The 72,089-nt window shown below is 33.0% G+C and overlaps 3 protein-coding genes and 1 non-coding gene across 4 annotated transcripts; all 4 read left to right on the top strand.

Moving 5' to 3' along the window:
* Positions 1 to 7,954: 7,954 nt before the first annotated feature.
* On the top strand, positions 7,955 to 8,066 carry LOC121222888 (small nucleolar RNA R71). Its single transcript, XR_005920257.1, has one exon. It is a non-coding gene; the product is annotated as a small nucleolar RNA R71 (small nucleolar RNA).
* Positions 8,067 to 37,645: 29,579 nt separating this feature from the next.
* Positions 37,646 to 39,731, top strand: LOC107915011 (CBL-interacting serine/threonine-protein kinase 7). The gene is made up of 2 exons (XM_016844101.2): positions 37,646 to 39,248; positions 39,410 to 39,731. The coding sequence occupies exon 1, from the start codon at positions 37,895 to 37,897 to the stop codon at positions 39,215 to 39,217; it is 1,323 nt and encodes a 440-aa protein (XP_016699590.1). The 5' UTR covers positions 37,646 to 37,894; the 3' UTR covers positions 39,218 to 39,248; positions 39,410 to 39,731.
* Positions 39,732 to 40,847: 1,116 nt separating this feature from the next.
* On the top strand, positions 40,848 to 42,504 carry LOC107915013 (photosynthetic NDH subunit of subcomplex B 5, chloroplastic). Its single transcript, XM_016844104.2, has 5 exons — positions 40,848 to 41,348; positions 41,505 to 41,565; positions 41,648 to 41,769; positions 41,855 to 42,151; positions 42,259 to 42,504. Exons 1-4 carry the CDS (start codon positions 41,091 to 41,093, stop codon positions 42,083 to 42,085), a joined length of 672 nt encoding a protein of 223 aa, XP_016699593.2. The 5' UTR covers positions 40,848 to 41,090; the 3' UTR covers positions 42,086 to 42,151; positions 42,259 to 42,504.
* A 612-nt stretch (positions 42,505 to 43,116) lies between these two features.
* LOC107915012 (serine/threonine receptor-like kinase NFP) lies at positions 43,117 to 46,308 on the top strand. Its single transcript, XM_041103221.1, has 2 exons — positions 43,117 to 44,354; positions 45,401 to 46,308. The coding sequence occupies exons 1-2, from the start codon at positions 43,239 to 43,241 to the stop codon at positions 46,130 to 46,132; spliced, it is 1,848 nt and encodes a 615-aa protein (XP_040959155.1). The 5' UTR covers positions 43,117 to 43,238; the 3' UTR covers positions 46,133 to 46,308.
* Positions 46,309 to 72,089: the final 25,781 nt, after the last annotated feature.

Genomic DNA, 72,089 nt, shown 5'->3' with positions numbered 1-72,089 from the left:
TAAGAATAAAAATAAAATAAAATCAGATAAGTCAACAGAGAATGATGAAAATTAATGGGAATTGGTGATGTGACCACTTCTGGCTATCGCCTTCTTTCGCCATCATAAGAATAGATTGCTTCCAGAATGCGCATCTCTAATGGTTTTTCTTGTTTCGACATCTCCAATTCTTCTTCTTCTTTTTCGTCTCTTCTTTTTCTCTCTTCTTCTTTTATTGTTTTGTTTGGTTCTTAAATTGGGTTTCCACCATGGCAAGTTAACTGGCCACGTCACTTGTCCCGTTAGGCTTGTAATGGAAAATGTTAATAGGTAACTGATTTTTCACTTTACGATGAAGTTAGTGACTGATTTATTATTTTTTGAAAATTGAGTAATTGAATTGAAAGTTAAGCTACTGTTTTGTCATTGAGATCAAAGTTGAGTAATTGTTGGTGTAATTTACCCTTAAAAATATCTCACTAAAAAAATCTAAAAAAAAGATCCGTGAAGGAAAAACATTATCATATATGAAGATGCCTTGCATATTCTAGTAAGAAATTCAATTAAAAGTATGAGATTACAGAGGGAAAAGATAAATGCTACAAATAGCAACTATCTATACTATTAATAAAATTTTTAATTGAGTTAAAGTTACGCGTTAATTGGGTACCAATTTGGTTGGAAAATTATGAAAATATTCTTCCGTAATTAAAATAAGTCATTATTCGAAGGTATTTTAGTTTTTTCATTTTAACAAAAACTAAGAAAAATGTGCATATGATAGGATTTAAACCCACACCAATTAGATTATAGAAATTTTAAATTTACCACTCAACCAAAGCTTTATTTTGATTTTTTATACATTTTTTAATATGCACAATTTATTATCTCCTCTAGTTGTATATATTAATAATATATACTAAAAATAAAACCTTTAATTGAGTTGGTGTTACGAGTCAACTAGGCACCAACTCAGTAAGGAAATTAAAAAAATGACATGTTGTATTTAAAACAAGTTATATTATTCGAATATATTTTAGTTTTTTAAATTAAAAAAATAATAAAAATATGCATATTGTGGTATTTGAACCTATGGCAATTACACTGGAAAAAATTAAAGTTTACCACACAACTAAAGCTTTACTTTAATTTACTTTACTTTACTTTAATTTACTTATGCATTGTAATTTTGTTATGCACAATTTATCACTTCAATCAATTAATAATTGTATGTTATTTTTAAACACATTTATCTTTTAAATATGTGGTTTCCACACACATACGTGTGTGATAGGATTTGTAACAACCCAATTTTCAATGGTGTTAGAAAATGTAGTTTTGAGACATCGTTTTTGTAAACCAAGCTTGTAAATATTAAATAAAGATATTTATGGAGTTATCATGTTGATGAATTGAAATTTGGATAAGAAATTTATTTAAAAATATGGTTAATTAAGGCTTAGGGACTATGTAACCTCCCAAACTCGGCCTAGACGTTATTGCTAGATTGAGAAGGCTACATTAGCCACCGAAATGGCTAAGCTAGCTTACTTACTTTTTAAGACTTTAAATAAACTCATTTTAGATAAAACCGTAGTTGTACTTTGAGTTAGCTTAAAAGCATTCAGTCATTAGGTCGTGTATGCTTAGGATTCATTTTATTGTTGACAGTGTTGTATTAGAAAAACTATTTGCTTGTCACTCTTCTTTAAAAAAAACTCGAAGTTAAACTAATGTAGTGGAAAAACCATTTTTCAAGTCATTTTGGAAAATTAGTTGCCTTATCGATTTGTTTTTCAAAAACAGTTCCTTTGCAATGTAGTGGAAACTAGGGAACAGTATCAAATTTTACTTAAGCCCGATATTGTGCATTATTCGATTATTATGCTTGAGTAATTCATGCATGCAAAAATTCTCAAAAGATAAGTTACCAAGCCACAAACCAAAAATAATTAAAAATTACAAGCAAAAACCAATAAAGACTTAATAATACTTAATTAAAATATTAATAATCCAAGGTCCAAGTTGATTCTATGAACACCGAGTCGGGACCTAATTTTGAGGTTTACCTGAAAAGTTAAACATTGTTGGGGGTGAGCTTATGAAAAAATCAGTGTGAGTCAAACAATTATTTAAACAAATATAAATATTGAATATAGTAAAACAAATTAGCTTTCATAGAAGAAAACAGAACCATCATAGGAATTTCATATCGTTACATAGCCATTATCAAATTGATGCCAAACGGTGTATGAGCATAGATCATCATTCATTCGAGTAACAATCATTAATTTCGATACCATTCAATACAAAAAATACAATATGTAGCATAAATCAATAACATTCAAATATGTTGTGCACATGATGCAATGCAAAAAGGTTCCTACCCATACCATCCGCTACACACCACGAGTTCCCCAGAACCTGCCTACCAAACTCCAAAACATTATGAGCATAGCTCGATGTGGTAAAACCACTGAATAATCAATATTATAGAAAATCTATCAGATATCAAATAGTGCAATACAATTGCCAATAACATATAATATGCAATAAAATCGCCAATCCCCTCGGTACTCCAAGTGTAGTGTACTGACTACGAATAATGCAGACTTAATATACCGTTAGTACTCCTCGGAACTCCTCCGTTAACCACAAAATCCCACCCAATGCATATGCAATATGTCACACAATCTCATATATAATCATATCTCAATACTTTTCACATTCATTTGACATGCTCAGCATGTCCTCAATAATCACATACTTTCAGTAAATGGAAACTGTGTTACAATATTTCAAATTACCATTGTGTTGGTATCAATCATTATCGTTCAATTTCACATACTTTACGAATTTTAATTGTGCATAAATAACACCCTTTTCAATCAAACATTGTTTAACTTTTTATCATATATAACATGATATTTAACATTTTATGCGTTTAAATCATGTTATATATGATATTTAAACTTATGCGTTTAAATCATACATAAGCTTAATATCTCAACACATTATATCATTCAGTCAAACATTCTCATAACTCAAATATGCAATTACAAACTCAATCAAACATCCATGCTATCAAACTGGCAATTTTGCCAACATGTCAATCTTTTAAGGCTCGAAACATACCTAGTTCGGCCACTCACAAAATCAATAATTTTTCTATTATGATAATCCAGTCAGCAAGCTAATTTATCATATATAACATGATGTTTAACATTTTCAAAAAAATTTATGAGTTTAGGACACACACCTTATATTTTGCTTCATCGTAGTACACTAGCGAATCTTCCAATTTTCCTTAATAATTTCTTAAACGAATCTAAACCAAAATTTAGTATGAATTCAATAAATTTACCATTAAACCAACCCTTAAACACCCACTTATTAGTTCAAACCAATCGTTGAAATTATAACTATTTTATGAATCTAAACTAGTTAGATTCCTTACACTGTATCGATGTGCATCGTACATACAATCGTTCTTCGCCTTTACGGATGGTTTGGGGTGTTTGGTTCAGCACCTAATTAAATAATATACATGAAAATCAGTAGCTAATTAATGATTAAATTCCTTCATTTAATCAAATCATAACCTTTACCCAACAACTATGTCGAAATAATAAACTAGTTATCCTTAATTACACTTACGCTTCACGATTTGTGGGATCCGAATGGTCAATCTATCAAGAAAATTTTTCCCTAATTTAAATGGGTTTAAAAGCTGATTACGAGGGTTCAAGAATTCAAATTAATGTTGGAAAAATATAGGCAAGAACCAAGAACAAAATAACCCCTTTTCTTGCCCATAGGTGCACGTACCACTATTCGCGATGACCAAAATTGGAGATGAATTTTAAAACATTTTAAGATTTCATTAAAATATGGAAAAATACCTTTCAAATCATTTAAGATCCATGAAATTCCAGATCTAGAAATTTAGGTTTTTAATGGACAAGATTAATTAAGAAATTGAAGAGAGAAGAGACCTAACCTAAGCTAGTTGAGAGAAACGGCAATGACACTTTCTTGGCAATGTTTGAGGTTGATCTTGGAGTACCAGATTTCATATTTGGGGCTGATTTTAATGAGGAAAAAATAAAAGAAATATGGTGGAGAATATGTTAACAAATCTTGTGGCAAAAATAAAAATAAGAAAGGGATGGTAAAACTAGGTGTAGATGACAACAACAATGGGAGAAAGAAATAAAATTGAAGAGAAAAGAGGAGAGGAAGATGGTGAACGACTTGGGTAGGTAAAATTTTAATTAAAGGCTAAAAAATACAATAAAAAGTTATATTTATAATTAGGGTTCAAGGGAACACTTAACCAACAAGCCAATACCTCATTTATTTCCTAAAAATGCATAGATAATCTTAAAAATTAAGGCATGACCACTCTCTCTCGATTCCCAAACCTGATTCTACTAACCCCCGATTTTTGGGATGTTACAGACTAAATTGTAAAAGTTTAATCGCTATAGATTTTTAATTAGAAAAAGGCTAGGGAACTTAAATAGTAATTAACCAAAAGACTAAAATGGATAATAGACCTATTTTAAATGGATGATAGTGGGATGTGATATATGTTATCAATAACCTAAGTTAATTAAGGATTAAAGTTTAATTAATTATGATTAAGTAAATTAACTAAAATTAAATAAAGTATATAAGTTAATTTAATGGGAAAAAGATGAAAAAGTCATCATCTTCTTCCCAAGAACCACCGTCCACCATTTGAGAAGAAAAGAGAAAGCTTTCAACCTAATTTCATATTCAGCCTTTAATTTCAAGTCCCTAGCCATTTTTTTAAAACTTTTAGAAATTCAAGGTCATGGGAGCTTGATTTAGCTAGCCCAAGTACCAAATTGTGAAACTGTTAAAGTTTTTGAAAGTTTTCATTGTTGAGAATTGAATGATTTAGGTGCGAAATTGTTAGAAATTAAGCTTAGATTAAGAAAATGACTAAATTGCAAAGTTTAATCGTTAGTTTTGTACATTAGGGACCAAATTGAATAAAATGAAAATCTATCATGAAATTTTGGTAGGAATAGAAAGTAAAGGGTCCTTAATGAATATATGTTAAATCGAATTTTAATCTGAAACTCTAGATTGAAAGTTATGTTTGTCCTAGTTTTAGAGACTAAATTGAATAATTTGAAAAATATGCATAAATTAATAAGTGGTTATGAATTGGTTGATAATTGATTGTGTGATATGTTTGCTGGCTATTCGTAGTTACCATCAACACAGAACCTTCAAGAGGGAAAGAAAAAGTGAGAGTTGCCAATGAGTGACGTGAGACCACAATTTGTACTTTTATGATTCGAGATAAATTAATTGATTGCCTATATATGTTAATTAGATTGTTATATGTCAAGGTAAATACATGGTGATGTTGTGACTGGTTTTGATTTGGTTTGATATAAAATATCGATATAGAATACTAAAATGAATAAAATGGAAAATGGCTTGAAATACATGAATGACATTATATTATATGGAAATTAAAATGAGATATGTTATATAATATGAAATGTATGAGTTTGATAGTGAATTGGACTATGATTGTGATTGAGAATATTATATGTATTGAATTGTAAAAAATGGATTGAATGGTTGGTACTAGGGGTGAACGTTCGATCGAATCAAGTCGAATCGAGTGAAAATTTTGAGTTAATCAAGTTTATGAGTCCTATTTTATCATCTTAACTCAATTTGAAAATTTTTTAAATCAAGTCGAGTGAAATGAAATTCGAGTCGAGTCAAATCGAGTAAAATTGTTCGAGTTAAATTAAAAAAATAAACATGTCAAATGAAAATATTGTTACAGTATAACTAATTTCATGTTAGAGCACATAAATTTGAAACCATATATATTTGAATATTTTTTCAAAGAAATAAAAAATTAAGATACTGTATAATAAATTTGAATAATTAATTAGGTTCCAAAATTATTATTTTAGAAAATTTTTAAAATTTTTAAAATTTTTAAAATTTTAACTTTTTTTGAATTTTTTAAAATATAAAATTTGAAATTTTTTATAAATATTTTGAATTTTAAAAATTATTTTTCATTTTTGAAAATTGTTTTAAATTTTTTTGGTAATATTTGTTGAGAGAGAGACCAATTTGCTTATTTTCAAAGTTAACAAGGACCAAAAGGTATTTACATCAATTTGTTATTCAAATTATTCGAGTTATTCGAATTGTGAAATTCAACTCGACTTGAATTTGAAACTCAAACAAGTTATTCGAGTTGACTCGAATAATTCGATTCAATTAACTCAAAATTCAAAAAAAAATTCAATTTTTTCAAGTCGAATTGAATTTTGCTCACCCCTAGTTGGTACCCTATTAGCTGTTTGGGTTATGTCAAATATATTTGGCATGCTATAGGGTCGGTTTGTGTATGGAATTATGCACTTATGCGCTCGGATACACCTCATGTGCCAGGATGCACTTCGTGCGTCAATATACACTTCGTGTGCTAGGATGCACTTCGTGTGCCAGTATGCACTTTATGTGCTAGTTTACAATCTTGAAGGACCTCGTGTTTAAGGTCCCAACGAGCTATATATTTGCCATGTTAGCCTTCATGTTTATTATCCTGGCGGACCAACACAATGGATGCCGTGGAGCCTCACTCACATGGTCTTACATCATCTCGCCATCTTCCTGTATTATTAAATGATGCCATGAGGTCTCGCCCACATGGTCTTACACATATCGTATTCGTCCGCAAAGTCAGGTCATGATCTGTCAGTCGGTTTGTAATGAAACTGCCCTATCGGAGGCATCACAAATAAAACTTTTTTCCATATTTTCATATGACACAGATTTGTTAATACTGGGATCATATAATAGAAAGGTATTATACAATGACCATACTCACATCTACAACACAACTTATCATACTTACCCAGACCCCATGAGCCAACTCATCACAACATAAACACTTATGTAAGTCTCACTCATATTTATAACAGAATCATACTTTCTAACACATAATTCCCCATACAAGTATATCACACATCGTCATACCATACCGCACATTGTTCACTTTATTTATGTACTTACAGATACTTCTCAGAAAACACACGTACACATTTTTACATCACTCTACAAGAATACATGTTGGTTCATGGGAACATCAACCATCACATAATCAACATAAAATAACATGTAGGAGTTAGGTTCATAGGCTCACCAGAGACCTACTGTCACGTGTGAAATTATATGCGATTTGTGCAAGTATACATGTTGAATCAAGTAATAAAGTGATGAGTGAGTATCGTTCCCACAAAGATAGGATTGAGGCACAAAAGTGGTCAAATTATTATAATAAAATGCAATTAATGCTATTGTAAAGCTATGGTAAGTATCTAGCGAAAATAAAATGATAATGATGTATACAATATGTTGAACATTTTGCCTCGGCATAGGTTGAACGTAACTAGGTGGTACATTGTTGGTATTCTGTCTTGCAGCATTGTTAAAATTCCCCACACCTTGTTACTCCAACTAAAATTCAGATACTGCTTCCACCTTGGATTGTAGGTGTCTGAATAGGGGTTATTATTCTAGTTAAATTTACCCGTGTAGTACACTAACACTGGGTTTGATAAACATTCGTCAAACACATGATTTTCACCGCAATAAACACATCAAAACTTGGTTGATTTCATCTCACAAGCTATAGTTGAATTTTTCATTATTTTAATTATGTTAGCTGGAGAAGATACCTAGACTGTCAATGAAGTGATTACATTAACTTCTAGTAACTCTTTTACCCGCACCAACTCTCGTTGTCAGATATTGATAATCATTGTCAGTAATTTTTTCCAAAATCTCATATACTTCATTATATGTTTTATCTAGAAGAGTACCATTCGCAGACGCATCAACTACCATCCTCGTATGCGCATCCAACCCATTATAAAACATCTCTATTTGAGTCCAATGCTAGAATCCATGCCTCGGACATTTCTGAATTAACTCCTTAAATCGTTCCAAAGCTTCATATAGAATTTTGTCTTTCATTTGCTGAAAAGATGTGATGTGATGTCATTTCTAAGTTTGACATTCATATTTGGGGGATTATACCGTAGTAAAAACCTTTAACAAAGATCATTCCATGATGCCATTGTTCCCGACACCAGAGCATTCAGCCATGCTCTCACACTATCTCTTAAAAAAATGCAAACAATTTAAGTGGCAGAGCATTTTCAGGAACACCTTGTTGTCTAAACGCGTCATAAAGCTCTAGAAAAAGTCTTAAATGCAGTCTTGGATCTTTAGTAGGTAATCCACTAAATTTTCCTACTGTTTACAATATCTGAAACATTATCGATTTCAGTTCAAACTGTTGAGCTTGTATTTTTGGTCTAACATCTCTGGATCCAAGTCATCCAAAATTGGCACAACATGCTCTTGGATTGGTATATCTTGGTCATTTATCACCCCACAAACATCAGAATTAGCGCCCCGACCATTCAAACTATCATTCATACCAAGTATCACCCTACAAAAAATAGGATTAGCATCTTGACCATTCGAATTATCATTGAGGCCAGGATCATCCCCGTTCTTAGCCATTTTTCGCAATTCTTTTCGCCTTCTTCGTAAAGTTCTTTCGATCGTTGGGCCAGGATATTCCATGTTAGTAGGAAGGTCTCTTCTCATGCACTGATGGCAAACCTGTAGAAATTAAATATAACTAAGTTAAATAAAACTAATGTAAGTAAGAAAAATAACAAAACAAATTTTCACCAAATTGCAGATCCCCAGCAACAGTGCCAAAAACTTGTCGCGTGTGAAATGATATGCAATTTGTGCAAGTATACACGTCGAATCAAATACTAAAATGATGAGTGAGTGTCATTCTCACAAGGATCAAATTGAGGTACAAAAGTGGTCAAGTTATTATAATAAAATACAATTAATGCTATGCTAAAACTATGGTAAGTATGCAACGACAATTAAAGGAATAATGATGTATGCAATATGTGGAATTAATGAATACTGTGAAATGCTATGGCAAAACAAGAGTAGAAATGTAATGGAAATTATGAGAATTACTATGGGAATATTGTGTAAATGAACAAATAAATAACTAATAATGATGTGGCAAAGAAACTATGGTAGAGAATAAAGGATATACAAAGTTGATTTGGAAGGTCGGGATTACTAAGAATCTACCCTTACTGCCAATAATGTCTCAGCAAAATCATACTCAGTTTACTACTCAGAAGAGTTTTAAAACGGTTTGCTTCTTTCGAGAGCAAAAAAGCCTCAAGTTACCTTGCCTGTGTCTATAGTCCTTAATATGGTACCTAAATTGTTTTCCTTCTATATGAACGCTGCTCTATGTCTAGAGTCTATTGCAAGTATCGGTCGAGTACTTGCTCATATCATTCAATATCGATTAAACTAATCCAACCTTTTCAGAATTAGACATAGTTTATAGGTATGTTGAATAGTGATCTATGTCTAGGGATTGCACACATACAACTTAGAAATAAAACAATTAAATGAAACAGTAAATTGATTTGGATGTATGCTTCAACCATTAAAGAAAATAAAAGTTTCATCATGTAATCCCAACCCGATGAGATTTAGCTCATGGTTTGGAAAATAAAACTCAAAACTAAAATATCATTCAACATCGTTTTCATCAAATCAATTCACGGAGAAATAGTTAAGAAATAATAGAAGAACAACAGGAAGATAGTTTTCACATGTCCAGTGGCACACTCCAGCTAGTCTGTACCTTCGTTTTTGAATCTGTTAAAAATTTTAGAAGTTTCCATTGATGAATATTGAATGTTTTTTTATTATAGCCATGTATTTGGAGCTTTGATTATGTTGTTTGATGATTTTGTAAAGTGATTTTTGTTAGATTTTGATTTTGGGATTAAATTGTGATAATGTCAAAATTTTAGGGTTTGATAGTGAATTTAATGTTCATTAGGGACTGTTTAAGGTCCTAGTATATTTGGATGGGATATTGAATTGAGAAATTTAGTTAATTTGATGAATTTTTTTGTTAAGGGACTAAATTGTAAAAATTATAAAAGTTTGGGATAATTGTGTAAATTAGAAAAATAAAAGGGTATTATTTGTAAAGTGGATTGAATTGTAAAATGTAAGATGATAATTGAGAAATTTCATATTTTAGATCAAGATCTCGTAGATACTTGTGAAGAAGGAAAAATAGCAGAATAATCCCTAAACTTGTGCAACTACTACAATTCAGTCCAGGTAAGTTCGTACAGTTTAGAACTTAACACTTACATGAATTGTTGAATAATTTAAGATAGTACAAATGATATGTTTAACAGCCCGATTATGGGCCTAGTCGGTATAGTGGTTTCGGGACCACAAATGCGACGAGGGAAAATATTATTATCATTATATTTTTATGGTCTACAATTTCACGAAAAATTTTCATAAAAATTTTGTTCAAAAATTTCGACGTTTGGGCACTCAATTTAGTCAAAAGAACTAAATTGTAAAAAGTGCAAAAGTTGAGTTCTACATGTTAAAGTGTCTAATTGCTATGAAATTCTAAATTGGAGGTCCTTATGTTGTAATTAGACCATTAGTTAATTGATGGACAAAAATGGGCATAGAATTAGTGAAATAGATTTTTTAAAAGTAAGGGCATTTTAGTCATTTGGTTAATAAATAGAATTAAATGGGAAAAATATGGCAAAATATGCTCATCTTCTCCATAGTTGCTGCCAAATTTTGGAAGACACCATAGCTAGGGTTTTTTCACTTTCTCAAGCTCATAGTAAGTGCATCTTAGCCCCGTTTTTAATGTTTTTCGCATTTTTGAAATCCTCGTAACTCGGTTTAGCTTATTCTACCATTAATTCATGTTAGGGTTCATATTTCGAAAAATACTCATAGGTGGAATGTGTTTATTTTGTTGTTTTATGGTAGAATATGAAGCTAGAAATTATGTTAAACAACTTTTGCTAAGCGATTTTAAGCGAAAACGGGTAAAGTGACATAATCGATAAAAATAATTAATGTTCAAAAGTATGTGTTAGAGTGAGAATTTGATGTTTCCATAGAAGGGAAAAATGTGCAGCATGTTCCAAAACATAAGAATAAGGAATGAAATTTAATTTTCGAGCTTGGGGACAAAAGTGTAAATATGAAAAAGTTTGGGGACAAAATCGTAATTTTGTAAAAAGTTTAGTCGAGGATTGTTTTAATAAATGTGAATATTAAATAAGCTAAATTTGCTATTATAGATTAAGAAAGACGAAGAGATAACCTCAATTAGGGAAAAGAGAAGATCGTGGAGTAAATTATAAAATTACAATATTTTGCACTGAGGTAAGTAAACATGTGAATTAATGCATTATTTTGATATTATTTAATATATGTTGAGATTTAATTGAACATAGAATAAATACTTGGTATAGATCCTAAAAAAATGTGATTAAGTTGGAAAAGGTGGTAAAGTGTTGAAAAACAAGGTTTTCGGTTGAACACTCGGAATAAGCCGGAATACATTGAATATAAATGGGGGTTCTAATTGTTGATTCCCCCAAGGGGTTGCTAAGTGCTGATTCCCCGAATCATTGGTGGTTGCTAAGTGCTGATTCCACCGTAACTTGAATGTGAAAGGGGTTGCTAAGTGCTGATTTCCCGAATCATTGGTGGCTGCTAAGTGCTGATTCCACCGTATCTTGAATGTGAAAGGGGTTGCTAAGTGCTGATTCGCCAAATCATTGGTGGTTGCTAAGTGCTGATTCTACTGTATCTTTTAATGTGAAAGGGGTTGCTAAGTGTTGATTCCCCGAATCACTAGTGGTTGCTAAGTGCTGAATCCATCGAGTAACGGATAACATTTCGAGTGTTCAACAAGGAAATTGGAAAGGTGTATATATATAATGGACAAGATTATGTGAGAAATATTGGGTTTGGTACTTAATCAACCTAAGTGTAAGATGGAAGGAAATATCACAACTACAAAAGAGTAAATTTAGATATAATGCAGTTTTGAACAACAACAGTTGGGAAATTTCAAAAAATCACCATAAATGGTTTTGAAATTTCAATAAGACAGGGTTGAATTGATTTTGAAATCCCCTTTTCCAACTTTGGAAAATCACCAAAAAATGTAAAAAATAAATATGGCTTGAAATTTACATGCTTGAATTCCTTAATGAGTCTATTTTCAAGAGAAGCAAACAAGAACATTGTTTGAATTTTTTACAGAGAGTTAAGTAAATTTGAGTAAGGAGAGGTCAGAACTATCGAGCAGTAAAACAAGGGAATATTTAGAGAATAAACTATACTAATTTGCTAAACTAAAAATTCTAAAAAATTTATGATAGGAATGTATATGATTCTAGTTTCAGGGAAAATTTACGGAACTTAATTTGGAGCCCTGTAGCTCCAGATAAAAATAAATTAGTGACCATGACGCAAAAAAACGGCTTGCTCAAAATTGAACAAACAATGAAATTTATGTGTGATTAAAATTATGTTACCATGTAATCATGTGAGAAATTTATTTATTTGTCATATGTTTACTTACTAATCTATATGCTTACTCTTCTTTATTTTCCCTTAATTATAGTGACATTAATCATCTCGAAAATTGGACGAAGTCAGAACATCATCCACACTATCATCATCTTTTGGGTATTTTGCAACCAACACTTTTGAAACATGGCACGTATAGATGACTTAATGTAATGTAGTATAAATATGTATATAAAAAATTGTTCAGTTTAAAATGTTGGTGTTTATTATTAGATAAATTGTGTCTGAACATATAATTGTATTTGGTTGAAATATTGAAATCATTTGAAATTGTGTTTTGAAAATTTGCAGGAGGTTTTATGTAAAAATAAGCAGAAATGTTGCCGAAATTTATAAAAAAATATTTAGTGACAATGTATCGCAATTAGAACAATTACAAGTGTTTGAGTTCTAGTAATACCTCATACTCTGTTCTGGCAAGGAACACGGGTAAGGAGTGTTACATTTTAATGGTATCAGAGCTACAGTTTAGTCGGTTCTCGGACTAATAAAATATGCGAGAAAGTCTATCTATACATGCCATAATTATATTGTGATAGTGTGATGATTTCTGACAATTTAAAATTTTTGTTTTATATAGTAAATGGATCCTAACCGAAGTGTAGCAGATGATGTTGAGAGTAACACGTTGGCTCCCGCACAAGGGACCGCTCATGAAGGAAATAGGCATGAGACGCATAGTCAGGATGAGGCCCGGGAAGCCTTTCTTCGAATGATGAGTAATTGGTATACCGAATTTGTTCGTGCAAATCTAAATTTTCAACCTCCTCTACCCCCTCCTATTCCTCAACCAGTCCTCGTAGCTCCATAAGGTGTAGATTTGGTAAGATTGAGTAAACCTCCAGTTGATAAAATCCAAAAGCAAGGGGCAGAGGATTTCAGGGCAAATATAGATGATGATCCAGAAAAAGCAGAGTTTTGGCTTGAAAACTCTATTCGGGTTTTTGAAGAGCTATCTTGTACTCCTTAGGAATGCTTGAAATGTGTTGTATCTTTACTGAAGGATTCAGCATACCGTTGGTGGAAAACACTAATATCGGTGGTTCCGAAAGAAAGAGTTACATGGGATTTCTTCCAGGAAGAATTCAGAAAGAAGTACAGAAGCCAACGGTTTATTGATAAAAAACGCAAGGAGTTTCTTAAGTTGAAGTAGGGTCGAATGTCTGTGGCAGAATATGAAAGGGAGTTTGTTAGGCTCAACAAATATGCCCAAGAATGTGTACCCACGGAGGCCATTATGTGTAAAAGATTCGAAGAGGGGTTAAATGAAGATATCAGATTGTATGTTGGGGTTTTAGAGTTGAAATAATTTGTAGTACTAGTTGACCGAGCCTGTAAGGCTGAAGAACTGAGTAAAGAAAAGAAAAGAGCGGAGATTGAAGCTCGAGATATAAGAAAAAGGTCAACAAGTAGGACATTTCAATCCCAACTAAAGAAGCTTAAAGGGATAGATCCACGATCAACTAGTTCAGCTGGGTATTCACGTAGAGATCGAGGGAAGTCATATCCCAGAGTAAAAACTCAAGCTACCTCAATGGCAAGTGTGGGCAATGTGGGGAATAATAGACCTGAGTGTCAACAGTGTGGCAGGCGACATGTAGGTGAGTGTTGGGGATTTAGATGAGCCTGTTTCAGGTGTGGTTCTCAAGAGCACTATATAAAAGATTGTCCTGAGAAGATAGAAGAAGAGAGATTACAAAGAGTGGGATCGGGTGATGCTGTTAGTAGAGGTAGACCGCCGAGGAATACTGGGAGCAAAGTCAGTGGTAAAAGTGTGGCAAAAGATACAATTGAAAGATTAGAAACTAGAGCGCCTGCCAGAACTTATGTCATACGTGCTCGTGAGGATGCATCACCTCCTGACGTGATTGCTGGTACATTTTCTCTTCATGATATTGATGTTGTTGCTTTGATTGACCCTGGGTCTACTCATTCATATGTATGTGTGAATTTAGTATCTAGTAAGAAATTTCCTGTTGAAAATACTGAATTTGTGGTTAAAGTATCAAATCCTTTGGGCAAATATGTCTTAGTCGATAAGGTTTGCAAGAATTGTCCTCTAATGATTCACGGTCACTGTTTCCCGGCTAATTTGATGTTGTTACCATCTGATGAGTTTGATGTTATTTTGGGGATGGATTGGTTGATATCATATGATGCCAAGGTAAATTGTAGACGGAAAATCCTTGAATTGAAATGTGAAAATGGTGAAATTCTTCGAGTTGAAGTAGAGGAGCCGAATAAATTGCCTACGGTGATTTCGCACATGTCTGCTCAAAAATACATGAGAAAAGGATGTGAAGCTTATCTTGCTTATGTGTTGAATACTAGTATAATTGGGTCGAAGCTTGAATCAGTGCCAGTAGTCTGTGAATTTCTAGAAGAGCTGTCTGTGTTACCTCCGATTAGAAAGGTGGAGTTTGTTATTGACTTGTTACCTGGTACTGCACTGATTTCTATTGCTCCGTATCGGATGGCTCCAACTGAGTTGAAAGAATTAAAAGCTCAGTTACAAGAGTTGACAGATAAAGGATTTGTGAGACTGAGTTTTTCTCCCTGGGGTGCTCTTGTATTATTTGTGAAAAAAAAAGGCAGCTCTATGAGACTTTGTATTGACTAACGTCAGCTCAACAAAGTGACTATAAAGAACAAGTATCCTTTGTCGAGAATTGATGATTTGTTTGACCAACTAAAAGTAGCAACAGTGTTTTCAAAGATTGATCTGAGGTCTGGTTACTATCAGTTGAGAGTTAGGGAGACCGATGTGCCAAAGACCGCTTTCAGAACGAGGTATGGACATTATGAATTTCTGGTAATGCCTTTTGGGTTGACTAATACTCCGGATATTTTTATGGATTTAATGATCCGAATTTTTCGACCGTATCTGGATAAGTTTGTGGTGGTGTTCATAGATGATATTTTAATTTATTCTTGAGATGAATCCGAGCATGTCGAACATTTGAGAACTGTGTTGCAGATTCTGAGAGAGAAGAAATTGTATGCTAAATTCAGCAAAAGTGAGTTTTGGCTTCGTGAGGTTGGATTCTTGGGACATATAGTTTCAAGTGAGGGTATTCGGGTTGATCCAAGCAAAATCTCATCAATTGTTGACTGGGAACCACCAAAGAATGTATCAGAGGTTAGAAGCTTTCTGGGCTTAGCCGGGTATTATAGACGTTTTGTCAAGGGATTCTTGATGATTGCTTCTCCTATGACTAAGTTACTGCAAAACAATGTCAAGTTTGAATGGAACGATAAATGTCAACAAAATTTCGAGAAATTGAAGGCATTATTGACTGAGGCGCCAGTGTTGGTACAACCTGAGATAGGGAAGGAGTTTATAATTTATAGTGATGCATCGTTGAATGGTCTTGGGTGTGTGTTAATGCAAGAGGGCAAAGTACTAGCTTATGCTTCGAGACAGTTGAAATCGCATGAGAAGAATTATCCGACGCATGATTTAGAATTGGCTGCCATTGTTTTTGCTTTAAAAATTTGGCGTCATTATTTGTATGGTAAGAAATGCTGAATCTTCACTGATCATAAGAGTTTGAAGTATTTAATGAATCAAAAAGACTTGAATTTGCGACAACGAAGATGGCTTGAACTAATAAAAGACTATGAGCTAGTGATTGATTATCATCCCGGAAAAGCTAATGTAGTTGTTGATGCCTTAAGCATAAAATATTTATTTGCTTTGAGAGCTATGAGTACGAGATTAAATTTATCTGATGATGGTTCAATCCTGGCTAAATTGAGGGCTAGACCGTTATTCCTTCAGCAAATTCGGGAGGCCCAAAAGAATGACAGTGAATTGCAAGCTAGGAAGGCTCAGTGTGAATCAGGTGTTGATTCAGATTTTTGAATTAGATCAGATGATTGTTTGATGGTCCGGGATAGGGTATGTGTACCGAGAAATGATGAGTTAATTCGGAACATTTTATGTGAGGCGCACAGTGGTGATTTGTCAGTTCACCCAGGTAGTGTGAAAATGTATAATGATTTGAAGAAATTGCATTGGTGGCAGGGCATGAAAAAGGATATCCCGAAATTTGTATCAAAGTGTTTAATTTGCCAACGAGTGAAAGCTGAGCATCAAGTATCATCAGGTTTACTTCAACCAGTAATGATTCCAGAGTGAAAGTGGGACAACATCATGATGGATTTTGTGACGGGATTGCCTTTGACTCCAAAAAAAAAGGATGCTATTTGGGTAATCGTTGATAGATTGACAAAGTCAGTTCATTTCATTCCAGTACGTATTGATTACTTACTTGACAAGTTGGCAGAGTTATCTGTTGCTGAAATAGTAAGATTACACGGGGTGGCTAAGTCTATTATATCGGATAGAGATCTGAGGTTCACTTCAAGGTTTTGGATAAAGTTGCAGGAAGCCTTGGGTACAAAATTTAACTTTAGTACTGCTTTTCCTCCGCAAACTGACGGGCAATCAGAAAGAGTGATTCAAGTTCTTGAAGACATGCTCCAGTATTGTATTTTAGAATTTGAAGGCAGTTGGGAGAAATATCTACCATTGGTTGAATTTGCTTACAACAACAGCTATCAGTCAAGTATACGAATGGCACCGTATGAAGCATTATATGGACGTAAGTGTAAAACTCCTTTATATTGGACTGAGCTCGGTGAGAACCAGATTCATGGAATTGATTTGGTGAAAGAAACTGAAGAAAAAGTGAAAGTAATCCGTGACTGTTTAAAGGCTGCTTCAGATCGAAAAAAGTCATATGCGAATTTAAAAAGAAAAGAGATTGAGTTTCAAGTGGGTGATAAAGTGTTCTTGAAAGTATCTCCATGGAAGAAGATTTTGAGATTTGGTCGTAAAGGCAAATTGAGTCCATGTTTTGTTGGACCGTATGAAGTTATTGAAAGGATTGGACCTGTAGCTTATCGGTTAGCTTTGCCGTCGAAGTTGGAAAGAATACATAATGTATTTCATGTATCGATGTTACGACGCTATCGTTCTGATCCTTCACTTATAGTTTCTCCTACAGAAATTGAAATTCGACCGGATATGACTTATGAGGAGGAACCGATAAAGATTCTGGTTCGAGAGGTCAAATAGTTAAGGAATAAGAGTGTAGCCTTAGTAAAAGTGTTGTGGCGAAAACATGGAATGGAAGAGCCTACGTGGGAACCGGAGAAAGTTATGAGAAAACAGTACCCAAATCTCTTTTCCAGTAAGATTTTCGAGGACAAAAATCCCTAATGATGGAAGAATTATAATAGCCCGATTCTGGGCCTAGTCGGAACAGTGGTTTTGGGACCACAAATGCGACGAGGGAAAATATTATTATAATTATATTTTTACGGTCTACAATTTCACGGAAAAATTTCGTAAAAATTTTGTTCGAAAATTTCGACATTTGGGCACTCAATTTAGTCAAAAGAACTAAATTTTAAAAGTGCAAAAGTTGAGTTCTACATGTTAGAGTGTCTAATTGTTATGAAATTCTGAATTGGAGGTCCTTATGTTGTAATTAGACCATTAGTTAATTGATGGAAAAAAATGGGCATAGAATTAGTGAAATAGATTTTTTTTAAAGTAAGGGCATTTTAGTCATTTGGTTAATAAATAGAATTAAATGGGAAAAAGATGGCAAAATATGCTCATCTTCTCCATAGTTGCTGCCAAATTTTGGAAGACACCATAGCTAGGGTTTCTTCACTTTCTCAAGCTCATAGTAAGTGCATCCTAGCCCCGTTTTTAATGTTCTTCGCATTTTTGAAATCCTCGTAACTTGGTTTAGCTTATTCTACCATTAATTCATGTTAGGGTTCATATTTCAAAAAATACCCATAGGTGAAATGTGTTTATTTTGCTGTTTTATGGTAGAATATGAAGCTAGAAATTATGTTAAACAACTTTTGCTAAGCGATTTTAAGCGAAAACGGGTAAATTGACATAATCGGTAAAACTAATTAATGTTCAAAAGTATGTGTTAGAGTGAGAATTTGATGTTTCCATAGAAGGGAAAAGTGTTCAGCATGTTACAGAACATAAGAATAAGGAATGAAATTTAATTTTCGATCTTGGGGACAAAAGTGTAAATATGAAAAAGTTTGGGGACAAAATCATAATTTTGTAAAAAGTTGAGTCGAGGATTGTTTTAATAAATTTTCTATTATAGTTCAAGAAAGACGAGGAGACAATCTCAATCGAGGAAAAGAGAATATCGTTGAGTAAATTGCAAAATTATAATATTTTGCACCGAGGTAAGTAAACATGTGAATTAATGCATTATTTTGATATTATTTAATATATGTTGAGATTTAATTGAACATAGAATAAATACTTGGTATAGATCCTAAAAATGTGGTTAAATTAGAAAAGGTGGTAAAGTGTTGAAAAACAAGGTTTTCGATTGAACACTCGGAATAAGCCGGAATACATTGAATATAAAAGGGGTTGCTAAGTGTTGATTCCCCCAAGGGGTTGCGAAGTGCTGATTCCCCGAATCATTGGTGGTTGCTAAGTGTTGATTCCACCGTAACTTGAATGTGAAAGGGGTTGCTAAGTGCTGATTTCCCGAATCATTGGTGGTTGCTAAGTGCTGATTCCACCATATCTTGAATGTGAAAGGGGTTGGTAAGTGCTGATTCCCCAAATCATTGGTGGTTGCTAAGTGTTGATTCCTCGAATCACTGGTGGTTGCCAAGTGCTGAATCCACCGAGTAACAGATAACATTTTGAGTGTTCAACAGGGAAATTGGAAAGGTGTATATATATAATGGACAAGATTATGTGAGAAATATTGGGTTTGGTACTTAATCAACCTAATTGTAAGATGGAAGGAAATATCAAAACTACAAAAGAGTAAATTTAGATATAATACAGTTTCAAACAAGAACAGTTGGGAAATTTCGAAAAATCACCATAAATGGTGGAAATTGAATTAGAGGTTGAATAATTATGGCTTGAAATTTACATGCTTGAATTCCTTAATGAGTCTATTGTCAAGAGAAGCAAACAAGAACATTGTTTGAATTTTGTACATAGTGTTAAGTAAATTTTAGTAAGGAGAGGGTAGAATTGTCGAGCTGTGAAACAAGGGAATATTTAGAGAATAAACTGTACTAATTGGCAAAACTAAAAATTCTTACAATGTTATGGTAGGAAGGTATATGAGTCTAGTTTCAGGGAAAATTTACGGAACTTAAATTGGAGCCCTTTAGCTCCAGATAAAAATAAATTAGTGACCATGACGCAGAAAAATGGCTTGTTGGAAATTAAACAAACAATGAAATTTATGTGTGATTAAAATTATGTTACTATGTAATCATGTGAGAAATTTATTTATTTCTCATATGTTTACTTACTAAGCTATATGCTTACTCTTCTTTATTTTCCCTTGATAATAGTGACATCAATCAGCTCGAAAATTTGACGAAGTCAGAACATCATCCACACTATCATCATCTTTTGGGTATTTTGCAACCAACACTTTTGAAACATGGCATGTATAGACGACTTAATGTAATGTAGTATAAATATGTATATAAAATATTGTTTAGTTTAAAATGTTGGTGTTTATTATTGGATAAATTGTGTCTGAACATATAACTGTATTTGGTTGAAATATTGAAATCATTTGAAATTGTATTTTGAAAATTTGCAGGAGGTTTTATGTAAAAATAAGCAGAAATACTGCCAACATTTATAAAAAAAATTTAGTGACAATGTATCGCAATTAGAACAATTACAAGTGTTTGAGTTCTAGTAGTACCTCATACTCTGTTCCGACAAGGAACACGGGTAAGGGGTGTTACAATATGTATTTTCTTGTTAACGAAAGGATATTTGAAACATGTGATTGAATGCTGATATTTGGTTGGAATTGAACGCGGGATAGAGTATGATCGAGATTTGGTGTGTTGTGGTGGATTTGGAGTGGAGATTATTGGGGAGTGATATATTTATGTTTCTTGAGTAAACTGAGGTTCAACATTTGTTGCGAACTCTCGTGTTATACTCGATATTTTGGTGTGTTTCGGTTGTATTAGCTCTTATGAGCATTGGTGTTTTTTGGAGGGATTAGCTCTTATGAGCGTTGGTGTGTTTCGGATGGACTGGCTCTTATGAGAATCTAGTGTGTTTGGGTAGTTTGTCGATGTACTCTTATCCATAAGTCGTTCATCGGATTGAAAATCTCGGTAAGGTAACTTGATGAGTAATTTTTGATGAATTTACCATATATTTGATTTTGAATTGAACGTTTGTGATCAACCGGTTGAAATTGTGGATGACAAGAAACATTCCTGGTTGTATTAATACTTTTTGAATTGTTATATTTACTTCAGTAAGATTTATTATTTTAATAAGTCGAGCTTACTAAGCTTCTTTAAGCTTACTTGTGTTAAACTTTGTTCTTGTAGATACTCGGAAGGTTGGACGGACAGATCGACATTCAAGTCACACTATCCATGAATCTTGGTAGTTTTTGGAACGTTCATTTCAGATTATATGACATGTATTAGGATTTTGTGTTATTATTCTAATGTTTTGAGATGTGTATATATTAAGTATGATCTATGTGTAAATTATCAACTTATATGAAATATCTGAATGAGGTACAGTTCCAATGCCATTATGAATTACATGAATTAATGATATATTGTGATTGAGGTACCTATGAAAGGTACATTGGTTAGATGTTAGATTGGATGAATTGATAAGTTATGTTTGAAGTTTTACTTTGATATAAAATTGTATATACTTGTGGTACCAATGAGGGTACATTTGTTAGGCACTTAATAGGTTGATTTTGGTATGTTTTTGGCTTGATTAATGTCCTTTAGAATAGGTATTTTGGTTGGTATTTGGGTTTCTTAGGATCCAAGTAAGCTTGAAATGGTAAACTTGATGTTTAAGGTTCATTTTGGGTCCACACGGCCTGAGACACAGGCGTGTGACTCAGGCGTGTATGACACACAGCCTGGTGATACGGTTGTGTTTCCCCTGTAGGTTTCAAGGCTCACAAGTTAGGCAGTAACACGGCCTAACACACAGCCTGAAACATAGGTGTGTGAGGCTATTTCGAGTGTTACACGACCTAGCACACGGGCGTGTGGCTTGGCCGTGTGACCTAACGCAGAGAGTTACACGGGCGAGGACACGGGCTGGGACAAGGCCGTGTGGCCCTATTTCGAAGGTTACATGGCCTGAGACACGGGTGTGTGTCTCAGTCGTGTGACCTTTGCAATCCAAAATTTCTAACATTTCCTGAATCTTCCAAATGTTTCCGATTTAGTCCCAGATTGTTTCTAGTGTATGTTTAGGGCCTTGAGGGCTCGATTAAGGGATATTATGATTGTAATTAAAGGTAATTAGATTATGTTTGCATTTATGTATGAAATGAATAATTTACTATTCTGTTTGTACGGTAATACTTCGTAACCCTATTCCAGCGACGGATACAGGTTAGGGGTGTTACATAGTAAATATACATTTATATATTTATAGTGGACAACATTAATGGTGTGTATTATATATATGTGATATGTTATAATAATAAATAAAATAAAATAAATATATATAGGTTATAAAATAATAATAGTTATAATAATAAATACAAAAGGAAAGAGATGATAACATGCAAATTAGGAAGAAAATAAAAGAAAGAAAGAAAAGAGAAAGAAGAATGCATGACCTAGGGGGTTTGGAGTTAAAATCCAAAATTGGTTAGTGCAATTTAGTCCTGTTCTTGAATTTTTTTTTGGAATCCCGGTACTTAGAGCTACACGACCCGTGTTGTAATTTTTAATATTGTTCAAGTTTGAGAATGTTACCATTATTAGTTAGCTATAGCTTTAAGGATTAAATTGATAGATTTTTAAGTTAGAAGTGGAAAAGGACTAAATTGTGGAGTAAATTGTTGATTTTGAGCAATAGGGACTAAATTGAGAAAATTTTAAAATTTAGGGATAAAATTGAAAAATAGAGAGTTAATTTTAGCTTAGAGTGAAATTAGTATAATAAATATAAATTTAAATGTGGAAGTTAAAATTAGTCTCGATTTAGAGACTAAATTGAAGTTTAAGCAAATATAGTGTAAAAATTGAAAATTTATGTGGAGATTGAATTGTATAATATTAATGTATTTTAATTGTTTTAATTCTATAGCTAACGTCATACCGGAATCCTCGAGTTCAAAGGGGAAGGATAAAATTGACATCGAATAGCTCGAAATTTATGGTTTGTGTTTCTATAATCCGAACTCTTGTAAATTGTTACATTTTGAACTATTATGCAGAGTAAGGCATAAGGTGAGTAGTTTTGTTAAAATTGGGATGAAACGGATTGAATTGAATTGATGAATATTTATAAGGATTTAAATGTGTGCATTGAGGAATGTACATATTTGCATATATGATGAATTGAATATATATGTGTTTTGAGAATTGTAATTGTTAATGAATTGAATAAAATGCCTATATGTTACAAAGGTATATATATATGGAAATTAGACATTGGTTATATTGAAATATGAAATGAAACTCTATTAACTGTTCGGGCTAAGTAGGATATAGATGGCATGCCATAGGATATGAAGAGTTTAGGGATTCTTATATAGCATTGGGTGCCAATTTGAGGCACTGGGTGCCAATTTGCTTCGATTCAATCGATGAGACACTGGGTGTCAGCTTATATAGCATTGGGCATAGTTATTACTTCGAATTTATTCGATGAGGCACTAGGTGCCAAACTGGTATGTTGGTTTGATCCGTGTATCTGCCCAAGTCCAAGTCTTGTTAATAGGGAAAATAAATGATAAAATAGATGTGCTTGATATTGAAATGTCAATGAATGAAAATGGAATCAAGATGGGAAATGGATTATGAAATGATGAAATTGGATGTGTATATTGAAATGAAATTGTGAATTGAATATAGATATGAATCATGCCATTGCATGAGTTGAATAATCAAATGTTATATGAAATGTCAATGTTATGTACTTGAACATGTGAACCCTAGTGAATGTAAATAGAGAATGAGAAAATTTGCATTATTAATTTGATACATGTGTTTATAGCATTACTTCTTACACTTCTTACATTTAACTACTTATATCAAGTTTAAATTGTTAGAATTATAGAAATACTATTAAGTTTTACTCATTGTGCGATTTTTTTTCGTGCGCAAGTTAGGTTCTTTTCAACTTATCGTTGACTCAGCATTTAACCTCAATACCAAGCTCAAGTGTGGTGATATTGCAATTTGTAATGGCATGTGTAACTGTAACATCCTCAAAACCCCCTTTGTAGTAAATAATATGAGATAAAATCTTAGCGAAAAGAGAAGGTACAAGATCAATAAAAACGAAAGTTGCAAGATATCAAAAGAAAGTTAAATCAAGAAGCAAGACATAATGTATTAAATTAAGGAATGGACTAAAATTGTAAATATGTGAAAAGTTTTGTGGCATAAGTATAAATATGGAAAAGTTGAAGTGAAAGGCCAATAGTGCAAATATCTTAAAGGTAGAAGGATCTAGAAATTTGGTCTTTCTACCAAAAATCCACCATTTTTCACCTAGAATTTTAAGGAATTTTCATAATCACCAAGAGAGAAAAGTGATAAGGAGACTATAGAGAACAAGAAAATCACCTTGAATTCAAGAAAATGGAAGTTGGAGGAGAGACAAAATCAAGTTAAAGTTTGAAATCAATAGGACAAGGTAAGAACATCAAGATTTCAATATATTTTAAAGTTTGATATTATTGAAAAAGCATGAAAATGATGTTAAAGTAGAGTTTTCTTATATAAAGTTTTATTTTCTTAATATGTTAGCGAAGGGAAATAAGAGGAAGTGAGGGGAAATATTGTAGAGAGAGGAAAAGAGGGTGAAATAAACTTGGTTATCAACATTTTGCACTAAAACGGTTTTGGACAGCAGCAGTAGTCTGACTTTGAAAATTCACCAAAAATGTAGAAATTGAATTACATGTTAATTAAAGTATGAAATTAATTCCTATTGAGTCTAATTTTAATAGAATAAATGATGTAAGCAAAAGAATTTCACATTATGAGATATATGAATTTTTGTGAGACAAGGTCAGATTGATTTTGAGTTCTCCTGTTCTGACTTTAGAAAATCATCAAAATTGAAAAAGAATGATTAGGGGTTTAAACTTATATTTTTAATTTATTAATGAGTTTTTTTCAATAGAAACAAACGGAAATATCATCCAAACCCCGTACTAAGAGATAATTAATTTTTAGTAAAGAAAGGTCGAAGCTGTCAAGCAGCAGAATAGGGAAAAATTTGAAGAATTTACTGTACTTATTGGATCAATTATAAATTCTGAAATTTTTATGGTAAAAATAAATTTGAGTCCAGTTTAAAAAACATCAAGCGGATCTTAATTTTGAATTCAGTAGTTCAAAATATAAATAATTTAGTGACTATGACTTAAGTGGACAGCTTTGATATGAACACATAAGTAAATAGTAGAATTATAGATAATGTTACATATAAATATGTTATATACTAAAAGCTAAAGATTTTAACAAATATATACATAAAGGATGTGGAATGGAGAGGAGGAGGGAAAAATATATGAATATATATATAGTAGATGAATTTGAAATGTTTTGAAATGGTTGTAGGTGATGGAATCATTAATACATGTGAATATATTTTAAACGAACTGATGAAATAATAAGTAAATAATTGTTAATTGATGTGATATTGAATTATTTGTGAAGAATTAAACTGATTGGCACAACTTAGAAATAAATATGAAATATACATAAAGTGGGTAAACTAATTTTTCAAGTGCAAGTCCTCCAATGGTCTTATTTGTAAAACTTTAATATTTATGTTAATTTAATAAACTTTGTTATCTTTGATTGAATATCATGTTTTTATGAGAACTTGAGATTAGAAATAGATGTAAGAGGATGATATGTAAAATGAAGCGACGGTTATGACATCTAAATACAGTTCAGGTAATGATATAAATTAAATAAATAAAAATAAAGCGTGGAACTTATAGGAAAATGGAGACGACTTCATGATGACAAGTTCGCCATGTCACGACGTGAAAGCCCCAACGTCGCGACAACAGTTCAAAAATCTTTATGAACTTTACAATTTGACTTTGATCAGATGTGGATGTTTTAATGAGCTCCTTTAACTCATAATTAGTTCTATCGTAAATTCAATTATTACTATAATTAGTTAATCATCTACATTAATTAAATAATATGATAAATTTATTTGAAATTTTCATTACTTGCTTTGGCAACGAATGTGACATCCTAATGCCTTGACTCGGCGATCGGGTCGGGTATGGGGGTGTTATAGTAGCAACCCAACTTCTTCCAACCCAGACCCAACGAAAAGAAAAAATAAATAAACAAACAAATAATAAACAGTCCAAATTACAGGCCCAATGACCCTAATCCATTACCTACACCTTAAAGCCCAATATTACACCAACTCAAGCCCAAAACCTTAAAAAATTAATAGAAACCCTAACTCCTTCCCGTGTCGCAGCCTCACCATGTCGACAGGCGTGCCGTTGACTTCTCCCATTTGCCACCATCACCTGCAAAACAACAGAGAAACAGAAGCAAAAAGCAAAAGCAAAGAAGTAGAGAAAATAAAACAAAAAGCAAAAATAATATATCTTGTAATATATATGGCTATAAAAGCCGAAATCATCTTGTAATACATTCATCAAGAAAATCGAATACAAAAAAAGCAAAAGAATTAACAAAGATAGTTCTTTTTAATTTCGTCTAAAATAGAAAAATATAAAAATATATATAAAAGGCTCAACTTTTACCTGCGGCGCTTTGTCTCTGACTGTCGTAGCAGTCCTTGTCGATCTAGAAGGCTTCCAAACCCATTAGGGTTCCGTTCGGACTTCGTCGGACGAAGATATGCAGGGGCCATCTCTCCTTTTTCTTTTAAAAAAACACCAAGAAACCGAAAGGTTTCATCTCTTTTTTTTGAACTTTGGATCATTTTTTAGGGATTTTGACCCCAGATCCGTGTTCTACACAAAAAGGGGACTCAAAAGGGAGTCTTTTTGTGATTTTTGGCCACCAGAGGCGATGATCTTCGTTGCCAATGACCGGTGGGCACGGCGGAGACTCGTCAGCCCCGTGACCAATGGGGAGGGCAGCTTCAGAAGAAAAATGAAAGGAAAAGAATTTTTTTTAAAAAAAATGACTCAGAAATGATGTTTTTTTATTTTTTATTTTATATATCCCTTCAAAACGGCATCATTTTGGGCTTGACTTCAGACGCACAAAATGACGTCGTTTCAAGCCTGACCCGAATAATTCGACTCAACCCCCTAGGATCTGCATGTTTTCGCATGGAGGGGCTAATTGCCATTTTGGTCCTTTAGCTTTCTTGCTCCTTTTCAATTTCGTCCTATTTCATTTTTATTTATTTTATTTTTATCCTTTTATTTTATTCTTGTGCAATTTAGTCCTTGACCCACTGTTGACCCACTAAGGGAAGGACACGTGTAATATGGGTGGGATAATGCCCTTTTCGGTCCCTGTTCATTTTCGCATATTATAATTTAGTCATTTATTTGCTTTTCTTTGTTTGTTTTTGCAATTCGGATTTTAATTTTTTTAAATTTTAATTTAGTCCTTTACCTTTCATAAATTCAAACCCTTTATTTACCATTATTTAATTTCCAACACGTTAATTTCGTTATTTATATTTTTTCCCTTTAAGTTATATAATTTACATTTTTTCTCTCGAATTTCTCGATTATTTTATTTTGGTCCTTTGTTTTTAATTATTGATACTATTAATACTACTAAGTGATTATTGTTGTTAATTAATATTAATTTTTGTTAAAATTTGCTCAAATATCAATATTTATTGAATGTAGTTAGACTATTATCATACTTTTTTTATATTATTTTATTATTATCATTATTATTATATAGTATTATTAATTGAATATTTTATTATTTTTATTATTATTTCTTATTATTGTATTCATTATAATATTGTCATTTTATTTCATTATTTATGTGGTTATTTTGTTAATATCATATTTTCGCCATCATCGTACATTGTAAATATTGCTACATACATTCATCCGTTTTTCAGCCAAAACACTGAGGCAATGTTCGTTATTTTTGGGAATTCAAGGAGTCGTGCTCCTAGTTTACGGAGTATGGTCTCTTCCTAGAATCGAAATAACTAAATATCCTATTTAAAACTCAAAATACATAGGACTTAGGTAATAATCAAATGACGAGAATCCTTGTTTTTGAGGATTCGAGATATCGTGCCCTAACTTACGGGACATGATCATTTTCTTGTTTGACTCGAAATAAGAAGGTTATTTCCTTCAAATTCAATTTAGTTTGCGATATTTTAATAAAATCATGCAAGAAGGGGATCGTATCTTAAATTTTCAATTCTCGACACTAAGACATCAAGTAATCAACTAGGTACCAATTTTAGGCGTTATGATGGTGCTAATCCTTCCTCATACGTAACTAACTCCCAAACCCACTTCCTAGATTTTATAGACTGAAAATTGTCGCTTTAGTAAATTTAACCATTTTTTATGATTAAGTTTCAAGGTGATCCAATCACACCAAAATAAAAAGGATTGGCGGCGACTCCATCTTCGTGTTTAAAATAAAAAGTCGATTTCAAAAAAGAGGTTTCAACAGTATGTACCTAGGAAGTTATTGGTTGATATTTGGTTTGTTAGTGTGATGTTATTTTGGTTTAAAGTGAGATGATGGTTACTTGTATATATTTGATTATGGTTGAGGCTATGTTAGTATGTTAGCCTAGTTTTGGTATTTGTTTAGCTTAAAATTTGGCATGAATGAAAGCTTTGAATGGTTAATGCTTTGTCAATTTGTTTGATGATATAAATTGTGGTACCAATGAGGGTACATTAGGCACTTAAGATGGTTGTTTTGGTATGAATTGAGTATGTTTGATTGTGTTTTGAATAGGTTAAATGACTGGTGACATGGTTGCTTAGTGCCCAAGTAATCAAAATTTGGTAAACTTGAGTTTTAAGGTACATTTAGGTACACACGGCCTGGGACGCGGTCTGTCACATGGCCGGGTGTCACACACGGGCATGTGCCCTGAGCATGTAAAAAAATAGTATAGGTGTAGTTTCCACACGGCCTGAGACACGGTCACGTGACCCAAATCAGTAAGTTACACGAGCAAAGACATAAGCTGGGACACGGCCGTGTGTCTCAAGTCAGTGAGTTACACGGGTAGAGACATGGGTTGGGACATGGTCATGTGTCCCAAATTCGAAAGTTACACGGTTTGGGGCATTCCACACTGCCTGGCCACACGGCCGTGTGTCCCCTGTTTCTAGGCATTTTGAGATTTCACCCTAAACTTCTAGAATTGTTTTCAAATTAGCCCCTATTTGTTCTTAAATCATTTTTACGGTCAAGTAAACTCGTATTTAAGACTGTATGGGTAATTTTTACTATGATTTGAATGAATTAACTTGCATTTTAATTATGATTGATTAATTGATTGATTTGATAGTAATGCCCGTGATCGTAATCCGTTGACAGAGAGGGGTTAGGGGTGTTACAGAAATATAACTTTTTTCAAGAGTTATCACCTCTCTTCACTTCAACCTGGAGTTTTTGTTTCGATTGTCTTTCCTAATCCAGTAGCAGCAACGGCTTAAAAGATTATAAGATTTCCATTAAAATCCACATTATAAAGATTTTACTAACATTTCAACTACATGTGACCCCATGTAGGGCCTTCCTGTAACACTCTTCCCTTCTATAATCATAACGTGCAAAGCTATAAGACTTACCAGAAGCAAAATCATCTACTCATTAGACAAGATCTTAGTCCGATCTTAACGAGGAAAAAGAAGAGGATGTTAAGGTTAGAAAGAAGAACCTGAACATTAAGTAGATAGAAAAGTCATCTAAATTGTCCTTTTCCCATAGATATACTCTCGATCCCCTTGATTTCCCTACCAAATCCAGAGCACGTAAAAAAATCCAACAAAGGTTAACCTCACTGTTGACCAGTCATGAGAGGGTCAAATCAATCCATTTGACTTTTATTAGGAGATGGCCAGATATGCTGCTTGTGATGATTTTTTTAGTTGGCTTGTTTTAGTGTAAAAGAAATCTTTCATATATCTTGCTACTATGTTCTTTACTTTGATCTCATCCTTCTATTGCTATAGAATCCCAACAGCTCTTAACTAAACCCAATACAAAATCCACTTGAATAGTATTTATGCAAAATTGGGCGTACTATGTCTTGGCGGTGTTTCATGTTTGACGTGGTCTTAAAGACAATTAAGTTTCTTACAACTTCGTCATACACTTGACAAGCTTTTAGTGCTCAAACAAAACTCTGGAGAGTACCTTCATAGGAGTGCACTTTCTTGGGCGTAATCTTTCTTCTATTGAAAACATCCTGTAATCAATTCCTTAGATATCGCCAACGGGCGGATGCTTTAACACTAGTATGCACCAATATTCCAACTCGCCATCAGGCCAATAGGGTGGCGGATTATGTTACCACAACGCGCCCAATAGTTTGCATACCTATCTTACTCATATTTTCGGATCTGCCAATTTTCGGGGTGTAACATTCTCTCTCCTCCATCATGAACATGAAATCTTCCTTCTTGAAATCTAAGATTACTAGATTGTTGGAGGCTTAATTTTACTAGAAATTTTAATGGAATTTCAAGGATTTCTTTCTAAATTTCAAGGAAATGACCAAATTGCAAAGAAACTAAACTTTCTTCTCTTTAAGAATGGTGGACATGAAAATGATGGAAGGATGAAGATTTTTCTTTGATCTTTTCTAATTACTTAACCATTAATTAATTAATTAAAATATATAATAAAATAATTTTAAATTATTCTAACCAATCATCCTTCAACACCATTCATCTTTAATCATTACACTTCATGTAACATCCCTAACCCGTATCCATCGCCAAGATAGGATTACGAAGCGTTACCAAAATATACAGATCAAGTAAACAAATATTTCATTTTATACAATATTCATGTCAGAAATCAAAGATAAAGTCCCTTATATGAACCCTCGAGGTCCAAAACATGCATTAGAAACGAGTCGGGACTAAACCAGTCACTCAGAGAATTTTTCACAAAATCTCAAAATTTTTCCTAGGTGCAGGGGTCACACGCCTGTGTGGTTAGACCGTGTGGTTCACATGGCCAAGGGACACGCCCGTGTGGTCAAACCGTGTGGTTCACATGGCCAAGGGACACACCCGTGTCTTAGGCCATGTAACTCTCTGACTTGGGTCACACAGCCAAGACACACACCCGTGTGCTAGGCCATGTGTAAATACCTGAGCATTCTGTTTTAAAATTTCAAAGATGCAGGGGACACATGACTAGGTGCTAGGCCGTATGTCACACACGGCTGAGACACATATCCGTGTCTCTGCCGATGTGGACGAAAATAGGCTATTTTTCAAGCCATATTTCTCACCCCATTTTGTCATCCTCCTACACCAACACTTTAATACATTCACAAGCTATTATAGGTCATTTAACCCAACTCAAAATCAAGTCCTATACATGATATAATACCTCATATAATCAAGTATACACACTTACTTAAATTACCAAGTTAACATATATGCATATCTTATCAAATATGTTGTCTTAATTCAATCATCAATATGCCAATACAATTTCTATCAATCAACCATTTCAAACACATACCAAACATATCCATCACAAGCCATTCCAATGGCTAGTTACAATTAAAGCATTTATATGCCGATATTGGCCAATTAACCTATACATGCCATTATAACCATAATTGATTTACCATATATATACTAAAATGGGTTGATGGATAGTGTGAGTGATCTCCGCCAAACTTCCAATCCAACGATCCTCCGGATTACTATAGAACAGGGGAAAATAAAACAGAGTAAGCATGAAATGCTTAGTAAGTTTGTGTAACATGATTATTAACTTACCACTCATTTAAATTCAATTTAAACATACAAGGCACATTCAATCAACTTGATCATGAGCCCTAACACATATCCTCATCACCCTTATTAGTCATATATTTCATATAAATATCAAGAAACATGTATGAGCTCAACAATAATTAGATTTCCATGTACATATACTTTCCACATCATGTATTCATATAACATATACAAATCATATCCTTGTATTTCAAGTACATTTTCATAATAATTCGTCTCGAGTTCAAATTATTTCATGTCGAAACTTTGTCCATTAAATCATTTGAAATGTCAGTGTCACACAAGTAATACACTCAAGGTGTACAAATCTATAATCATGGATGAACATATTCATCAGACAAACTCCATGTTCATATATTATCATCTCGTATTTCCATATATCATGTATCATCATTTTCATGTATTTCAGGCAGATACGTGTATTAATTAATTTCATGTTCATATTTTCTCATGTCAGGATTTTATCCGTTGAATCATTAAAAACATCGATGGATACACAGGTAGTGGTAGTACACTCGAAGTGTACAAATAAAAAATCCGTCAATTTATATTCAAGAGTGCTTTTTAAAGCACATAATCGGGAAATCCTCTCTCAAGCCATATAGCAGGAAGCTCACAAAGAGTCATTAATCGGGAAGCTCACAAAGAGCTTATCAGGGCCATATAACAAGAAGCTCATAAGAGCTATAATCAGGAAGCTCGTGAAGAGCCTTTAATCAAGAGCTCCAGATAGCCATATATTGAGAAGTTCAAGTGAGCCATATCAGGACGCTCACAAAGAGCGGCGTTTGTGTCCATAATATATGCAAGATCACTACCGATCAGGATGCTCGCAGGAACCATATAACGTGAAGCTCGAGAGGGCTTATAATAGGATGCTTGTAGGAGCTGTGGTGTGTCCGCAACACATGCAGGACCACAACCAATTGGGAAATCCTATATCTATCGATTTCCATTATTCAAATGGGATTTACTATTTATCGGGCTTTGTGGGATATGTAACCAATTTCATATATTTGGCATTTATACAATTAACATACACAACATTCAATTCAAACATACTAATATACATAATTTAGTTACACGAACTTACCTCGACAAATGTTCGTGTACGTAAAACCTACTAATTCAACATTTTCTCTTTTCCTCGTTCTAACTCCGAATTTGGTCTATTCGAATCTATATGAATGAATTTAAAATTAATTCATGTTTTTCAATTCAATTCACATCTTAGGTAAAATTACCATTTTTCCCTTAAACTTTTAATTAATGACAATTTCGTCCCTAGGCTCGAAAAATTTAATCCTTATTCCAAGCCTAGCCGATTTTTACATGTAAAATTTACAGCCCATGTATTTCATAAAATTCAAAATTTTTCCATGAATTTTACATCTTTTCAATTTAGTCCCTAAATCATAATTTCTTCAAAATTCCCTTTACAAAAGTTGTTTATCTATCAACAACCTTTCATTTTCTAGCATAAAACTTCATAATTCATCTATTTTCATCCATAGAAAAACTCTAGTACCTTGATAACTTTACAAATTAATTCCTGAGATAGCTAGATTAAGCTATTACGATCTCAGAAATATAAAAATCATTAAAAACGGGCAAGAATACTTACCTAATCAAGCAAAATAAGTTGGCTTGAGCTTAGGTTTCCATGGCTAGGTTTCCATGCTTTTAATTTGGGAAAGATGATATAAATGATAATATTTTTATTTTTTTATCATTTATCATCTTTTATTATTTCACTTTCCAATTTCATCCTTTTTTTTATTTTATTTTCCATGGATGAATCATCATCCTTAATCACTAAGCATTTTTAATGGTCTATTTACCATATAAGGACCTCCAATTTAAAGTTCTATAGCTATTTAATCCCTTTAGCTATTAGAACTCAACTTTTGCACTTTGTGCAATTTGGTCATTTATCAATTTAAACATGTAATCATAAAATTTCTTTATGAAATTTTTATACAACATTACTATCATACTATAGACCATAAAATAATATAAAAATAATTTTTCTTCCGAAATCGGATTTGTGGTCCCAAAACCACTGTTCTGATTTTACAAAAAACGGGCTGTTACACTTCAATAATTGATAATTATCCAAATTGACAAATGATCATTTTTCCCTTCATAATTCTCTACAAAATCATCTTTGAATACTATTCACTTTTGAAAAAATTGTGATTTAATCCCCTATTTTTCTCCACTTATTCAATTTGGTCCCTACTTACCAATTTTGTGTCATAAGAAATTTTGGGTTATTTGCACTTTGGTTCCTTCAAATTTTCTTTTATTTATATTTTAACCCTTCAAATTTTGAGTAATTATACTTAAATCCCAAATTTTTTCACATATTTACAATTTAGTCCCTATCTTAAATTAATATGTCACAACATACTTATTAATTCAACTTTCTCTCGCATCCACCATCTTTCTCTTTTATTAATTTTTTTTATTTTACTTTACCAAAGAATCCATTATACACAATTTTCACTTAATACTACTTTTATTTCATAATGATTTTAAAGGTGGTACATGTATATTGAATTGAAATCATCAATTCCTCCGTTAGTAATTTTGCTTCTTCCTTCAATTGTTTCTGAGGAGAAAGTTCTCTATTGATTCTGGAAAATGAAAATAATGCATCACTCAAACGAAGCACATTAGCACATTGAAAACAATAGTCACTGAACTACCATATAACATGCATTACTTCTCAAAATAACGTTCCAAGCTATGCGATTGACGATCCTTTGAATGGTTTCCAAAGCTAACTACTTCTCCTAAAAAGAGACGAGTTCAAAATGAAAAAGAAAAGAGACAAGGAATTGAATGATTACCCACAGTAAAAAAGGGTAGCGATGTCGAGGGGGTAGAAACATCGAGAAAAGTAAGACCGTCCCATGGTGAAGAAGAGGAACAACCAAAATGCACCAATTGGAACCTACGACACTAACAAGGAACTGGACTTCGTTAGTCGTCGGAAAGTCACAGACACGGCGAAGATGTCCACTGGGATCGATTAGAACCGCAGCGAAGAAGATGAAAGCATGAGATGGCATAAAACGTTGCCTTAAATGCAGCTGGCTTTGACTAGCGTTGGAGAGCAGCAAACACGGTAGTGGTATCGACCAGAATGGGTTGGAAGGAAGCCTGACAAGAATGGGTCAGGAGGAGGAACGAGGAATGGCAACTTGGTGAAGAATTATTTTTTAACCTACAACTGTTTCTTTTTTTACCTTTAGTGAATTTACCATAACCGGTGATTTCCCGGTTTTGTTTTCGCTTTATCCTTTTTTTTCAACAGTTACAATTAATTTTGATTCAATCTAAAGGCTCCTGTTTTTTGAAGCTTATGTAAGGTGGTAAGGTTTTTTTTTTTAGCTTTGCTGTAAGAGTTTTTGGTAGAATTTCCTAATATATTATTTTTAAATTATTTTCTTAAAAGCGTAATGGCGACCATGCTCGCCACTTTATAGGTAGCAAAATTAGACATGACTATAAATGATTCAATACTCCAATTTATTTGTTGATCTAATTATCACCAAATTATAAAAAGTTATAAAATAATTATTTAATTTTTTTAGTCACCTAACAATTTGAAATTTTTTTTGAGGTCACTAGCCATTGAATTATTAACGAAAAATAACTTGACATCTTTTGAAATTTGCATAATAACAACTTTAACTGTCAACATTTATACATTGTGTCAAATTAAACCTCGACATTTACACATTGTGTAATTTAGTCATCTTTTGCAACTTTACTTTTACTTGTGATGTTAAGGGTTAATTTTAAAATAATGAGAAAAAAATAAAAATTATTATATTGGATTTTCGAGTGTTTACATTTTTGGTATATTTTTTATAAAATTTAATTGATAATTTTTTTAGCTTTTTAGGTGAAAGAGTCGCAAAGAGAAGTAAAATTAAAAAAAAGAAGAAAGATCAAATGACACGATGTATAAACGTTGAGGGCAAATTTTTTAAGAATCAAGATTAAATTGATACAATGTATAAATATTGAGGATTAAAATTACTATTATGTCAATTTTAGAAATTGTCATGTGATCTTCCTATCAACAATCTAAAGGTTTGTGAGAAAAAAATAAAAGAAAAAAAATTCAATAATTAAGTAATATTTTGTAAGACAAAAAAAAGATACTAATAATTAAGGCCCTACCAATGTAATTTACCGTATTTATTAATTGATTCTCCATTGCCTTAAATTTTTTGCGTACCAAAACAATCCACCTCTCATATCAAGACTTAGGAAATGATTAATATCCCAATTTAATGTTTGCTTATTTTCATTTCATCACATGTGATGTTCTTAAAGTTCAAAAAAACATATCATTTGCGTTACTAAAATTTCTTTTTCTCTACATTTAATTTTTAAAAGAAATTGATTTATAGGTGTCTATATTTTATTATTTTTTTAATAATAATAATTGTAATCTAATCATTTTTGAACAATTTTAAAAGCACACTCCTTCATAACAATATAATGCTTAATTTGATATGATTTAACTCAATTTCAATTCCTTAACTTTTCTCCTTATCGACCAAACTAACCCTTTTGGTGTTATACATGTATATAGGTTTTGGGTTCCTATATCAATGAGATTACTTCAGAGTTATATATATATATATATATATATATTTTAAAACACCAAATTATTTCAAAAAGTTTATTAGTGGGTGGTTTTTTTAAAACAGAAAAACACAAGTATTCCTCTTGAGTTATACGTATTTTTAAATTGTTTTGAATTTATTAAAATCATATTTCAGTTTACACAATTCATGATACATATTTTTAAATAATCATAACTAAAAGAAATTATTACAAAAACATGATTAAATTGATACCTGAATTGTATCTTAACTTATATCATAACAATATCTAATTTAAAGAGAATTTAGAGAGAACTTATACAGAGAGTTAAATTTAAGATATTAGAATTCCTAAGACCTCAATATTATTATTAAGCCAAGCCTTGTTGATGATATATTTGTTTTCTTAAAACAAAATTAAAGTTGTGGAGTTTAAAGAATTTATTTATATTTATATTTTTTTTACTATAATCTATAATACACTTGTCACACCCTAAATTAATTTCATAAATTGTGTATGAGATAATTTTTTTATATTTAAATTTAAATTAAAATTTTACGTGTATAATTATCAAATCGAATTTTATATATTATATTGGATAAAAGTTTATGTGAAATTTTAACATTTGTCGCTTTAATAAAAGAAAAGAAAAAGATAAAGAAAAGTACTTGTAGTTCGATTATTCCGCACACAACTGTTGGATGGTTTGTGAAGGCAAAATACAAGTCCAAATCAATACTAAAATGAAAGAGACCCACTAGGAATTTGCAACGAAAAATCTAAAGAATAAAGGTTAAAATGTATTTTTAGTCCCTATACTTTTACAAAATTCAAGATGCGGTCATTATACTTTTAAGTTAAAAATTAAATCTTTTATTCTTTTCCAAATTTAAAATCCTAACCCAATCATTAAAGCGGATAGTAATTTTCATCAAAATTTATAAACTTAACATATTTATTTTTCATTAATTATAATAATGTGAGGACAACTTAATTACCATGTTAACTTGATAAATTTTAACAGAAATTATTAATAATAATAGTAAAATTTTTAAAGTGAAAAAGTAATAACACTTTATTTTTAACTTTTTTTAATTACAAGGATTGAATCTTACTTTTTTTTTCAAAGTATGAAGACTAACAACAATTTTAACCAAAAATAAGTGAAAGTTTTTAAGTTGAAATATGTTCTATGCCTCTCTAGTTTTTACATATTTGGAATTTAGTCCCCTACTTTTATTTTAAGAAATTTAATTTCTCTACTTTTCAGATATAAAAATAGTTTACTTGTTGACTTGGTCAAAATTATTCTATTAAATTCAGGTTAATTACAAGTCATTTTTTTATTACATGACTACTAAGTGAGTATTTTTTAAAAGCCAAAATGTCATACTAACTAATTTAGCAATTGGAATTGAAATTTAAAAAGTGGAGGGAAAAAAAATTCTTAAACGTAAAAGAACTAAATTTTAAATATAAAAAAATACAGGGACTTAAAAGTATATTTTAACCTAATTTTCCAATCAAAACAAGAATCAAATTATACTAGATCTAAAGGGTAGTTTAGGAAGGAAAGTCCCACCAGATTTCAGTCTTTGACAGCGAGAAGCCAACCAAACTTCCCCCCACTATATATCCCAACTAACCGTCTACTTCAACCTCGTTGTGGTACTCCCCATTCGCCGCCATACACCATGCCGTCAGTGGCTTCACTTCCACCATCACCACAGATACCGACACTCAGCCGTACTAAAACAGCAGCAAGTATACTTTTAGGTAAGTATGAATTGGGTCGGTTGTTAGGCCGTGGAAGCTTTGCAAAAGTTCACGAGGCAACTTCTCTTGAGGACAATTACAGCGTTGTGGCGATCAAGATCATAGACAAAACGAAAGCAGTAGATGCCGCCATGGAACCGAGGATAATCCGGGAAGTTTCAGCTATGCGCCGCCTACAACATCACCCGAACATTCTTAAAATCCACGAGGTGATGGCCTCAAAGACCAAGATCTACCTCGTCATGGAACTAGCCTCCGGTGGTGAACTCTTCTCCAAAGTGTTACGCCGTGGCCGATTAACTGAATCCGCCGCACGTAGGTACTTCTCCCAACTCGTCTCCGCTCTCCACTTCTGCCACCTAAACGGTGTCGCCCACCGTGATGTGAAGCCTCAAAATCTGTTGTTAGATCAAAGTGGAAATCTGAAAGTTTCGGACTTTGGTCTCTCGGCTCTACCAGAACAGCTAAACGACGTCGGTCTTCTGCATACAGCTTGTGGAACGCCGGCTTATACAGCTCCTGAGGTTGTCCGGAGAAAAGGGTATAACGGTTCCAAGGCGGATGCTTGGTCTTGTGGTGTCATTTTATTTGTTCTGTTGGCAGGTTATTTACCCTTTGATGATGGTAACTTAATGACTATGTACAAAAAGATTCAACGAAGGGAGTTTCAATTTCCATCTTGGATATCAAAGCAAGCAAAAGCTATAATATGGCAGCTTTTAGACCCGAACCCCGACACAAGAATGAGCATAGCCAAGTTAATGGAAACTTCATGGTTTAAGAGAACTTCAAAGGCGTTTCCATCATCCAACAGCCAACAAGAAAGTTTGTTACATGACAGGAAGTTGAAACATGATATGGTTTGTAATGGAGTTAATGCTTTTGATATAATAGCTTTGTCTTCAGGGTTGGATTTGTCAGGGCTTTTAGAAGGAGGGGATAATAAGAGGAAGGAAAGGAGGTATACAACTTCAATGGAGTTGGATGGGGTAATGGAGAGGGTTAGGGAGGTAGGGGAGAGATTGGGGTACAGAGTGGAGAGAGGGAAAAGAGGGGTTATGGGGTTAGGGAAAGGGAGGGTGGTAGTGGTGGTGGAGGTGGTAGAGGTGGCAGAGGTGTTCGTATTGGTGGAGGTTAAGGTGATGGATGGTGGGGTAGAGTTTGAGGAAGGGCAGTGGGTGGATCTGGAAGCCGGCCTTGGAGACGTTTTTGTTTCTTGGGATAATGGTGCTTTAGGGTGATGGCGTTTTTGTTTGGTAATGTACATGGAAGGTTTTTTTTTTCCCTCTTTCTTTCCCCTACTTTTGTTGTATTCATTAGTTATTTTATTTGGTCTGAATCTAGATAGATATAAAAGATGAAAATTATAGTGATAATTTCAGCAGCTGAATAATTTATTATTATTTTGTTGATTTCTTGGCAACTTTCCATAGATTTTGCGGAACTGATAAAATTGGAATCAATTCCAGAAACAGGGGAAGAAGCTGAAACATAAAAGTTGTTAAAAAAACACGTGGATTAACAACTAAATTTCACAAACAGGAAAATATTGTCAGAGTTTTGGAAGCCAGAACTTGTTCTTCCGAGTGTAGAGTTGTTGTAAATCTAATGTAATAGTGTAAGAGAAACAGGAATGGCAGAAATCAAAACCAGCATGTTTTGAGTTTAAAGTTATCCCTCTCCATAATGTCTTCTTTCTCATACAATGTAACATTTGTTGAAACATACATATTATATCTCGGTTGCAGTTTTCTATGTTGCTTGGACTCTTATTTTTTTTTTCCTTTAATGCATGATGCCTACCCGAACACGAATGTGAAGATATAATCTTTTAAAATTCTCTGCATGAAAAACTTTAACATCATATTAAATACCAACACATATCCGGTACGTAAAATCAAATCCAAATGTTTTTGGCATTTTTTGTTGGTATTATTCTTTTCAATAAATTTGAATCAATTGCAGAGGTCTCCCACACCCACAATACCAAAATTTCTGGAATCAATCTTTTTCAAGATAATTCCATTGATTGTCCATCCCAAAAACTCCAAACTATATTCCACCAATCAAAGAAACAAGAAAAAGAAATGGAAGAAACTGATAATCAATTGACAAAAACCGAAATTACATCCAGATAGTGGCTGCCACCAACAAACATAATTTAGCAGCAACAAAGAGAATGAAGAAAAGATAACATTAAGCAGATTTACCAGCATAACAACCAAATGTATTTCATTTGAGCAAATTAATCTCTCTTAAAATAATCAGAGCAATTTAATTTTTATCAATTCAAAAGTGAGTAAAATGTTAAAGTTTCATCAATTTTATATGATTTTTTATTAGAATAATAATACTTTTAGCCCTCAAAATTTATATATTATGTCAATTTGGTCTTAATTTAACAAATTTATTCCATAAAAATTGTATAAATGTTGAAGTTGCACTTGTTGGGTTTTTTTTTTTTAGAATTAAGGTCAAAATGACAAAATAAGTAAACATTAAAGGCCAAGTTTGTTGCTACACCAATTAAAATTATGTATAGTTGACAGAAAATATTAACGCTATGATTAATTATCCTTAGTTATTTTTTAAATTAAAGGAGATTAAATTGCTTTACATTTTTTAAAGAGACTAATTTACTCAATTTCAAAAAAAAACCAGACTGTTTTTACCTAATTCATTTTACATTTTCAGGTTAATCGGACACCTCAAGTTAGAAAAACAAAACATTTTATACCAAGTACTCTTAGCTATGGTAGGCCTTTATCCACCAGCCTTGACAGGCCGTAATGGCCCGTGTGCGGAGTTCCACTGCTTAGTTTCGGCCTTTATATTTTCGACGTCCTAAAAAGTGGATAAGGAACAAAGCATTCTCCATCCTTCATTTAACGCCTGATTAAACCAACCCAAGTCTCACAGGAACTATGGGAGAGCCCCCAACCAAAATGCACCACGTACCTCAACAAGTAGGTCCCCCACGTGCAACGTGATTCAATCTAATTGGTCATTCATACACCTATCAGTTGCTTAGAAACCTCACTCCGTTATAGACGAAAGAAGGCGGGGGGGGGGGGGGAACATGCTCACAAGGAAGATAAACAAAGAAACAAAAAAATGAAAATGGCAGTTCAGGCAGCACTCTCAGTTGTCTCAGTAAGTTCAGTGCCTAAAATCAGGTGTAAGAAGGTTGAAACCAGAGTTAATGTAATGAAGAACCAAAGAGAGGTTGGTCTTGTTAAGTTCAAGCTGGTTAGAAACCATGGGGATGGAAGAATCAACTTCACAAGATTGAATGCTGCAGGGTTGTCTGAGATTGAACCTGATCTCAATGAAGACCCTGTTGACAGATGGGCCACCAACAGCGTCAGCTCTGTCAGTTCTTTTCGTTTCTATTTCTAATCTAATTGCTTTACTTAAAAGTATTCATATCCCAGTCTGTCTTCTGTATGTATATGAGTACAAGAGTATACATTTTTGTTATATGAATATGTTGGTTCATTTCAATGCTTATGTTTTGTTGAATTATAGGAAGATTTTAAGTATGGGGAATATGATGGGCACCATACTTACTTTGAAGGAGAGGAGAAAGGTACATGAAAGAGTTAAATTTGATGTTTCTGTTTAACCAGTGGTGAAACAACATATAACTGGTTGAAGCTTTTTTACTTCAGGAACATTTTGGGGAGCCATTGCTGATGACATTGAAGCTATTGAACCTCCAACAGGATTCCAAGGCTTTATTTCATGGCTCTTCCTCCCTGCAGTTGCTGCCGGAATGTTTTTCAATGTTCCAGTAATTCATTTCATATCTTCATTTATCTTTCTATCTTTTGAAAAGAAAAACACATAAGATTAACAAGATGAATTTAATGTTGTAGGGGGAGTACTTGTTCATAGGAGCTGGAGTGTTTACGGCTATATTTTGTATAATTGAGATGGATAAACCAGATAAGCCTCACCACTTTGAGCCACAGATATATAACATGGAAAGGGGAGCTCGTGATAAGTTAATAAATCACTACAATACCATGAGCATTTGGGATTTTAATGAGAAATATGGAGATCTCTGGGATTTCACTATCAAGAAAGATGATATAACAAAGAGATAAACTTCTCTCGATCAGAAAAAGAGAACTGTAATTATTAGCTACTGTCATGTGAGCATGGTCTGGAAGGTATAGTTTCTTTTTCCCTTGTTTTTTGAGAAGATAGTTTTTATTGATTACTATGTTTGTGTTAAGAGGATCACTTAATCAGTAAGCCATCTATATTGTGATTGCAGATGTATTTTTCGGTCCGATGCGATCACGTTCGATTGCAGTAGATACTAAATCGAAACTGTCGCCTTAAGTAGGCTGCTAAAACTTCATCATAGGTGTGAGAGCTTTGGGAGTGCTTTTATGATGATTGCTTTACAAGGTTAATTTGAATGCCTACTATATCAGTTTCCATCATTTGTTTTTGAAGATATAAAGGCTCTATTCCATTGAGTACCGAGAATAAGATTATATGCAAATTCTACTGTTTATACCTCATTCTCAGCTAAAATTTCTGCTTTTCTTATGGACTGAAATTTTCTTCACATTCTGCAAATAATGTTCTGGAAATAGGACCTTGAAGGTAGTACCTATGTTACTCGGACTCGGAGGTGACATGGGACATAAGTATGCTCATTTTTATTTTAATATTTGGAAAATAAACACGGATATTTCAAGTAACAAAGAAACACCACATCATTTTAACTAGTTCCTTTTAAAATATATAGTTTTTATCCCTAAATATTTGAAACATTTTGTCTATTTTCTAGTCCTATCTATTGCATAATAACTTTTATGCATCCCTGCACAGAAAATCCATTAGACAGTCACCATTATTCTTGAGTTCCTAAGATGTCACCATGTTTCCTATAGAACATTGATATCTGGTACAAGCAAGAATTTGTCAATGTGGAGGAACTAGTTTCAACTTGGATATGAAAGCTTCCTTTGCATTCAGATATAGCTTTTAATCTTAACAATCATACAAGGTTACCAATGGCCTGGTCAAAGTTAATCACTCACCAGTTACAATTTTGCAGAAGCAATATAGCAATGTCATTGATTGATGCATAAACTATAAATTCTTTAATTCTAATAATATATTATTTCCATGGCAGCTTGATTGTCAAAGAAAGAGTTTTTCAGTTTCACTTATATAGTTTATAAACAAACCAGCTGAGGGTCAAAGGCTCGAAACCAGAACAAGAACCAGAGAAAAAAAGAAATGAGAATCAAACCCCACCAGCAAGTGTTTTTCTCTTGGTTCCTTCTCTTGTTTCTCTTCCATGGTTCCCAAACCCAACCAAGCACCACAGGCTACACTTGCACACCTAACCAGACCACTTATCCATGCCAAACCTACGTTTTCTACAGAGCCACCGCTCCTAACTTCCTTGACCTGGCTTCCATTGGCGATCTTTTCCATGTTAGTCGTCTAATGATAACACAACCAAGCAATATTTCCTCCCCTTCGTCTCCTCTCATCCCTTACCAATCCCTCTTTGTTCCCATAACATGTTCTTGTAACTCCGTTACCGCTACTTTTGGTAGCCTTTCAGCTGCCAACCTCACTTACACAATCAAAGGAGGCGATACTTTCTATCTCGTGTCAACTAGGAACTTTCAAAACCTTACCACTTACCAATCTGTCGAAGTTTTCAATCCGAGTTCCGTCCCTACCCGACTCAAAATAGGGGGCGAAATAGTCTTTCCGATCTTCTGCAAGTGTCCTAATGAAACTCAGGCTAAAACTGGAGTGAATTACCTTGTTTCTTATGTGTTTCAGCCTTATGACAACTTATCATTAGTCGCCTCAAGATTCGGAGTTCGAACTCATGATATAAACAGCATGAATGGAAATAAAATACACCCTTTTGATACCATTTTCATTCCAGTTAATAAACTGCCTGTGTTACCTCAGCCTAAGGCACCTTCAGCAGCCTCTCCTGGAAATGCTGAGAAGAAAAGGGCCATAGTAGGATTGGCAATTGGGTTGGGAATTTGTGGGGTTCTTTTGATATTTTTCTTTGCTGTGTTGCTTTATAGGGATGTCTTTTCCAAGAAAAGAGACATGGAAAGGCCTGAGGATAATCAGAAGATACAGTTTAATAGGCCAGGGATGCTAATGAAGGGAAATGAAGTAAATTTGATGGCGGATGTGTCAGATTGCTTGGATAAGTACAGGGTGTTCAATATTGAAGAACTTAGAGAAGCCACTGATTGCTTTAATGAGAGTTGTTTGATTCAAGGATCTGTTTATAAAGGTTCCATTAATGGAGGTACCTATGCCATAAAGAAGATGAAGTGGAATGCATGTGAAGAGCTTAAGATCTTACAGAAGGTATCATTTGATTCGTTTTTCTTATCTTCTGAATAACATTTTTTCCCCTCTTCTTTGGACTAATCTGTGAAGACTTCTGCAAGGACTTAAGTGAAAATAATCCTAATAAAATGAACATAATTGAAAATAAGGACACCAATGGAAGGACCTCACTAACAAATGATAATAACAAACGTTTGAATTTATATTACCAATAAAATAGTGGTTAGTTTAAGTGACCTGTCTATTCATTAGATGATAATGTAGTAGGAAAGAAGCATAAAAATATATGAAGTCAAATGCCATGGAGACGATGACAAATCCTATTTTATGGTATAGTATAATATTTACATCTTTGAATGTCCACCTATTTCCTGCTTGTTCTTTTGGCTGGTATCATTACCGATGTTGTGGGGGAATATTCTTAGATCATCGCATTTCCATAACTAAATAATTGAACTCATATTAGTTCTAAGAAGTAAAAGTATGATTGAGAGAGTGTTAAATTGTATTCATATTAGTTCTAAGAAGTAAAAGTATGATTGAGAGAGTGTTAAATTGTATTTTATTTATTTATATTAAAAAATAAGTAAATTAGTTTTTGTAAGTTAAATCAAAAAGTAAATTAATTTTGTGTATTAAAAATTTCATACATTTCTAATATTAAAAACTAACATAACGGACAGAATAACTACAGAGATTAGTTTTTAACAGTAGAAATGATTTGTATTTTTAATAGGACTAATTTACTCTTTCATTTAACAGGACTACTTTACCTATTTTTTAAGTAGAGATAACAAGATATAATTTAATTCCTAATATAGGGTCTTCTATAATACTTTCATCCTCTCCAAGATGATATTATATAACGCCTATAACCTTTTCTTTTATTCCTAAAGTAAGCATGATTTGATTAATGGACTGAACCATGATTCTGATTTTGAAGGTAAACCATGGAAATCTGGTGAAGTTGAAGATGATATTATATAACGCCTATAACCTTTTCTTTTATTCCTAAAGTAAGCATGATTTGATTAATGGACTGAACCATGATTCTGATGTTGAAGGTAAACCATGGAAATCTGGTGAAGTTGGAGGGGTTTTGCATAGACCCTGAAGATACAACTTGCTATCTGGTATACGAGTTCATCGAAAATGGCTGCCTTTACTCTTGGCTTCATCAAAACAACAATGGAAAACTAAATTGGAAAACAAGGTTAAGGATTGCAGTTGATGTGGCAAACGGTCTGCAATACATCCATGAGCATACAAGGCCAAAAGTTGTACACAAAGACATCAAAAGCGGCAACATTCTGTTGGATTCCAACATGAGGGCCAAAATTGCTAATTTCGGACTGGCCAAATCCGGCTGCAATGCAATAACCATGCACATCGTTGGCACCCAAGGTTACATTGCGCCCGAATATGTTGCGGAGGGGGTGGTGTCGACGAAGATGGATGTTTTCTCTTTTGGGGTTGTTTTGCTTGAGCTAGTGTCTGGCAGGGAAGCCATTGGTGAAGGAGGGAAGCTGCTTTGGGGAAGTGTTAATGGGGTTTTTGATGGGAGTGAGGAGAGAAAGGTGAAGAAAGTGAAGGAGTTTATGGATGGAGGTTTAGAAGGAGGGGGGTGTTGGATGGAGAGTGTGATGAATGTAATGGGGATTGCCATCGCATGTGTGAATAAAGACCCAAGGAGGAGGCCTAGGATGGTGGATGTTGTATATGCTTTGTCCATGACCCATGATTTGTTTTTCCATGTCTCGGAAGATGGGTTATCCCCTCCTCTTTTTCCAAGGTGAATGTTGTTATATGTTTTGATTCATATTCACGTATCGGTATCGAGATCGACTATTGTAAAAATAGATAAAAGTATCATGAAAGATTTTTATTAGAAGTCAGATTGTATTTTGCGTTTTGTGCTAAAAAAATAGATAAATTAGTCTATATATATTAGATAAAAGAGTAAATTTGTCATTTATATTATAAATTTCATCTATTTATACTGTTAAAAATTTGCATGACTAATAGAATAACTGGACACTGACATGTGACGTGCCATGTGTACCTCATGCCGATGTGTAGGAACCATTTTTTAACATTAGAAATGAATGAAATTTTTAATAAAAAGATCAACTTACTCTTTGATTTGATGTATAATGATTAATTTATTTATTTTTTGAGTAAAAAAAACAAAATATAATCTAACTCTTAATACATAAAAGTATAATATCTTTACTTGCAAAAATATTTAAATAGACGAAAAAATTTTAAAAATTAAAACTGAACGTGTTAGACATATGCCCATATTCAATAATTTATTAAAACTAACACTTACAGTAAGCTCAAAAAATAATAGAGATGATGTCTAGTTTGTATGCAACTAACTTTTTCGGTTTCTCTAATTAACAAGTTTTACTTATAGGTGTAAAATGAGACATCCTACCCTCTCTCTCTCTTCTTTAAATAGAGTTTAATTATTTTAAACTTAAACTTAAACTTAAGCAATTTAAACTATCAACTAAATTAAATTTCAACTCAAATATTTCATAACCCTAACTGAGGTATTTTTTTTTAAGTTTATGTTTTTGTTGTTTTGTGATTAGGATTAAAAAATTTGTCAATTCAAACTTAAAATTAAGTTAAAACATAAATAATTAAGTTTGAAACGAAATTAATAAAAAAAATCAAGTAATTTTATTTTGATTTTGATTTTGATTTTGATTTGAGTTAGAACTATAAAAATTAAATACACTAAACCCCTCCCAAGTTTCCAACTTCAAATCTTAAATCAAGCCATTTAGATAAACTTAATTCAATTCCAGAGCCATCCTAAACATAGATAAAATATTCAGATTTGTTGGAAAAGCTTATCTATAAAATATTTTCCTTTAATAAAGGGTGTGCATAATTTGTATAAACTAAATTGATTAATTGAACTAAATACTAAATTAATTGGTTGAACTAAATACATTCAGTTAATTGATTTTTCATTAAGGGTTTGTTTGTTTTATTGAAAATGGTTTCTGGAAAATTATTTCTAGAAAGTGACTTACTTTTCTAGAAAAATTAATATTTTCTGGTACTTGAATGAATTTGTACACAATATTTTCTATTGTTTAGTAGATTTCTTAAAAATATTTCATAAAAGTTGTTTTCAATGTAACAAACATACATTTGAGATTTTCTTGTCTTTTCATTGTTTAATTGAATTTATTTTACATCTATAAATTTATTTTATATATTGTTTAATCAAGTTTATTTTATATTCATATTTTAATATTTTTAAATATTTTTAAAAATAAAATTTATTATCAATATAATAATATTAAGTTTGATTTAAGTTAATTGTTTTTGAATAATCAAGAAGCTTCCTTTCTTACATACTAATCTGATACTTATGCATGTAGAATTGAAAATACGTAAATAACTGTAAAAATAACCTAGGGGTCATTGGTATTTACCAGAGAGTTAAAACAAATGTAGGAGTTGGTTGAATACATCGAACTCAACTTTAGACAGGTTTCTGGACTTAAGCTTTTCAGAGAAGGCAGAGAAAATCAAGAAGAAGTTGAATGCAAAAAAAACGCAAAAGTTTGTCAGTGAAGACACTGATATTCTTATATACTTAAGCACAAAGACAAGGCTTAGTGGAAGGATCAGATTATTTCACTAACACTCTTGATTTTCGTGATTAGGTGCACTTATCATCATTTAAGTCTTATCAACTATAGTATCTTAGTTCCATTCTAACCAGTTTTCACTGGTCTAACTAAATAGTCTTATAAAAATAATAAGCAAATCTATGAAATTATAGATTTGATGACTTTGCCAAAACATCTAGGCGGTGTATACTTGACAGAAGAATTCGCCAAGCCACAGATCTTGCCAAAATGCAGGCTTTGCCAATTGGCGCATACACATAATCTCATACTTACCCACAACTAATACTTTACTTACTCAAGACTACACTTAGTACAATAAACAATAACTATAAATAGAGACTTTGTGGGGCGGGCTGTTACAGGAGCCGACACACTTTCCAACTATTATTGAAGATGAGCCCACCAACGGACTTAACGAACATACCTATTTTTAGTTCGAAATGGGAATTAAAGTTCGGGTATCTACGAATTATGGCGACATTGAGTTTGTAATACCCGAGGCTATAATACCTTAGAATGAGTTATGGAGTTGGGTAGACTTTGGAAGGAAGTGGCTTGTGATGTGGCTGTTTAAAAGGTTAAAAATAAGACAACGCCAATGTGCTCAAACGCCAAGGGGATCCTTATTCTAGTCATGAAGAATAAACGACAATTCAAGGTGTCAAGGATCTCTTGGAAGTTCTTCTATAGAGGGGATAGCGGATCGCCCAAAAGTTGATAAGTCTTTTTTTTTTTTGCTAGTTTTTATTTTCTTATTATTGTATATTTTGTTTTTGGTGTGTTTGTTTTATTTTGCTATGTAGGTAGACCTACCAAGAGCTATACAACATTAAGAGCTTTAAGGAAGTTTGAGGACTATTCCACCATTTTGCCGCACTTACATTGGATAAGGGGAGTCTCCTTAAACTTTATCTTTAGTTGGGACACATTAGGGATAATGTGTAACTTAAGTGTGGGGGGATGCACATAGTTTTTAATTCTCTTTGTTTTGTTTGTTTATTTTCGTTTTTAATGCATTTTCAAAAGAAATTCAAAAAAATTCCAAAAAATTCCATTTGTTTTCTTTGTTTGTGTGTTTGCATGGTGCTTGGACAATAATTAGGCAATAGGCCATGGGTTGTACATATCAAATAAATAAGTTGAATTGCCAATCATGTAAATTTTGACTGATACTAGATAATTTAATGTTCTTAATTGTAGACTAATTAGTTCGATTAGTTAATTTATATAATTGATTAGAGGTAATAACATTTAATGAAATGTATAAGATGTGCCATGGGATGAATGAAGTGTGCGGATCCTTGTAGATAAATAAATTAAATTATTAATTTTTCATTTGAATAGATGTATGCATGACAGAAGTTGTGTTTTGAGGATATTTTGGGAAAGACCTTAGGCATTGTTTACTTAGCCTAGAGCCTAAAAGCCTTACCTTTTGCTATATACCACTAGTTCTCATATTTTGAGCCTCAAGTATCCTTTTCTTGTTTAGCCTTATTATTGAAGCCTTAAACATAAACAAGTTAATAACTTAACCCTTCTTTGTCTCGACTCTGAAAATGCACTATGTAATGGATGTCGGGCCATAGACATTGAGGGTTAGATGGAGACGTTATGGTGGCTTCTTGTGAAATCAAAAAGAAAAGAAAAGAAGAGAAAAGACTACAAGATATAATACATATAGAACCTTGCTAAGTTAGAAAAAAAATACAAAAAATAGAAATATTTAGTGAATAAAAATAAGGTGAGGGTTAAAAGCATTATGAGCGGAAGAGTGCAAAAAGTAGAAAAGAGCTTTAAAAATCAAAGTCAAGCTTGGAAAGAAAATATTTCAAGCCATAATGTATTAACGTTTACTAGTTTTGTATGTGTCGATATTGCATATTATCTTCTAAAATTTTGGAGAAATAAGGTAGGCAAGAGAAGGAGAAATAAAGAGGCGAGTTTATGAATAAATTAGTGGCAAATGGGAAACAATGTTATGTGCTTAACCATTTCTAGTGCTTGTGTAACACCTCTAACCCATATCCATCGCTAGATTAGGGTTACAGAGCTTTACCGTAAAAAAAGTATTTTTAAAACATACATCTTATACATCAACAAAATCATAGCATAAATCATTCATTACATGCATACCGTCCCTTAACCGAGCCCTAGAAATACAATACAAATAATTCGAGGCTAAATTGGAATCAATCAGAAATTTCATGTAAAAGTTAGAAAATTTGGACTGTAGGGGTCACACGGCCATGTGGCCAGGCCGTGTGACTCACACGGCCATGTGGCCAGGCCGTGTGACTCACACGGCTGAGACACACGCCCATGTGTTAGGCCATGTAACAATTGAAATAGGGACACACAGTCGTGTCCCAGCCTATATCTGTGCTTGTGTAACTTTCGAAATTGGGTCACACGGCCAAGCCACACGCTCGTGTACCAAGCTGTGTAACTCTTGAAATGGCCTCACACGCCCGTGTGCTAGGCCGTGTGCTAGGTCGTGTAACAGCCTGACTTGCAACCTTAAAACCCACAGGGGACACACAACTAAGTCAAATGCCCGTGTCTCAGGCCTTGTGGACATGAATTTGCCCAAAACCAAGCCAATTCCTTCACCAAATCATGCGCTCACTTAATGACCTTTTTGTGCATATAACTAAGGTATCAAAACATGACCAAAACCTATATAAAATGACCAATTCAATAGTTCATAATCATTCAACAAATATGCCATACAGGACACCTCAATTGCAACGTTCAAACTTACCTAAAGATATGTATATACTTGACCACTTTTCATTCATAAACATCTAGTTCAATACCATTTTCAAAACATACCATAACTTGACCATATTGAGGTCAATTCATCACATACAACTTGGCCATTCAAACATGCATTAACACACTGCCAAAATAACATATACTAGTAAGGCATCTATAAGTACCAAAATGACACTAACCAACCAACCAACATCAAATGGTACCAAAACAACTTATACATGCCAATATTATCAACTAGAATTCAATTAGATACCAACACAAGTCTACCTATACATGCCATTATAACCTTGGCCAAAACATCAAAAGACTACTGATATTTATGTTGGATAGTGTGATGGATCTCTAATGAGCTTCGAAGCCGATTGAGCTTTCGATAATTTGTAGAGTAAAGGAAAGTAATTACGTAAGCAATGAATGCTTAGTAAGCTCGTATAAAATTTTAACATAACATTCCATTTCAATAATGAACTTTATAGGGTAAATATAAATCTATACCAATGCCACAAGATTTATCAAACTATATAACCATCAACTCGTATATGAGTAGGTCCATCAATATCACATATATTTTTCATTCCTAACATAATAGGATTTATACGACATATTACACAATCATTAACCTTTTTATAAGACTATGAACCATTCTATTTACTTACTTACCATTCCATTTACTTAGCATAAACTTAAATAATATTATCAGTTCACGAATTAGTGTGTTTATTCATGGCATAGGTAAATTCATCCATAACATAAGTAAATTTCTCACAAATAAGTAAATCCTTTAACTCATCAATCCTTTTATATCATCATATTACATATCAACTATAAACTTACCGCTTTATTACTTTTTCTTACCCGTATCATTTGCATAATACAAGACATAAGCATAAACATCAACCGATTACACAAGCTTGACACAAGCCTAAATATCATCATCAATACACAAATTAGTGTATTTATACTAACTCTTTTGGGATCAACCACATGATAAGCCATTTCATAAGAAAAAATATCTTTTGATTCATACTACCTTTTCATACACATAAGCATATCTCCATTTGGACACTTACCATTTCGATGTATATCATTAAGATTAAGCATGATATAATCCAACCATAAGCTTGGCACAAGCCTAAGCACCACCCATGACACATGTTAGTGCATTAATACATAATTCACTTAAATTAACATGAGGTAAGCTAGATGTTTATGAACATACTACTTCTGAATTCATCCTTTTCATGAACATAGATATACTTTCATTGAACATTTCTATTTCAATCATTTTCATAGATTCATGTCATATTTCATTTGAACACTTACCATTCTTTTCCTTTTCATACTCGTTGAACCATTTAGAATAACATCATATACATGGGAAAGCTCACACAAAGAGCACATAGAGTCGTAACCTTTCCTTTTTCCTTTACATCTTTGCTCACTCGAGTTGTGAAATAGGTTTGCTCACACAAGTTGATGGTCGGAATATAAGCTATGCGATGCTGCTCACACAAACTGTTGAGTATCCGCATCAAATGTAGGACCTTAGCCATTAGTAGGACATTCAAGACCAGCACCCGAAATATGGTAACCCTAATGACATGTCATTTGTATCCTACGTATTCCTAAGGTTCAAACAGGACTCGATAATCGTCGAAACATTGTTGGATTTCCACATTTGATTTTATGGAAAATAATACATGAATATATAATTCAATATAACATTAAAACGTTAATTAATCATACGAACTTACCTGGCTAAATTGCGGCAATGACTAAGTACATGGGTTATTTGGTAATTTTTTCTTCTTCTCGATTTGTCACTCGTTCTTGATCTAAATTAACAATTTCATTCAATTCATTAATTTTGACAGAAAAACCAATCATTTTATGCAATTTAGTATTTTTTAACATTTTTACAAAATTTCCCCAACATTTTACTTTTATTCAATTTAGTCCTTGAGCCTAAAACATGCAAATTAACGATTTTTACTCCAAATTAAGTTTAACCGAATTATTGAGACCTTATTATAGCCCATATTTTCTGTTATTACACATTAAATCCTTGTACTTGTACTATTTCAATAATTTAATCCCTAATTGTTAAATTCATCAAAAATCACTTAATAAAATACTTATAAAGAGCAATTAATACTTCAATTGGTATAATTACCAACTAATTCCATCAATTCACCTTTTCATAGCTATTAGACACCTTTAAATAATAGAACTCAACTTTTGCACCTTTTTCAATTTAGTCCTTTTCACCTAATTAACCCTTTAAACATCAAAATTTATTAACAAAAATTTAATACGACATTAATAACACTCCATAAATATTTATAAAAATATTTACAGCTCAATTTATAGAAACGAGGTCCCGATACCTCATTTTCTAAAACCACTTGACTTTAGAGTCATACCATTTGAACCTAATTGTTCTTCCATTTAACAGAAATCATTAAGTCAAAATTTATCATTATACTATATCTAATTTTTAAATATTAAATAATAATACTTACAAACTCACACGTCAGATTTGTGGCTCCGAAACCACTATTTTGACACTTTAGAGAAATGGGCTGTTACAACTTGAAACCATTTTAAGCTATCTGTTGTTTCAACTCTGAACCGTCCTAAGCCTCAGAATGTTACAAGCCTAGAAGACCTTTGGGACCAAAATAATTTACTAACACAATAATTCTTGAATTGCTTGCATTTGTCCAGATGAACTTGACCAATTCATTTTTTATATTTATGAGCTATCCACATAATTCACTTTAATCATAACACTTGTACATACATTCATTTTAATTGCCTCTATATTTGTGAACATTTTAATTTATTTAACTAATTGTGTTTGCATTGAGGATGCCCGAGTTAGCTAACTATCCCTCCTAAGTTGCATGTAAGGTAGTTATCGTACAAGTTCGATGTTTTACCACTATGTGACTTAATTGTTTGATTTTGTCTAAGGGTCGTCTTTTTGCATGTTTAGTGTGTTTGCTTGAGGACAATCAAAGACTTAAGTGTGGGGAGTTGATTTGCCACAAATTTATGTGTCAAATTAGGCTTCTCATTGCACTTAACGAGCTTGTTTTCACGCAATTTATATATTTTTATTATGATTTTTTTTCTTTTTTAGCTTTAATAAATAAAAATATCTCATTTTTGCTCATTTTATGACCCAATTTGGCAAATCATTCCATGAGGAACCTAACAAGTGGATTGAGTGTTGTAGGGAGTGACGGTGGCTTGAACGTGAAGAAAACATACCTAGAAGAGAGGTATTGAGATATCGAAGTATGAAAGTCGTGATATCCTTGATAGTGCTGAACTGAGGAGAATAGAGGCCACCTATAGTGGTATCGTGATACCGAGATCCCCAAGTCCTCGAATTCCAATATTGACTTGGGTATCGCAATACCTAAACAAGGATATCGCAATACCTAAACTCGAATATTGCAATAGCTAAGACTGACGCAATAGAAAATGAATATAGGGGTAGTTTTTGTCCAATGGTCACGCCAATCAAAATTAGGCGCTTAGGGGCATTTTGGTCCAAAAGTTAGGGTTGAAACCATCTATTTAAATCCACTTTTGGTTGAATGAAAGAAGGGAGATTTTCACTTTTTTTTCTGTCATATTTTCCTTAGTTTTAGGTTAGGGTTAGGGTTTTTTTTTTCATTTGTAGTTTAGGTTTTATCTTTTCCTTTTAGGTTAGACTTTAATCTTGTAGATTTCTTTCTTCCTTATTGTTATAGATTTTGTAAAAAATGATGGGCAAACTCTTAGGCTTTAGTGGAACTTCATCAATTGAATGAGCATTGTTCCTCTTTGCTTTCATTTTATGCTTACAATATGTTTGATAAAATGCTTGTATGGAATTTGAGTTTGAGTATGTTTTAAATTAGTTGGATGGTTGGTTGATTGGTTGTTTGTTAGCTTAAGTTAGTGTCTATTCTTAATTGATTGGTTGTTTGATTATATCGAAATGCTTAATACGCTAAAATTAATGCCTCTAGTGGAAAACCTAGATAAACGAGATTGAGAGGAGAGTTTATACTTAAATTATTCGATATGATTGTACTCAATAGTGAGACTGGAAGGTAAGCTATATGCCTAGGTGAGACCAGAAGGTAATCTTAGGTGGTATCTTTTAATTTAGGATGAGAACGAGAGGAGATTCCTTATTAAAAGTGGCAACCAATATAATCGATATAGGTTCATTAGTTTTGTAACACCCTTTACCCGGTTCAGTCGCCGGACCCGAGCTACGAGATGCTACGAATAATTTTGGAACAATCAATGCAATTTAAAACATTGAATGATCATATTAATACACATATTAAATATTACAAATGAAAATGGAACTAAATCGAGCTTTAAAATACAATTATTAGATTTGGGCATGAGAAAGAACCAAACTGTAAATTTTAAAACTTTGGAACTAGGTATCGATACCAAAGGAATAAATATAGATTCTTTTATGGTAGGTATAGATAATATAATCAGTATTGATACCTCTTTAACATTCTTCCAATTTGAAAATACTGTTCATTTGGTCAAGTACCGATACATTGGTCTTTGGTATTGATACTTTTATCCAGATGGTAAAAAATCACTAGTTTGAAAGTTCATTTCATGCCCAACCTAAATCTTAGCTCATAGATACATATATGTACACAATTAACCTACAAAGTACTCATTCAATCCATTACAAGCATACAACCAATATGCCACATTTTATACCAACAATATAAATTCACAATCCATACCAAAACACTTATCCATTTTATACCACAAGCTAGGTCACATACATAACATTGTTTAAGGTTGCAATTCACTTTTGCAAATATCATTCAACATTTACTAAAGCTACCATATGCACATGATTATATATATCCAAACTCAACAATGCCAAAGCACAAGCACCTACTAATTCATATGCATAACATCATCCAAACTTTGCCACAAAACATCTATCATTTAACAAGTTACCATATATGTTTTTATACATGAATAACTATACCAAAACATACTCATTAACTTGCAAAAGCATAATCATCCTGTGTATATATTACCTTATATCACACATTTATAAACATGTTATTGTTGGAAAATTGAGTTTGGAAAATGCGACGAAAAATAAATTTAGGGAAAAACCATAGTTTTAATTTTTTTTTTCAAAAACAAGAACTTAATTGTAATATCTAAAGTAATAAAACCTTAATCAAAATTGTACCTTTTCAATTTGTCTAGGATGAACGCTTCGACAGAGTAGTCTCCTCCATTATCCTCAAGCTCACGTCTACCGAGTGTGGGCTCACTTGAAATCAGCTCATTATTGTAGACTTCACTGGGTGGGCTGTTATAGGAGCCAACACACTTTCCAACTATTATTGAAGATAAGCTCACTGAAGGACTTAACGAACATACCTATTTTCAGTTTAAAACAGGAATTGGAGTTTAGGTATCTACGGATTATGGCGACATTAAGTTTGTAATACCCGAGGCTATAATACCTTGGGATGAGATATGGAGTAGGATAAACTATGGAAGGAATTGGCTCATGATGTGGTTATCTAGAAGGTAAAAAATAAGACAGTCCCAATGTGTTGAAACGCCAAGGGGGTCCTTATTCTAGTCATGAAGAATAAAGGACGATTCAAGGTATCGAGGACCACTTGGAAGTTCTTCTATGGAGGGGGATACGTGTAACACCCCTCACCGGATACCGTTGCCGGAGTCGAGCTCGAGGCATTACTTTACTTAACTTATTAGTTCGGGGCATAAAAATTTGCTGTTAAAAATTTATCTCACTATTTATGATAAAGCTATCCACTCGCGCAACAGTCACTAAATCATTTATAACTCCAGCTATAGAACTCGAAATTTAAATCCGTAAATTTTCCTTGAAACTAGACTCAAATAACTTATTACCATAAAATTTTCAGAATTTTTGGTTCAGCAATTTAGTATAATTTATTAGTTAAAGTCTCCCATGTTTCACCACTCGACTGTCCTGACCTCTTGCCACTAAAAATAAGTTTTCTCATTGTAGGATTTTCATATGGTGTTCTCACTTGTTTCTACAGAAAATAGACTCAATAAGGAATCTTGACATATAAATTACAACTCATAATTTTTTTTAAATTATTAGTGATTTTCTAAACTCAGAACAGGGGACTCTAAAAACAATACTGACCCTATCTCACCAAAATTCACATATCTCAAAATATAAAATTCCTTTTGCTAAACCATTATTTTTCCATGAAAATAGACTCAACAAGATTTCATTATATATATATCATAAACCCACTAATTCATTTTATTCTATCCTAAGTGATTTTTCAAAATCACGTCACTACTGTTGTTTGAAATCTGTTTCTTTGCAATTTATTACTCTTTCATGATTTCTATGCATAATTTATCACATAGACATGTATAACAACAAACGCCTTCATACTTAGCCATTTTGACAACCATTCATCATTAGATATTTACACATCATTCTTTAGCAAAATCATAATACAACATTAAAAATAAGTAAGTCCCTATACATGCCATAGTTCAAACATAGTTCACCATTAAATACCGAGTCGTTATGGTTGATAGTGTGGACCATCTCCGACATCTTTAGGATCATTGAATTCAATTAATAATGCTATATAAAAAGAAAATAAAAAAAGTAAGCATAATGTTTAGTAAGTTTACAAGTAAATAAGTAGCAACATTGAACACAAATAATAATACCAAGTAACATAATCTTTAATTTCTTTTTTACTTAATCTCTTACTCATTCACCTACTTGTATACTTAGATAACTCATAATTATGACTTACTTTTCTCTTGCTAAAATGTTGATTCTCAATGGGTAACGTAATATACTCTTAACACTTATAACTCACTTGAACTTGTCATTTATGCTTTTAACTGAACTTTCATGGACATAAGTTATTTATTAGCCCGTTGAGCCACATTGGAACAATAAGGATACTTGGGTTTCTTTCTGATAATAACATGCCAAAGCCATGTCCCAGACATAGTCTTACATGGGATGTTTCATGTACTGCCAATGCCATATCCCAGATATGGTCTTACATGGGAGTTCTCATATCGGTGCCCATGCCATGTCCCAAACATGGTCTTACTGGGGACCTCTCATCTCGGTGCCAACGCCATGTCCCAAACATGGTCTTACATGTGACCTCTCGTCTCGGTGCCAATGCCATGTCCCAGACATGGTCTTACATGGGATCTCTTTACCCAAATGTCATGACATTTGTATCCAGTACATTCCTAATGTTTCAACGGGGCTTGTATCACTAATTCTCTGTCATCTCATACTTGAGTCAACATTAGATAAATTCATGAAATAAATATATAATTGCTGGAAAATAACAACATTAATAATAATTATTAAAATATTGCATTTATTTACCGTAAACTTACCTCTATACCAAATATAGCCAAATCTATCACTTAGTCTTCAATCTTATTCTTTCCACGATCTAACCTCGAATTCCGTTCTTCCTGATCTATAATAGCAAATTTAACTTATTTAATACTCACATTCCTTAAAACAGCTCTCGACTCTAACTTTGGAAAAATTACAAATTTTCCCCTAAACTTTTACATAATTACATTTTTGCCTCAAAGCTCGAAAATTAAACTTCATCTCTTATTCTTATGTTTTACAACATGCTGAAAACTTTTCTCTTGTATGAAAACATCAAATTCTCACTCTAACATCTACCTATGAACATTAGGTATTTTACCGATTGTGGAGTTTTACTCGTTTTCGCTTAAAATCGACTAGCAAAAGTTGTTTAACATAATTTCTAACTTCATATTATACCTTAAAACATCAAAATAAAAACTTTTCACCTATGGGTATTTGTCCAAATATAAACCCTGGGTTAAATTATTGCTAGAATAAGCTAAATTAAGCTACTGGGATCTCAAAAACGTAAAGAACATTGAAAACGGGGCTTGGAATCACTTACTATGAGCTTGAGAAAGTGTGAAAATTTTAGTTATTTTTATCTATGCATGCCTATTTTTGTCCATGGAAATTTTATGGTCTAATTACTATTTAAGGACCTCTACTTTGATTATGCACTTCAAATAAATCCTTTATCATCTAAAACTCATATTTGCCTACTTTTGCAATTAAGTCCTAATAGGCAATTTAGGCATGCAATCAATAAAATTTCTTATCAATACTCTAATACTTATATCTAATCACTCGATAAATCATAAAAAATTAATAATAATTTCTCTTTAAATCGGATTTCTAGTTACGAAACCTCTATTTCGATAACCTTAAATTTGGGTCATTACAACTCTCCCCTCTTTTAAGATTTTCGTCCTCAAAAATCTTACCAATAAAGAGGTTCGGGTACTGTTCCCTCATTGCCTCTTCTGGTTCCCATGTTTCTTCCTCAATCCCGTGTTTTTGCCATAATATTTTTACCAAATTTATCTTCTTATTTCTAAGCTCTTTTGTTTCCTGTGCTAATATCTTGACTGGTTCTTCACTATAAGTCATATCCGGATGAATCTCCACTTCTGTTGGAGAAATAATATGTGAAGGATCTGATTGATACCGTCGTAGCATAGATACATGAAAAACATTATGAATTCTATTGAGTTCCGGTGGTAATGTTAATTGGTAAGTGACCGATCCAATTCTTTCTATGATTTCATATGGTCCGATAAATCTTGGACTTAATTTACCTTTTCCACCGAACCGGAGAACTTTCTTCCAAGGAGACACTTTTAGAAATACCTTATCACCCACCTGAAATTCAATCTCTTTCCGTTTAAGATCAGCATATGACTTTTGACGATTGGAAGCTGCTTTTAGACTATCCGGAATCAGCTTTACTTTTTCTTCTGTATCCCGGATCAAATCAACCCCATGTATTTTCTTTTCACTAAGCTCGGTCCAACACAATGGTGTTCTACATTTTCTACCATACAAAGCTTCATAAGGAGCCATTTTAATACTGGACTGATAACTGTTATTGTAAGCAAATTCAATCAAAGGTAGATACCTTTCCCAATTACCTTCAAACTCTAATATACAACATCGGAGCATATCTTCCAATACCTGAATTTCACGCTCAGATTGACCATCTGTTTGAGGATGAAATACAGTGCTGAAATGCAACTGAGTACCCAAAGCTTTTTTGCAATTTGTCCCAGAAACGAGACGTAAATCGGGGATCTCTATCTGATATAATGGAGACAGAGACTCCATGTAGTCTGACAATCTCAGAGATATACAATTCAGCCAATTTATCTAAAGAATAATCCATACATACCGGACTAAAGTGCGCAGACTTTGTAAATCGGTCGACAATTACCCAAATGGCATATTTCTTCTTTAGAGACAACGGTAACCTAAAAACAAAATCCATAGTGATTCTTTTCCATTTCCATTCCGGTATAGTGATTGGTTGAAGTAATCTCGAAGGTACCTGATGTTCAGCTTTAACCTGTTGACATACCAAACACTTTGATACAAACTTAGAGATATCACATTTCATACTCGGCCACCAATACATCTTTTTCAGATCATTATACATTTTATTACTCCCCGGATGTACAGACATAGTACTGCTATGGGCCTCGTGTACACATATTCTGCCTCTGAATAATAAACAAACCATCAGTCTCAATCTGAAATTATGAATCATTACCTAATTCACAATGTACTCGTTTAGCCTGTAACTTCTCATCATTTTTTGGAGCTTCACATATTTGTTGACGAAATATCGATTTAGCTCTCATTTCAGCTATGATTGAACCATCATCAGTCAGTGACAACCTGGTATTCATAACTCGTAAAGAAAACAGAGATTTTCGGCTCAAACCATCAGCTACAGCATTAGCCTTACCCGGATGGTAATCAATAATCAAATCATAATCCTTTATCAATTCAAGCCATCTGCGTTATCTCAAATTCAAATCTTTCTATGTCATCAAATACTTCAAGCTTTTATGATCAGTATAAATATGACACTTTTCACCATACAAATAATGTCGCCATATTTTCAATGCAAATACAATAGTAGCTAATTCAAGATCATGTACCGGGTAATTTCTTTCATGTGGCTTAAGTTGTCTTGAAGCATAGACTATTACCTTACCTTCTTGCATCAAGACACAACCTAAACCATTTAATGATGCATCACTATAAATAATAAATTCTTTACCTGATTCGGGTTGTACCAACACAGGTGCTTCTGTCAACAATTTCTTTAATCGGTCAAAACTTAGTTGACATTTATCTGTCCATTCAAATTTAACATCTTTCTGTAATAAATAGGTCATCGGAGAAGCTATCATAGAAAACCCCTGTACAAATATCTGATAATAGCTAGCTAAACCCAAGAAACTTTTAACTTCAGGTACATTCTTCGGTGGACTCCAATTGACAATAGCTGAGATTTTATTTGGATCTACCCTGATGCCTTCTGCGGATACAATATGTCCGAGAAACCCCACCTCTCGGAGCCAAAATTCATATTTACTGAATTTAGCATAAAGTTTCTTTTCACGTAAATTTTGCAACACTATTCTCAAATGTTCTGCATGCTCATTTTCATCTCGAGAATAGACTAAAATATCATCAATAAAAACTACTACAAACATGTCTAAATACGGTCTAAATATTCGGTTCATCAAATCCATAAATACTGCAGGTGCATTAGTCAGCCCAAACGGCATAACCAAAAATTCATAATGCCCATACCTGATTAGAAAGCTGACTTTGGCATATCTGGCTCTTTTACCCGTAACTGGTAATAACCCGATCGGAGATCAATCTTCAAGAATACTGTGGCACCTTTCAACTGATCAAATAAGTCATCAATTATGGGTAACGGGTACTTATTCTTTATAGTTACCTTATTGAGCTACCGATAGTCGATACACAATCTCAAAGACCCGTCTTTCCTTTTCACAAACAAAACTGGAGCACCCCAATGTGAATGACTCAGACGAACAAAACCTCTATCAACAAGTTATTGTAACTGTGTCTTTAACTCTTTTAATTCTGTAGGAGCCATACGATACGGAGTTATGGAAATTGGGGTAGTTCCCAGATTCAGATCTATAGAAAATTCCACTTCTCTTTCAGGTGACAACCCAGGTAATTCCTCTGGAAACACATCAAGAAATTCACATACAACTGGCACTGCTTGTATCTTTGACTCAGATACCTTAGTATCCAACACATATGCCAAATACACATCATACCCTTTTCTGACACACCTCTGAGCTGTCATAACTGAAATCACATCGGATAATTCCTCTACCTGATCAGATTTAACCCGAAGTAATTCTCCATTCTGGCACTTCAGCACAATATATTTCGGTTTACAGTTTACTACTACATCATTCTGAGTTAACCAATCCATGCCCAATATCACATCAAACTCATCAAAAGGAAATAACATCAAGTCAACCGGAAGAAAATACCTTTTACCATCAGTGGACAATTTTTACAAACTTTATCCACCATCACAAACTGGCCCAGGGGGTTCAAGACTTTAACCATAAATTCAGTAGGTTCAACAGACAAATTTTTAACAAATACTAATTTTTTGCATATGTATGAATGTGTAGAGTCAGGATCAATTAATGCAATAACATTAGTGTCATAGAGAGAAAATGTACCCGTAATTACATCAGGAGAGGATGCCTCTTCACGAGCACGAATAACATAAGTTCTTGCGGGTGCTCTAACATTTGATCTAGCTGCTGAGTCACTGGACATACCCCTATTAACCGCTCCAACTCCTAGGTTTCTCTGTGGTCTACCTCTGGTAGAAGCATTTCCTGATCTCGCACTGGGTATAACTTCTCTCTTAGCTGTTTCGGGACAATCCCGAATAAAGTGATCTGGTGCAGCACATCTAAAACAAACATTTTCACTTGCTCTGCACTCTCCGGGGTGGTGTCTACCACATTGAGGACATTCTGGCCCAGGAGGTCGAGTATTGCTCATACTTGCAACTGTAGTGGTTTGAGCTCTAGAGCCCACAAATATTTTTCCATTGCTTCGACTAGAATATCTGGCTAGAAAATTTGATCCACTAGAGAGCTCTTTAGGCCTCTTAGAATTAGACTGAAATGATTTACTCATTTGCCTCTTCTTTGTATCTTGCACTTCAACTTTAGCTTTGCCCTTCTCTTTTTCTTTTAATAAATCTTCTACTTTACAGGCTCTTTCCACCAAAAGGACAAACTCTCTGATTTCTAAAACACCTACTGCTAGTCGAATATCATCATTAAGCCCTTCTTAAAATCTCGTGCACATGTTAGCTTCGGTTGATACAAACTCCCGGGCATATTTACTAAGTCTGACAAATTCGCGTTCATATTCAGTCACAGTCATCTTACCTTGTTTTAACTCAAGAAACTTTTTCCTTTTCTGATCTATAAATCTCTGGTTAATATACTTTTTTCGAAACTCCTCCTGAAAGAAATCCCAGGTAACCCTCTCACTCGGTACCACAGACACGAAAGTCTTCCACCAATGATAGGCTCAATCTAGGAGAAGTGAAACAACACACTTCATACATTCTTCCGGTGTACAAGATAATTCTTCAAAAACATTGATAGTATTTTTGAGCCAAATTTTAGCTTTCTCAGCATCATCGTCTTTGGTAGCCCGAAACTCTTCAGCCCCTTGTTTCGGGATCTTATCAACTGGAGGTCTCTCTCTGATAACTATACCTGCAGCTGGGGAAGCTATATGGAGAACCTGAGAATGATGAGGGGTGGAGGTCTCACAGCCAGATTCGTACGAACGAACTCGGCAAACCAATCATTCATAGCTTGGAAGAAGGCTTCTCTAGCTCCTCCTCCCTGACTAACTGATATGGGCCTTTCACTAACATTAACATCTGGTGGCACCGTCCCTTCTTCGGGAGCGGGTGCATTACTATCTACTTCATCAGTGCCAACTCGTTCGGGATCCATAACTATAAAAGAAAACATTTTAAAATCGTCAGGATTCGTCACACTATCAAAATATAAGTATGGCATGTATAGGTAGACTCTTATTCATATTGAGTATTTCGATCCGAGAACCAACTAAACCTGCTCTGATACCAAAAAATGTAACACCCCTTACCCGATACCGTTGCTAGAGTCGAGCTTGAGGCATTACTTTACTTAACTTATTAGTTCGAGGCATAAAAATTTACTTTTAAAAATTTATCTCACTGTTTATGATAAAGCTGTCCACTCGCGCAGCAGTCACTAAATCATTTATAACTCAAGCTACAGAACTCAAAATTTAAAGCCGTAAATTTTCCCTTCTTAGAATAAATTTTTCAGAATTTTTGGTTCTGCCAATTAGTATAGTTTATTAGTTAAAGTCTCCCCTGTTTCACCACTCGACTATCCTGACCTCTTGCCACTAAAAATAAGTTTTCTCATTGTAGGATTTTCATATGGTGTTCTCACTTGTTTCTACAGAAAATAGGCTCAATAAGGAATCTAGAAATATAAATTAAAACTCATAAATAATTTTTTACAATTTTTAGTGATTTTCTAAACTCAAAATAGGGGACTCCAAAAATAGTATGACCCTGTCTCACAAAAATTCACATATCTCAAAATATGAAATTCCTTTTGCTAAACCGTTATTTTTCCAGGAAAATAGACTTAACAAGATTTCATTCTATCTACCATAAACCCCCTAATTCATTTTATACAATCCTAAGTGAATTTTCAAATTCACTTCACTGCTGTTGTTTGAAATCTGTTTCTTTGCAATTTATTACTCTTTCATGATTTCTATGCATAATGTATCACATAGACATGTATAACAACAAACACCTTCATACTTAGCCATTTTGAAAACCATTCATCATTAGATATTTACACATAATTCTTTAGCAAAATCATAATACAACATTCAAAATAAGTAAGTCCCTATACATGCCATAGTTCAAACATAGTTCATCATAAAATACCGAGTCGTTATGGTTGATAGTGTTGACGATCTCCAACATCTTTAGGATCCTCGAATTTGATTAATAATGCTATATAAAAAGAAAATAAAAAAAGTAAGCACAATGCTTAGTAAGTTTACAAGTAAATAAATAGCAACATTGAACACAAATAATAATACCAAGTAACATAATCTTTAATTTCTTCTTTACTTAATCTCTTACTCATTCACTTACATGTATACTTAGATAAATCATAATTATGACTTACTTTTCTCTTACTGAAATGTTGATTCTCAATGGGTAACGCAATATACTCTTAACTCTTATAACTCACTTGAACTTGCCCTTTATGCTTTTAACTGAACTTTCATGGACATAAGTTATTTACTAGTCTGTTGAGCCACATTGGAACAATAAGGATACTTGGGTTTCTTTCTGATAATAACATGCCAAAGCCATGTCCCAGACATGGTCTTACATGGGATGTTTCATGTACTACCAATGTCATATCCCTGATATGGTCTTACATGGGAGTTCTCATATCGGTGCCTATGCCATGTCCCAAACATGGTCTTACGGGGGACCTCTCATGTCGGTGCCAACGCCACGTCCCAGACATGGTCTTACATGAGACCTCTCGTCTCAGTGCCAATGCCATGTCCCAGACATGGTCTTACATGTGATCTCTTTACCCAAATGTCATGACATTTGTATCCAGTACATTCCTAATGTTTCAACGGGGCTTGTATCACTAATTCTCTGTTATCTCATACTTGAGTCAACATTAGATAAATTCATGAAATAAATATATAATTGCTGGAAAATAACAACATTAATAATAATTATTAAAATATTGCATTTATTTACCGTAAACTTACCTCTGTACCAAATATAGCCAAATCTATCACTTAGTCTTCAATCTTATTCTTTCCACGATCTAACCTCGAATTCCGTTCTTCCTGATCTATAATAGCAAATTTAACTTATTTAATACTCACATTTCTTAAAACAGCTCTCGACTCTAACTTTGGAAAAATTACAAATTTTCCCCTAAACTTTTACATAATTACATTTTTGCCCCAAAGCTCGAAAATTAAACTTCATCTCTTATTCTTATGTTTTACAATATGCTGAACATTTTTCTCTTCTATGACAACATCAAATTCTCACTCTGACATCTACTTATGAACATTAGGTATTTTACCGATTATGGAGTTTTACTCGTTTTCGCTTAAAATCGACTATAAAAAGTTGTTTCACATAATTTATAGCTTCATATTATACCATAAAACATCAAAATAAAAACTTTTCACCTATGGCTATTTTTCCAAATATAAACCCTGGGTTAAATTATTGCTAGAATAAGCTAAATTAAGCTACAGGGATCTCAAAAACGTAAAGAACATTAAAAACGGGGCTTGGAATCACTTACTATGAGCTTGAGAAAGTGTGAAAACCCTAGCTATAGAGTCCTTCAAATTTTGGCAGCAAGCGTTTTGGAGAAGATGATATTTTTGCCATCTTTTTCCCTTTTTACTCTTTTTATTATTCAATGACTAAAATACCCTGAATTAAAACTTTAGTTATTTTTATCTATGCATGCCTATTTTTTTCCAGGGAAATTTTATGGTCTAATTACTATTTAAGGACCTCTACTTTGATTATGCACTTCAAATAAATCCTTTATCATCTAAAACTCATATTTACCCACTTTTGCAATTAAGTCCTAATAGGCAATTTAGGCATGTAATCAATAAAATTTCTTATCAATACTCTAATACTTATATCTAATCACTCGATAAATCATAAAAATAATAATAATAATTTCTCTTTAAATTGGATTTGTGGTTATGAAACCACTATTCCGATAACCTTAAATTTGGGCCATTACAATACGGATCACCCAAAAGTTGATAAATTTTCTTTTTGCTAGTTTTATTTTGTTTTCATTTTCTTATTATTGCAGATTTTATTTTTTGTGTGTTTTTTTTGTTTTGCTATGTAGGTCGACCTACGAGGATCTACACAACATTAAAAGTTTTAACAAAGTTTGAGGACTATTCCACCATTTTGACGCACTTACATTGGATAAGGGGGTCTCCTTAAACTTTATCTTTAGTTGGGACGAATTGGGGACAATGTGTAACTTAAGTGTGGAGGGATGCATATAGTTTTCAATTCTATTTGTTTTGGTGTTTATTTTCTTTTTTAATGCATTTTTAGAAAAAATTCAAAAAAATTCAAAAAAAATCGTTTGTGTTCTTTGTTTTATGTGTTTGCATGGTGCTTGGACAATAATTGGGCAATAGGCCATGGGTTGTAAATATCGAATAAGTATGTTGAATTTCCAAGCATGTAAATTTAAACTAATACTAGATAATTCGATGTTCTTAATTGTAGACTAATTAGTTCAACTAGTTAATTAGTATATAGATTAGAGGTAATAACTTTTAATGAAAATGTATAAGTTGTGCCATAGGATGAATGAAGTATGTGTATCCTTGTAGATAAATAAATTAAATTGTTAGTTGTTCATTTGAATAGATGTATGCATGATAAAAGTTGTGTTTTGTGGATATTTCGGGAAAAACCTTAGGCATTGTTTACTTAGCCTAGAGCCTAAAAGCCTTACCTTTTGCTATATACCACTAGTTCCCATATTTTGAGCCTCAAGTATCCTTTTTCTTGTTTAACCTTATTATTGAAGCCTTAAACCTAAACGAGTCAATCGCTCAACCCTTCTCCATCCTATTTCTGAAAATGCATTATGTAATGGACGTCAGGTTATGGGCATTGAGGGTTAGTCATGTGTCGTGAACTTAGTAAAAATTTGACTAAGGCAAGTGCACCTATCAGTAAATAGTATAGCTATGGTGAGTAAAGATATCATTCTCACAAAGACTAAAAGTACTAGTAATTACTGTCTTTCTATTAATTAACCAATAAATTCGAGTGATTGATTAAAACTAAAATTAACTAAATTAATTAACTACGAATGCGACAAAGATTAAAACACGAAAATAATAGAGTAATAACCAAGATGCGAAACAATACCCAGGAAAAAATCCACCTAGACTTCATATGTCATTTTCAATCTAAATTATGTAATTTTTTGTACTTAGTAACTTGATCCATAAAAATCTCTAAATTATGCTAATATCTCTTTCAAGAATAAGAGCAATTGACTCTAGGTTGATTAATTGAATTTTTTTCTAATTAAAACCCCTATTATCGCATTAACTCATGCTATGGATTCCCTTATTAGATTTGACTCTTATCCGGTAGATTTATGTAATCCTATTTCTAGGATTACATGCAACTCCACTCAATCATGCAAGATCTACTCTTAAATAGGGTCTATTCCTTCTCTGATTTAAACATAACAAATATGGATTAATAATCTAGAAATATCAAACCACGAATTAAGCACACATAATTGAGAACAAGATCTAAGTATTTATTGCATAAAATAAAAACTAATAGACAAAATCCATCTTACGGTTCATCTCCCCTAGGTATTTAGAAAATTAGTTCATACTTAAAAATAAAAACATCCAAGATATAGTATAACCGAAAGAAATAAAAAAAGTCATGATAATTTATTGAGAAATCAACTAGGAATCTTCAATATTGAAGGAAATCTACTTTAGAATTGGCATCAATGGTGTTTTTCGAGTTGTTTTCTTGAATATTCTATGACGGCTCACTCTTATCTCCTTATTTTTGTCATATATACGTCTTAGAATGCCCAAAAAACCTAAAAATTATGATTTTCCGTGGTTTAGAGTGGAAATTTGTGCAATCGACATGGTTTACCACATAGCTGTGTGGTAGCCTGTATGGGTCACACGACCGTGTGGAATGGGTCAGCCCGTGTGGCTCCTGTAGTAATAGTGAAATATGAAATTAACTTTATTTATTTAGTCACCATTCAAATACATAGAAAACAATTACATGTTTACTACAATATGGGCACATTTCCCAACAAGTCACACAACCATGTGGAATAGGTCAGCTCATGTGGCTCCTGTAGCTTGCTCCAAATTTTTTATTTTCGCTCGTTTTTCACTCTTTTTTACTCCAAAATGCTCTATTAAGCATACAAACATGAATTTAAAGGAGTAAGAGCATAAAATTCACAATTAATAATAAATAATCACCCAAAAACGTATTAAGAATGAGATGAAAACATGTTACTTTTAGCATTTATTAGTTAGGTAGAGACATTATGGTGGCTCTTATGCAAAAGAAAAGAAAAGAAAAGACTACGTGAAATAGTACATATAGAACCTTGTTGAGTTAGAAAAAAATACAAAAATCAAAATCTTGAATGAATAAAAGTAAGGTGAGGGTTAAAAGCATTATGAGCTGAAGAGTGAAAAAAGTAGAAAGGAGCTTTAAAAATCAAAGTTAAGCTTGGAAAGAAAATATTTCAATTCATAATTTATTAAAGCTTACTAGTTTTATGTGTTCATATTGTGTAATATCTTCTAAAATTTTGGAGAAATAAGGTAGGCGAGAGAAGAAGAAATAAGGAGGTGAGTATATGAATAAATTTGGGGTGAATAGGAAATAATGCCATGTGCTTAACCATTTCTAGTGCTTGAAACCGTTTTGAGCTATCTATTTTTTCAACTCTGAACCGTCCTAACTCTCAAAATGTTACAAGCCTAGAACACTTTTGGGACCCGAATAATTCACTAACACAATAATTCTTGAACATTTTTCTGGTTGAAAATGACCAATTCATTTTTTATATTTATAAGCTATCCACATAATTCGCTTTGATGGATAACACTTGTACATACATTCATTTTAATTGTCTCTATATTTTTTAACATTTTAATTTATTGAACTAGTTGTGTTTGCATTGAGGATGCATGAGTTAGCTAAATATCACTAAGTTGCATGTAAGGTAGTTCTCATACAAGTTCGATGTTTTACACTGTGATTTAATTGTCCGATTTAGTCCAAGGGTCGCCTTATTGCATGTTTAGTGTGTTTGTTTGAGGACAAGCAAAGACTTAAGTGTGAGAGAGTTGATCTGCCACAAATTGATGTGTCAAATTAGGCTTCTCATTGCACTTAATGATCTTGTTTTCACGCAATTTATATGTTTTTATTACAATTTTACTTATTTTTTCATTTTTAGCTTTAATAAATAAAAATGTCTCATTTTTGCTCATTTTGTGACCCAATTTGGCCAATTGTGCCATAGGAAACCTAATAAGTGGATTGATTGTTGTAAGGAGTCGACGGTGGCTTGAACGTGAAGAAAATATCACCTAGAAGGGGGTATCACGATATCGAAGTATGAAAGTCATGATACTCTTGACAATGATGAAATAAGGAGAATAGAGGCCACCTATAGTGGTATCGTGATACGCACCCTTGGGTATCGTGAGACCGAGATTCCTAAGGGCCTAGATTTCAATATCGCGATACCCAAACATGAATATCGTAATACCTAAGCCTGATGCAACAAAAGAATGACTCTAAGGGTAGTTTTTGTCCATAGGCCACAACAATCAAAATTAGGCACCTAGGGACATTTTGGTCCAAAAGTTAGGGTTAAAATAATCTATTTAAAGTCATTTTTGGTTGAATGAAAGGAAAGAGCTTTTCACTTTTGTTTTCTATCATCTTTTTCCTAAATTTTAGTTTAAGTTTAGGGTTTCTTTTCCTCTTTTCATTTGTAGCTTAGGTTTTCTCTTTTCTTTTTAGGTTAGACTTTAAATTTGTAGATTTCTTTCTTCCTTATTGTTAAAGATTTTATAAACAAGGATGAACAAACTTGATGCAGTCGTAAACGAAATAAAAATCTAACTAAGGCAAGTGCACCAATCAATTAATAGTATAGCTACAGTGAGCAATGATATTGTTCCCACGAGGACTAAAAGTACTAGTAATTATCGTCTTTCTATTATTTAATTGACAAATAGGAGTGATTGATTAAAACTAAAATTAACTAAATTAATTAAGTAAAGAACATGACAAAGAACAAATAAGGAAAATAAATGATTAACAACCAAGAAGTGAGACAATACGGAGGAAAGAATCCACCTAAACTTCATCTATCAATCATTATCAATCTATATTACGCAATTTCTTGACTTAGTATCTTGATCCGTAGAAATCCCTAAATTATACTAATGTCTCTCATCAAGACTAAAAGCAACTGACTATAGGTTGATTTATTGAAATTTCTTTCTAATTAAAGCCCTTATTATTGCATTAACTCGATCTATGGATCCCCTATTAGATTTGACTCTAATATGGTAGATTTATGTTGTCCTATTTTTAGGATTGCATGCAACTCCACTCAATTACGCTAGATCTACTCTTAAACAGGGTCTATTCCTCCTCTGATTTAAGCATATCAAACATGGATTAATAATCTAGAAATATCAAACCAATAATTAAGCACACATAATTGAGAACAAGATCCAAGTATTTATTGCGTAAAAATAGAAATCAAATAAAAAATCCATCCTAGGGTTCATCTCCCTAGGTATTTGGAAAATTAGTTCATGATAGCAAATAAAAATATCTCAAAGACAGTATAACCACAAGAAACAAAGAAATTCATAATAAAATTTAAAGAAATTAAAAGGATATCTTCAATCTTGATGGAAATCTACTTCAGAGTCGGCTTCAATGGTGTTTTTGAGTTGTTTTCTTAAGTATTCTATGGTGGCTCTCTTCTATCTTCTTATATTTGTCATATATAGGTCTTAAAATGCCTGAAAAACATAAAAAATGCACTTTCCTGCAAGTTTGGAGTGCGATTCGCGATTTCCACATGGTCGCGTGGCTCACACGACCATTTGTCCAGCCCATATGGCTCTTAAAACTTGCTTCGATTTTCCAATTTTTGCTCTTTTTGCTCCCAAATGCTCTGCTAAGTATAGAAACATGAATTTAAAGGATTAAAAGCATAAAATTCACCATTTTACATTGACTAATCATCCAAAAATGCATTAAGAATGAGGTTAAAATATGTTACTTTTAGCACTTATCAAATATCCCCACACTTAAGCGTTTGCTTGTCCTTGAGAAAAACTCTCAACCGATATTCAAATTAACTTTTCTCAATTTGTCATTTTCATCAATAATGTTTCAAGGTAATTCACAAACAATCATTCATTAGGAATTCAACCCAAAGAACACTTAAGATTTAAGCAGTCCAAGCAGAAATTTTTAAAGCACAAAAACGTAGGTGTCTCCCCTTACCTAAACAATTACCTTAAATTCAAAACAAACAAGAATTGACATCCGCACTCAAAATCACTCAAAGCACTCAAAGTGTTTAAGGTTCAAATATAATGCACTCAACA

The sequence above is a fragment of the Gossypium hirsutum genome, chromosome D10, assembly GCF_007990345.1.
Source record: "Gossypium hirsutum isolate 1008001.06 chromosome D10, Gossypium_hirsutum_v2.1, whole genome shotgun sequence".
NCBI classification, from domain to species: domain Eukaryota; kingdom Viridiplantae; phylum Streptophyta; class Magnoliopsida; order Malvales; family Malvaceae; genus Gossypium; species Gossypium hirsutum.
Note: the sequence above shows the minus strand (reverse complement) of the source record. Positions and strands in the feature narration are given on the sequence as shown.

Bases quoted from the DNA above. Each gene is read 5' to 3' on its own strand.
- LOC107915011 (XM_016844101.2), top strand. From the start codon at position 37,895: ATGCCGTCAGTGGCTTCACTTCCACCATCACCACAGATACCGACACTC.
- LOC107915013 (XM_016844104.2), top strand. From the start codon at position 41,091: ATGAAAATGGCAGTTCAGGCAGCACTCTCAGTTGTCTCAGTAAGTTCA. The intron at 41,566-41,647 runs GTACATGAAAGA...TTTTTACTTCAG, and splicing joins CTTTGAAGGAGAGGAGAAAG to GAACATTTTGGGGAGCCATT. The intron at 41,770-41,854 runs GTAATTCATTTC...TTAATGTTGTAG, and splicing joins GAATGTTTTTCAATGTTCCA to GGGGAGTACTTGTTCATAGG.
- LOC107915012 (XM_041103221.1), top strand. From the start codon at position 43,239: ATGAGAATCAAACCCCACCAGCAAGTGTTTTTCTCTTGGTTCCTTCTC. The intron at 44,355-45,400 runs GTATCATTTGAT...CTGATGTTGAAG, and splicing joins AGCTTAAGATCTTACAGAAG to GTAAACCATGGAAATCTGGT.